General features: G+C 44.5%; 4 protein-coding genes across 6 annotated transcripts; 2 read left to right on the plus strand and 2 right to left on the minus strand.

The window, feature by feature from the left end:
• The first annotated feature begins 3,657 nt into the window (after positions 1-3,657).
• On the plus strand, positions 3,658-15,708 carry LOC116323279 (keratin, type I cytoskeletal 50 kDa-like). Its single transcript, XM_031743566.2, has 8 exons — positions 3,658-4,229; positions 5,031-5,113; positions 5,672-5,828; positions 5,912-6,073; positions 6,145-6,270; positions 14,456-14,530; positions 14,616-14,761; positions 15,361-15,708. The coding sequence occupies exons 1-8, from the start codon at positions 3,735-3,737 to the stop codon at positions 15,431-15,433; spliced, it is 1,317 nt and encodes a 438-aa protein (XP_031599426.1). The 5' UTR covers positions 3,658-3,734; the 3' UTR covers positions 15,434-15,708.
• Positions 15,709-18,682: 2,974 nt separating this feature from the next.
• Positions 18,683-27,945, minus strand: si:dkeyp-113d7.1 (uncharacterized protein LOC407709 homolog). 2 transcript variants are annotated; one of them, XM_031743590.2, is made up of 3 exons: positions 27,417-27,945; positions 25,371-26,104; positions 18,683-20,605 (listed from the first exon to the last, which is right to left on the minus strand). In XM_031743590.2, the coding sequence occupies exons 2-3, from the start codon at positions 25,842-25,844 to the stop codon at positions 19,481-19,483; spliced, it is 1,599 nt and encodes a 532-aa protein (XP_031599450.1). In that variant the 5' UTR covers positions 25,845-26,104; positions 27,417-27,945; the 3' UTR covers positions 18,683-19,480. The 2 variants fall into 2 exon arrangements, with proteins under 2 accessions (XP_031599450.1, XP_031599451.1); XM_031743591.2 differs by lacking the exon at positions 27,417-27,945 and adding an exon at positions 26,208-27,361.
• Positions 27,946-28,783: 838 nt separating this feature from the next.
• Positions 28,784-39,620, minus strand: si:dkeyp-113d7.10. 2 transcript variants are annotated; one of them, XM_039611316.1, is made up of 5 exons: positions 38,993-39,620; positions 35,391-35,696; positions 34,833-35,273; positions 34,100-34,326; positions 28,784-34,012 (listed from the first exon to the last, which is right to left on the minus strand). In XM_039611316.1, the coding sequence occupies exons 1-5, from the start codon at positions 39,363-39,365 to the stop codon at positions 33,785-33,787; spliced, it is 1,575 nt and encodes a 524-aa protein (XP_039467250.1). In that variant the 5' UTR covers positions 39,366-39,620; the 3' UTR covers positions 28,784-33,784. The 2 variants fall into 2 exon arrangements, with proteins under 2 accessions (XP_039467250.1, XP_031599430.1); XM_031743570.2 differs by having other exon boundaries at positions 34,833-35,186; positions 38,993-39,617.
• A 13,210-nt stretch (positions 39,621-52,830) lies between these two features.
• prf1.3 (perforin 1.3) lies at positions 52,831-62,310 on the plus strand. Its single transcript, XM_039611315.1, has 8 exons — positions 52,831-52,848; positions 53,967-54,205; positions 54,297-54,338; positions 56,407-56,499; positions 57,783-57,919; positions 58,059-58,557; positions 59,280-59,650; positions 59,948-62,310. The coding sequence occupies exons 2-8, from the start codon at positions 53,972-53,974 to the stop codon at positions 60,192-60,194; spliced, it is 1,623 nt and encodes a 540-aa protein (XP_039467249.1). The 5' UTR covers positions 52,831-52,848; positions 53,967-53,971; the 3' UTR covers positions 60,195-62,310.
• Positions 62,311-67,354: the final 5,044 nt, after the last annotated feature.

The following is a 67,354-nucleotide window of genomic DNA, read 5'->3' on the forward strand; positions in this document are numbered from 1 at the left end:
ACCCAGCACCTTCCACATATTCACACAGTGCTCTTTTTATGGTTTTCTGTGATGATAAAAAGCAAGATTCATTTTTTAACGTGGTTAAAGAAAATGAAGCACAGGTTAGAGTTCTGACCTGAGGACGGTTTTACGGTGGTCACCTCTGGGTTGGTCTTTGCATGTGTTGTGAGAGCTCTTTGTCTTGGTGTGCTTCATTTCGAGGTTTTAATTTCGTCTTGCTCATCATGATTTGGACTTGCTGTAAAAATTCTTGGTTGAGATCTGTCTTTGTTTTTCAGTTGGGATTTCTCCATGTTGAATAATCTGAAACTCAAGCTCAGACTTGTTGACAATAAACTGGAAAAGAGTCCTGATAGTTTTGTTGGTAAAACTCTCAGGACTTGCTCGTCTTGGTTTGGACTGTTTTTGGCGGGTAAATTGCTGATTTTGTTGCAGTTCTTTATTCTGTAACTTGACTTCGGGGTTCATGAAAACCTCTCTGCACTGAATCATATCTGTTATTAATCTCTGTCTCTCTTCCACAGCATGTCTTTATCCTGTTTTCCTTCTCTCACCAACCGGTCGCAGCAGATGGCCCCGCCCCTCCCTGAGCCTGGTTCTGCCGGAGGTTTCTTCCTGTTAAAAGGGAGTTTTTCCTTCCCACTGTCGCCAAAGTGCTTGCTCATAGGGGGTCATATGATTGTTGGGTTTTTCTCTGTATCTATTGTTGTAGGATCTACCTTACAATATAAAGCGCCTCGAGGCGACTGTTGTTGTGATTTGGTGTTTTATAAATAAAACTGAATTGAATGAAGATAAACTTTGTGGTCTTCTTCAGCTTTTTAACTTGGAAGTTAACGATCTTGTACTGACAGGTGACTTCCACCACTATACCAATGACACGCAGCTCTGTATCCCAATAAAACCAGCTGATTTAACAAACTTCTCCTACCTTAAAAGACAGTCTGACTGATAACAAGAAAAGGATACTGAACTCATATCAAACAGAAGTTTTTATAATTGGTTCAGACTACCTGCATCCAAGCATCAAGTCCTGCAATAGCTGAGTCTAACCTCACCTTTGAGAAACATTTAAACCAGTTCACCCAGTCCTGACACTTGAATCAGTCCAGAGTTTTAGTGACACTCTGATTTCATTCATGCTTTTATTTCGTCAACATGGGAACAATTTTCCAACAGCTGTCAATCAGAAAGCATTAAGTAAACTTCAGATTGTTCACAGCGCAGCAGCCAGACTTCTTACAGGAAATAAGAGAATCTAGCATATATTTTTAAGCGCTTCAAGTCTCCAGCGTAGGCAGCACGAGATCCTCGGGTTCATAGGTATGAATATAAGGTGATCGAGCATTTGCTGCTGGACGACCTGCCTGAGGAACTCCGACTCATCTCGTCAATGTCTTTGTTTAAATTGCTGCTAAAGCCTCATTTATATTGTTCAGATTTGATATTTCTGGGGGTTTTTTACTTTTAGATTCATATGTTATTCTTACGTTGTTGGAGTCACGCTGAATCTTGTTCTTGCTTTCATGTTGCACTTCAGTCGTGTTCTGTTTTAATTGATTTTAAGTTCTAAACAAGTTTTATTTCTTTCTAGTTTGTTTTGACTGCTTTTGGTGACTTGCACAGAAAATTAACTAATTATTATTACATTTGTGGGTACTGAATGGTCCTGTGCTGGAGCTGACCTGTGCATTGAGGGCCCCACTGCCTGCCACACGCACTGGAACCTGAAGTGTGATAATCTCCTCTAACCACAGACTCCATTAAAGCTGAATTTATGGCTCAGCTGTTGGATTGCACTCACCTGCACAGGTGTACTTGATAAAGTGCTGAGTGTGTATGTTGCTTGCTGTGAGGTGGTGGCTGGGCTGAAGAGGTTAACTTCACACAGTTTATACAACAAAGAGCGTTTCTTTGTGACAAAAGAGAGTCACTAAGATGCTGCTCTCCATGACGATCCTACAAACAGACACTAAGCCGGGGGCGTTTTCCCACAGTGAGCACCTTAAATAGGACGCTGGCAGGTGATAGATGAGCACTGGGTGCCAGAGGGCATTCCAGCTGCTGCCATCATCAAACTGAAGACTCTTTGTGCTGAGTGATGGAACATGATATTCACTTCATGTTATATAAAGTTATAGCACGCAGGCCAGAGGCACCGAGGCAATCACACCTTCATACCTTTGACAGAATCTGTGTTTCTGCAGATGTGACTGTAAAGTGGTGAAAACATGGACATATTAATGCACTCTGCATGCTTTCCTCTAAAACATGTTTTTATGCGTAAAATGCTTTTCCACACATGCCCATTTCAACCCAGCTGTGTTTACTTCAATAAAGACTAGACGACAGCTTTGAAGCTGAAAAACTAGTTCATGCATTTATTACTTCCAGGCTGGACTACTGTAATTCATTATTATCAGGATGTCCTAAAAACTCCCTGAAAAGCCTTCAGTTAATCCAAAATGCTGCAGCAAGAGTCCTGACAGGGACTAGAAAGAGAGAGCAGATTTCTCCTGTTTTGGCTTCCCTTCATTGGCTTCCTGTTAAATCCAGAATTCAAAATCCTGCTCCTCACATACAAGGTCTTAAATAATCAGGCCCCATCTTATCTTAATGACCTTGTAGTACCATATCACCCTATTAGAGCACTTCGCTCTCACACTGCAGGCCTACTTGTTGTTCCTAGAGTATTTAAAAGTAGAATGGGAGGCAGAGCCTTCAGTTTTCAGGCCCCTCTTCTGTGGAACCAGCTTCCAGTTTGGATTCAGGAGACAGACACTATCTCTACTTTCAAGATTAGGCTTCAAACTTTCCTTTTTGCTAAAGCATATAGTTGTCCTTGTCCGCCTTGTCCCTGTCCGAGCGACTCGACCTCGGAGAAGCAGAAGAAAATGGATGAAATGAATATGAATTCATTCTGCTGGAAGGTTTTAAAATGAGAGTCTATGGGACTGACTCACTGCTGGAGCTTCTAGTGGACGTCAGAGGAACTGCAGGCTTAGGGAGGGGCAGCTGTGTGCGTTGATGGATGTAACGAGTGTAATGAGAAAGAAGCAAAAATTCCCCTCAAACGACGAGAGGAGAAGTTAATAATGGAGGAATGTGATCTCTGTCTCTCTGCAGATCAGCTGAGGATCTGTCAGAGCAGCCGGGTCAAGACGAAGATTTGGTCTCAGCTGCCGTCATGTTCAGACAGATAACATGGAAACATGAAGCCTCTGAGCTCTGACGTGCCTCACACGGAAAATGCCTCTCCCATTTATGTCTCATGAATCAGAATCAGAGAGACTTTATTAATCCCAGAGGGACACTGAGCGGTCACAGCAGCACACATACAACAAATACCAAGCATTCATATAAAATGAAGTGCAGAAACAGAGATATCAATAGATAAATATTGAGCTATAGGTATAAATATAAACATGAATATACATAAAAGTATAAAAGGACAAAAATATGTGTGTAAATATATGTCATGGTGTGCAAAAGTGCCGAATGAAGTCGGAGAAAAGAATTCAAACTGGAGGTAGGACATTGTGGACCCCGACCCTCCCCTCTAACCCTGCCCTCCCCAACCCTCCCCCCTAACCCTGCCCCTGTACCTGCAGTTCAGCCCACCTGAGAAGCTTTAAAAGCAGCGACCTCCTCACTCTCTCCTCACTTCTCTCCTGCTTCTTCCACCGGAGACGACAGACTCACAAGCACCTCCTCTTTTCTGCTCCATCACTATGGCTACCATGATGCTCTCACGAAGCTCCATCGGCGGAGGCTTTGGCAGCAGCCGTTCATCCAGAAGCATGAGCTCGTTCAGCGTTGCTGGAGGAGGCGGTAGTATCAGGGTCTCACAGGCCGGGAGAACCTTCGCCGCTGGCGCTGGTGGCGGCCTCGGCGGAGGAGCTGGTGCAGCTTTCAGTGCAGGTGGAGGTGGAGGATTTGCTGCAGGTGCAGGTGGAGGATTTGGTGCAGGCTTTGCTGCAGGTGGAGGATTTGGGGGTGGCTTTGGCGGAGGAGCAGGGATGGACGACAGCGTCATCGGCAACGAGAAGTTCACCATGCAGAACCTCAACGACCGTCTCGCCAACTATCTCACCAAGGTGGCGTCGCTGGAGAAGGCAAACGGCGAGCTGGAGCTGAAGATCAAGCAGTTCGTGGAGACGAAGGCTGGCCCAGCCGCCAGGGACTACAGCACCTTCTACACCACCATTGCCGAGCTGCATGCCAAGGTGAGGAAGCGGGGCAGCACGAGAGATGGTGTTCAGGGGTCTCCGCTACTATCCACATTTTAAAGTTTACATTTATGAAAACACATGTTTTATGAAAAGACGTGAAAATAAAGTTTGAAAATGTATGGAAGCTCAAAACAGCCAAGATTGCAATAACTATCTCAAGTGAACAATGTTTTGTTGTGTCTTTAACACTCATATTCAAAGTTGGAGAAAACCTACATTTGATTTTTTTTTTTTTAAACAAATCCACTCACAGTGCAGTCCCGACAGATATCTGCACTGCTGGTGTTTCATTCATACTTTTACAGTTTTAAAAAAAGCACTCAAACCTTCTGGTGACTTCAAGAAAGAATAGAAAACCTTTGTAATTGCAGCAGCTTTTGACTTCCATAGGGAAGAGGGCCGAGAGGCTGGAAATAGAAGAGTACTGTTAGTAATGTGGTGTGAGGCTCCCAGTGAGTGGATGGAAATCTCAGGTGAACCACACCTGTGTGAGAGTGCTCTGGGTGAAGCAGCCACGCCCTTCAAGACTGATGTCACCTGTAAACCAGTCACTTGTTTTTGGTCTTCGTTTAGCTCCAAGAGGAAACACGAGCTTTGGTTTTTCACATAAAAGCAGCTGCTGCGACTGATGGGCGTGGCACGGCATGAGGAGATCTCATTGGCTTTGTTGTTGTTCTCTGTAATGTTTGATTTATTAACCCTTCTTTACTAAATGACATCATCTGATTAGCATTATTGATAATCTACGCTTGATTGGTTGATTTCCCTTTTTTGTGGCTCTGTGCTGGTTTTCAGATCCAGGATGCCATCATCGCCAAAGGTACCGTCATGTTGAGCATCGACAATGCCCGGCTCGCATCAGACGACTTCAGGTTGAAGTCAGTGGCTCCTTTTTTTTTTCTCTTTTATTTACCTTTTAGTTCTCTTCCTGTTTTCTTCTGACAGAATAATCGTGCTCTGCAATAGATGTCCTGACAGTGAAAACCTCTCTTCAGCCCCCTCTGCTGTCTGCTGGTAGAAAAACATCAAGAACAGACAAACTCCTCAGTCTGATTTTTTGATTTTCTCTCATCCAGAAAAATCCCCCAAACATCATCTGGCAAGAGCAAAAATTAGACTTGGTATATAGATTAGATAAACATGAGAACTCTTTGGAGCTCATTTGTTAGAATTTAAAGATGATTTTAGCAGCTGTTTCTCAGAAAGTCTAAGATTCACTTCTCTTTATTAAAGTTTATTTGAACATTTAACTGTTTAATCCATAGAAACGAGCCTCAAGATTACTAAAAGAAAAAAAATAGTGTTGAATAGAATTCTGGTTTTTGTCTCGAAATCAGCACAAACACCAAATGCTGATAAAAGTTGTTCACAGAATTGTTGTTTTGATTTTATTCATCAGAACTAACCCATAATTTTCTGTGTCTTTAACTTAACAGGTACGAGAACGAGCTGGGGATGCGTCAGTCGGTCGAGGCCGACATCGCCGGGCTGAAGGCGTTGTTGGGAGAGGTGGACGTGGCCAAGACTGACCTGAACATGCAGATCGAAGCCCTGAAGGACGATCTGGCAAGCATGAAGAAGAACCACGAGGAGGTAAGCAGATCCGTCTCACACGCAATGTTGAAACATGCAAGTGCCCATACTGGTATCCTTAGCTTCGCCTCCCCGTCCTTTAGGACCTGGTGTCCATGCGCTCTCAGATGAGCGGTCAGGTGAATGTGGAGGTGGACGCTGCTCCTCAGCAGGACCTCAACAAAGTCATGGAGGAGATCAGAGAGCACTACGAAACTGTCGCCGCCAAAGCGCTCAAAGAAGCAGAGGGCTGGTTCCAGGCCAAGGTACGTCAGCTTTCAACAGAAACCTGCAGCAGCTTGTTTTTGTTCACTACTTCCTCTTCTTCTTCTTTAAGTCGGAGGTCCTCACCAAGGAGGTGGCAGCCACAGAAATGACACTGAAGACATCAACCGTGGAAGTGAAGGAAGTGAAGAGTCAGCTTCAGGCTCTGGAGATTGAGCTCCAGTCTCAGCTCAGCATGGTGAGACGAACCGTTTAACTCATAATTACATCAATACATTTTTAATAATAACTTTATCTAATGAGAGCAACTTATTAAAAATGTCAAACGGTTGTCCATTTTTATTTTTCAATACCGAACTATCATAAAACACATAAGTACATATAGAAATAATAATCTTTTTCTATTTCTTTTTTATAGCATACACAAAACATAAATGAGATGAATACCTATATACATGAATACCCCCCACTCTCTCCCAATAATGAAAAGATAAATATTTTACAGAGAAAATGAATTACCCCCCCCCCAAAAAAAGAGAAAAAAAAAAGAAAAAAAAACCCAACAATAAAATATTAATGCATTTCCTTATAGTTTAATATTAACATTAACATCTGCTAGCCTCCTAAAATAAGGTCTTAACATTAATCAATATTAATATAAATCTTAACCAACAATAGTAACAATATTTATGTTAGTGATTACTTGCTCTTCGTCGAAACCAATTAATAATGCTGGGATATCTTTTTAAATAGAGTATTTTTATAAGGTAAAACAACCACTGCCAGGAATAGCAGAAATATTTGTACATCGTCCTATGGTGGATTACAGAGAGATATCTCGTGCTGGTACCTTTTCTAAGTATTTAAGTAATGGTTTCCAGTAAGTAAAAAATCTATCAGATGAGCCTCTGATGGAGAATTTTATCTTCTCCAATTTTAAGAGTCCTAAGATATCCTGTAGCCAGACTTTAATTAATGGTGGGTGAGATGATTTCCACAACAACAAAATTCTTTTTCTAGCAATGAGAGAAGCAAAGGCAATAATGTTATTTTGAATAGCTGTAGTTTGAAGGTTGTTTGGTGGTTTGCCGAATATAGCAATATGTGGAGTCGGAGTCAATTTTATACTCAATATATCCGAGATTATTTTGAAGAATTGATGCCAAAATTCAGATAGCCTAGGGCACGCCCAGAACATATGGGTAAGATTGCAAGGTATTTGTGAGCATCTGTTACACTTATCATCAAATTTATCTGGGTATAATTTTGACAGTTTTTCTTTACTGTAGTGTAATCTGTGGAAAACTTTAAATTGTATTAATGAAAGTCTGGCACAGCTAGAAGATGAGTTAATGGCCCTTACCGCTCCCTTCCAGAACAACTCAGAAAAACTTATATGAAGTTCTGACTCCCATTTCATCTTGGTCCTGTATAAAAGAGATTCACTAGGTGAAAAAGTTAGTTTATAAAGGTAAGAAATATGACCCTTTACCAAAGTTTTGGCTCTGAGAACCAAATCTATTCCACTGGAAGTTGGGATTTGTGGGAATAAGGTTGAACATTTCTTTGCAAAGTTTCGCAACTGGAAGTACCGAAACAAATCAGATTTATTAAGATTAAAGTGAGTAACTAATTCATTAAAACTTGCAAAACATCGTTTACGTATAAGTCACCTAGAGTACCAAGTCCTTTATGTTCTAAAACAGAGAATCTTAAGTCCATCTTGCTGGCACAAATAAGTGATTGTTGCAGATCGGGGTTGCAAGAGGGAGGCTAAGCCAACCAAAGTGGCGTCTTATTTGTGACCAAATTTTTAATGTTTCGGTGACAACTGGATTGGAAGACCGGCTTAGTAGGGATGATTGTGAGGTATCACATGCTAAAGCACGTAATGACGAGGAACAGGAGGCCGCTTCACTCTGGCACCAATTAATATGGGGAGACGTACACCACAATAATATATTATACATATTGGATGCCCAATAATACCCAATTAAATTAGGCAGTCCTAATCCTCCAGCTGATCTATCCCTATAAAGAAGCAAGCGACTAGCCCTTGGACGTTTATCGCCCAAATGAATGATGATATAGCGTCATTTATAGCTCTGAAAAATGATTTAGGCAGATAAATAGGCAAACTTTGAAATACATATAGATATCTAGATAATACATTCATTTTAATAATTTGGATCCTACCAGCTAAAGACAGCGGTAGGTAGTTCCATCTTTGGAGGTCAGACTTAACTTTCATTGTAAGTAAAGTAATATTCTGTTCCGCATTAATCTCAGAGATCGTGAGATTGCAATTCCAAGATATTTAAACCCGAATTAGCCATTTTAAAGGGTATAGTTGATGTAGGTATCTCCGCAGCCATTTGATTGACTGGAAAGTGTTCGCTTTTGGAGATGTTAAGCTTATATCCTGATAAATGTCCGAAAGAATCTAATACTGATAAAATGTGTGGGATATTTAGTAGAGGATCATTCACATAAAGAAGCAAATCATCTGCATAGAGCGACACTTTATGTTTTATACCCCATCTATCAATCCCTCCTAATCCTTTCACCTTTTTAAAGCTACTGAGAGTGGTTCAATCACTAATGCAAATAATAACGGGAGAGTGGGCACCCTGTCTTGTCCCCGAGAAAGTGGAAATGGAGTGGAACGCTGATTATTTGTACAGACAGAGGCGCAAGGAGAAGAGTAGAGTAATTTGACCCATGAAACAAAATTATTATTAAAACCAAATTTTCTTAAAGAGAAAGAGAAATGCCCATTCCACTCTATCGAAGGCTTTCTCGGCGTCAAGAGATATTATGGCTTCTGGAACGTTAGTGGATGATGGAGAGAATAACACCAAGAAGTCTTCTTATGTTAGAGTATGAACGTTTTCCTTTTATAAATCCCGTCTGGTCCTCTGAAATAATTGAGGGCATAATCGATTCTAGTCGTCGGGCTAGGATTTTTGCAAGAATTTTAATGTCTACTGGGAGGAGTGATATTGGCCGATAGGATGTGCAGCTCAGTGGGTCTCTGCCTTTTTTAAAAATTAAGGAAATAGTGGCTTGCATGAGTGTAGGTGGCAGAGTTCCTTGTTCGAACGAATAATTAAACATTTCCAGTAGAAGTGGGGCTAACTGATCTGAGAAAACTTTATAAAACTCGACCGGGTAGCCATCCGGACCTGGCGATTTACCGCTATTCATTGATTGTATTGAATCTTTAATTTCTGAAATTGTAATAGGGGCGTCTAACTTTAAGTTATTTTCAGATGAAACTTTAGGTAGATCCAATTTTTCAAAAAAAGAGTTTAATTGACTTTCATCTATGAAAGATTCTGATTTATAAAGTTGAACAAAGAAAGATCTGAAAGTATCATTAATTTTATCTGGATCTGAAGATACTGAGCCTAAATCATCAGTAATCTGTATAATTTGATTTGACGCGGTTTTAGTCTTCAGTTGCTGTGCCAGGAGACGGCCAGCTTTATCACCATGTTCATATACTAACCCTCGAGAATGGAGGAGAAGTTGTTCAGCTTCTGAAGTAAGAAGAATGTCTAGTTCTGTTTGAAGTCTTATTCTCTCTTTATAAAGATCAGGTGTATTTGTAAGAGAGATAGAATTGTCTATCTCTTTTATGGCCTTCTCCAACTCTTTCTGCTGTGATCTACGTATTTTATTAGAATAAGATGTAAAAGAGATAATTTTACCTCTAATATAGGCTTTTAAAGTGTCCCATAGGATGGATGGGGAAGTTTCATTATTTTCATTAGTTTCACAAAAAAAAGTAATCGACTCAGAAATGTATTTACAAAAGTTGGTCTCCGCCAGCAAGAGAGGATTTAGCTTCCAATATCTAAATCTCTTTGGCTTCATTGTAAAATGAAGATCTAATACTACTGTGGCATGATCTGATACCGTTATTGGTAGATACTGAGTAGATACAATCTCAGAAATAAGCTTTTTATCTATCAGAAAATAATCTATTCGCGAAAATGTACGATGCACATGAGAAAAAAAAGAGTATTGTTTTACAGTTGGATGAGCGAAACGCCATGGGTCAACAAAGCCGTATTGGTTCATAAATGTAACAAAAGCCTGGGACATTTTCGACGCAGATGAACGAGGGTTAGATTTATCTAATGATGGATCAATAACACAGTTCATATCTCCTCCCATTATTAAAAGGTGAGAATTTAAATTTGGAATAGTAGCAAACAGTGAGGACACAAATTCATGGTCGTCCCAATTAGGAGCGTAAACTGAAATTAAGATAACCTGTCTTCCATATAGCTTGCCTGTGATGATGACATATCGACCATTTGAGTCTGTAATTACTTTATCCGTAGTAAAATTTGTATTTTTCCGAATTAATATTGCTGTGCCCCTTGTCTTTATATTAAAATTAGAATGAAAAATTTTATCAATCCATGATCTATTTAATTTCTTGTGATCAGAATTACATAAATGTGTTTCTTGAAGAAACATTATATCAGCGTTTAAATCTTTAATGTGCGTCATAACTTTCGTACGTTTTATTGTGGCATTTAACCCTCCAGTATTTAGTGAAATTATCCTCACAGCCTGTCCACCAGTAATTTCCCCTTTGGTTACAGTGGCCATTGTTCAATGTCTAGCAGTCGTGTTATCGTATCAGTCTCGACGAGCAAGCAACCACAAGTAATTATAGTCTTCTGAGCAAAAATTACACAATGGAAATAAAAAATAAGTACACACATGACATTGAAATTAAAATAAACAAAATTATATAAAAATGAAAATATTTCCTTAAACATCAACCCTAGTCCCCAAATGTCGTACTTCCCTTTCTCCATCTCCTTTCCTCTCCTTTACCCGTCTCAGCTTTACAGCTCTTTAACAAAACAACTAAACCTCCCATATTAACGAATGTAGACAGTCCAGACATACACACTCACACACACACACACACACACACACACACATATACATATATATGCACACATATATACATATGTATACATATACACATACATACATATACACACATACACTGAAAAAGTTTAAAGTTAAAAAAAAAAAAAAAAAAAAAAAAAAAAAAATACCTCGCAGGGATTTAATCACCCAAAACTAAACTTACATTAATCTGAAAAAGTTAGCCTCTATTACTTTATAACTTTTTATTTTAATTCTATAATACATTTCCAGGCCTTAATCTCGAGTAAGAGGTATAATGTAAAATAAATTACAACATTTTATACAGTCCTAAGTTAATTTGACATAAAAAATTACTTCTGAATCAATTGGGACAGTCCCAGATCAGAATAAGTGAAAATAAAAAATAACACTGCCTTTAGGCTGATGAATTTACATCAGTCAAAAATTCTGAATTTTTAAACTAAACCAAATAACAAATATCGCAACTGTCCTCAGGATAACAATAGACGGTGAGTCTTGACGGGCTCCCGCCTCCGTTTAACGACTTACCGGGACAGAATCAATTCCTCTTATTAGAAAGGTAATAGGCGTTACTCACATTAGCCTTAAAAAAAAAAAAAAAAAAACAGCATTAAGGTTTTAAAGTTTGTTAAACAGGTCCCGGGGTTTGTTGATATTTTCCCACGAAAGAAGTGGCTTCCTCAGGTGATGAAAATCTCTTCTTCTCGCCGCTCTCCAGAGTAATTTGTAAACGAGCTGGGAAGCGAAGCGTTGGCCGTAAGGCTAAGTTGTAGAGGTCAGCCATCACCGATCGGTACTTAGCTCGTTCCTCAGCGACTTCAGGCGTATAGTCCTCAAAGATCTGAACTGGTGACCCGCGGTAATGGAGCTTGCCTCGTTGTTTACGAGCCTCTCGAATTATCAGCTCTTTGGTCTGATACCGATGAAGACGGATTATTACCGGTCTAGGTCGAGCACCAGATTGTGGTTTAGCGACCAGTGTCCTATGGGCTCGATCCAGTTCAGGGGGGGACTAAAGAATTTGATCACCTAGTACTTCAACCAGAAAGTCAGCAAAGAAGCTTGTAGGTCTAGGTCCTTCTATTGACTCCGGGAGACCAATTATCCTGATATTGTTTCTGCGGCTACGGCTTTCTAGATCAATGGTCTTGGCTTTTAACTTAGTATTACTTTCTGCCAGTGCTACACACCTCTCCTCCAGGGCTTGAAGTCGTTGCTCTTGTAGTTCAGCGTGGGATTCCAGCAAATTCATTCGCTGACCATGTTCTGTAATCGTTGTTTGTATCTTATCAAGCCTTGCTTCTAGGGTCGCGAATGAAGTTTTAAAGTCAGCTGAGATGCTGGCTCTATGCTCTTCTAGCATGTTGGCTATGCTAGTCAACGCCGTACTATCCACTGTCAGAGAGGTAGCAGCGTCATCTTCATTATCTGTCATTGTAGTCGCCTTTTTCTTCCTTGGCATTCGTAAAAATGTGTTTGGGTTTCAAAAAATAAACTTTTTCAGTATTGGTGAGGTTCAATCTTCTGAGAAAATATAAACTTTTAAACTTGCTGCTGCGGAGAGCTGAGATGGCGCTGCCTTCACATGCTTCACCAAAAAAAAGAAAAAATGTCAAACGGTTAATGATGAGCTTGAATATCAGTGGTCCAAGCATTGAGCCCTGAGGAACTCCATCCCTCTGAGGGTTTACTTACCGTATTTTCTGCACAATAAGGCGCACTTAAAATCCTTTAATTTTCTCAAAACTTGACAGTGTGCCTTATAATCCGGTGCACCTTATGTATGAATTCTGGTTGTGCTTACTGACCTCGAACCGATTTTACGTGGTACACGGCGCTCAAAAATCTGTCAAAAATGTTTGAGTACGACTTTGGTAAGCTACGAAGCCGCACCGCTTGATGGATTGTTGGAGCACTACGGCTAGGAGCCTCGCGGAGTAATCTGGGTCCTAAACTCCGTCCGCTTCAGGTCCCAAAGTCAAACGAACACTGCGGCATCACTGAGAGTTAAAAACTGTCTAAATTCTTTCATCTGTAATAAAATGATCACGTCGCTGCTTTACCAGGTGTAACAATTAAGTTTAACATCCAGGGATCCATGAAAACAGGATTTAAGATAAGATAAGATAACCTTTATTAGTCCCACACGTGGGAAATTTGTTTTGTCATAGCAGGAAGTGGACAGTGCAAAAGTTATGAAGCAAAAATTAGAATAAAATAAAATAAGAATAAATACAGTACACAACTGTACAGAATAGAATAAAATAAAATACTATATACAGTAGAATAAAATAGAATAAAATATACAATAAGATAAAAATAGAATACAAATGCTTTATACAACTGAGTAAAAATACAAATTTATTAAATTTAACGGAGTTAGAAGTTAGCAGGAAGTTTGTAGGGTTACTGAAGTTGGGCTAGCTGGTATATAATGATGTGCTATGTGATCACTAGCGACTATGTTACTATGTTACCATACTCACCATAAAAACAGTTAAGTTGGACGATGAACGCTAACTTATGCAATTGCAACAAATGCAATCGCATGACAGGATGCTGTAAACGGACCAAACTTCAGTCAGGAGAACAATTAAGATAATCCATCCACAATACGAGGTTAGTCATTAATATACTGCAACAACATGGGAATAGAGCAGCTGCCAGAGAATTCAGCACTACTGAATCAATGCAAAAAGAATGAGTTCAGTAAAATTTGACTTATCTGACTGTTTTATTTCGCTTAACGCACCTTATAATCCAGTGCGCCTTATGGTCTGAAAAATATGGTAAATCAGTGTTAATTTTCAGATTTTAAAACACAAGTGCAAAAAGTTAAATGCTAATAGCAACCTAAATACACCACAGTCACATGACTTCAACATCACCACTGCTAAGCTTCTTTGTTTTCCATGATGAAGTTTGTCTGATTTAGCTGCTTGTTAGCAAACACCTTTAACACTCATCAAAGCTTCAAAATTCATGAGTTTATGTTCAAGAACAAAAGAAGAGGGGCTGACAAAGGACACCTTTACAGGGTTTTGTAGTGTTAGCTAGATTGCAGCTGATCCATATGAGCAGGTAACATAGTGTTAGCTAACATTAACCAGAGGAAAGCCAGCTTGGGGTAGGTTCTGATCCCTGAAAATAAACGAGAATACAGCAGCCACTAGTCTTACTAATCTTAGTGCTGGAGGCTGCTGGACAGAGGGAGTTAGAAGAGGCCACAGATGGGACTTCATTCAAAATGTCAAAGGACAAAGTCAAAGAACAGGAATTGCAAGAGTACTAAGTTCTGGATTTTAGAAAATCCTGCCTCGGGAGTAACATCAGGCTGGTTCAGTTACATCTTCATATCGTGGCCTCGTTTTCTCTGATTCCTAAAATCCTGAGTCGTAGAGAGGTGGCTGAATTGTAGCCCAGTGTCATGACCTCATCCACAGGTAGAGGGTTCTGCCTCTGACCGGCTCGTGTTTTTACAGAAAATGTCCCTTGAAGCCCAGCTCGCCGAAGTCCAGAGCAGCTACGGCATGAAGATGGAAGGATTCCAGATGAGGGTGAGTCCTGCTTTCATGGGGTCGCATCCAAATGTTCCGTCAGCCGCTTTCAGCTTTTACACTCACACCTGGTTCACCTGTGCAGGTGAGCAGTCTGGAGGAGCAGCTGGTGCAGCTCAGAGCAGACCTGGAGAGGCAGGGACAGGAGTACCAGATTCTGCTGGACATCAAGACCAGACTAGAGCTGGAGATCGCCGAGTACAGGAGGCTGCTGGACGGAGAGGGAGGCGGGTAAGAGGAGCTCACCAGGACAGCCTCAGCTCTCTGTGGCCCCTGCTCTCTCCTCTTTCTCCTTACAGAGGTTACTTGGAAAACTAAAATATGCAGAGGAAATATCCTGAGTTTTAGTGTTACCATCTGCTGCTAACATTAGTTCAATCTGGAAAGTCCCGATTAATGTACCTTTAATTGTACATTGTGTAATTCCCCTCTGTAAAATGTAAGTAAACTGTTTGCCACAAAGTTTCCTGAAGATGCGGAATTTAAGCTTTTCGTTAGCATTGAAGAAAAAGAGTGTTTATCTAAGGAGCCTGAAAGTGTCCAGACTCAGATTGCTCACATTAATGTTCCTCTTCCTCTCATGCTGGTAACACGAAGTTGCACTGCCTCTTTGTGCCCTCTTGTGGTGCAAACTGGCATTACACCAAAGCATGGTATGGTAGTCATTTTTAACTTCAGTTTGTAGATGTTTCGGCTTCAGCTCATTTTGGTTTTAAACAGATGTTGGGAACTCGGGAATTGCACTACAGCCCCTACCTGTAAACATGCGTGAGCGGGTTCTGCCTTTCAGACGAGCATCTCTGACCAGCTTTGCCTCATTTCCCACGCAGATCTTCGCTCTCTTCTTCTACCTCCACCACAACCAAAACAGTCATCACCAAGGTTGTGGAGGAAACCATCTGAGGCCAATCACGTGTCTGTCTGCCCGGGGCTGGAGTCGGATTTCCACCTTTCTTCACCTTTCTGCATGCCGGATGAGCGTACACCTCCACCTGAAGATCGCTTGTCACCTTCACATCACACCAGTTTTCTGCTTCACAGGAAACCACAGCTGGTTTAAAGCTGGAGGGTTTGTGAAGGGAAGCATTTTCTTGGCTTATGATGGTGAAACTTTACTGCCGTGCCTGCAGGTCTTCTGTGTACCGCTTCAACAAATAAAACGCAACAAAACCGCAAAAGTGTCTGAAATTAATGTCTGCGCTCACAAACTTCTGTGTTACTCAAACGAAACGGCTTTACTCTCAAATATTAACCAAAGGCAGTAAAAAATATTTTAAAACACACCTTCACATCCTTTTCACCTCGTAGCAACTGTTTTTTCTGCTTCATGAACTGAAATTCAAAACAGATCCATCTTTGCACCAGCTGTTAAGGAAATCGATCAACAGTAAGATGAATTCTAAAAACTTTGAAAATAAAAGGTCCCAAACTACTCCAGCTTATTATTCACAATCATCCACATTTTTATTGTACAGCTCTTACTCTGAAAAGTTGGATACCTGTAGGATGTTTCAAAAACTAGTTCTCAACATGTTTCTGCAGACTGGGCGTCAGACCAAATAGCAGCAGCTCATACCTGCAGTTCCTCTAGTGTCCAGTGGAGGCAGCAGTGAGTTGCTATAGACTCCCATGTTAAAGCTCTCCAGCAGAAACAAACGTGTTTCCATACAAACTGTTTGGTCGCTATAGATAAACCCCCCCTTCTTCATGACTCTGTGAGGACGGCAGACTTCCTGTTTCTGAAAACAAGTCGACACATTCCAGCAGAAACAGACGGAAACTCCAACACATGTCATTAGTTTCTTTATTAACTTTCTTCCAGTACAAGATGCTCAATCGCCTCCACCTTCTGTTTCTCTTTTTCTAACTTTTAACTTTTATTTTGTAGGAATGACATAATCAATAGATTTGTACACAGTGAGCGATCTAGATGGGAGGGGGGGAGGGGGGGGCTCCTTTGTGCTGATGATGAGTTTTGGTCCTCTGGAGCCCAACGACGCAAAAACTGACTTTAACAAATTATTAAAATAACAATGATAATAATAATAATAATAATAATAACAATAATAATGAACCATCATGTGATTATCATCAGCAACAAAAAGACGCCTGGCGTGTCCCGATCAATCAATACTGCTCAATAAAAACGTGGAAAAGATCAAAGACTTTAACAGTACATCCACATCCTGTGAGTACCCACACCTGCAAGTGAAATACTAGTAAACTGGCAGGAAGTACTCTCACCTGAGGTTAAGTACTTTGACTGCCGAAAACACAAATGGATGAACCTGAAGAGGTTGGACCCCGTTCACCGAGAAATGCGACGTTTCTTCTTTTCACGTCATAAAACCTACAATGCTGTAACAGAGTTGGTCCAAGGTCAGATTCACGCAAGCTCGCAGACACGAACATCGTACAGTTATGAGAATACTGAAGGCTCTGTTAGGGGCTTCACGTTGCAGCTGTGGCTCAACCTCACTACATCCGTTTATCTCCCGCAGGGTAACCCTCGAGAATCAACGAGGAAAAAACACTGGAAGAACAGCGAGCTTCCCTTTCCACGAGCGGGATCGCTGATCGCTCTGCTGTCAGTGAACGCCGCACGTTCAAGCCACTGCCAGCTGACAAGCATGAGAGAAGAAAACAAAAAACTAACCATTCCCCCACCTGGACAGAATACGCACAGAGATTCCACCGAGTTTCAAAATAAAAGCCCGGTGTACACCAAATCATTCCAGCTACTTCATAGGTTTTACTACAACAGCAACACTGTAAAAAGTTACAGTTCCTGTAAAAAGTAGGAGGGGAAAACTAAGAAAACAGTTGGCCATCATCAATCTGATTGCTGGAATAACGTAAACACACATTTCTTTCTTTAATCTGAGCTCTGATCAGTAACTAAGTTTGTGATCAGCTTCTATATTTCTAATTTTAGAGATGTTGCACAAATGGAAGAAAGCAGTCTTACATATTTGTTTAATATGTGCATTGAAGGACATGTCCTGGTCAAAAATGACTCCAAGGTTCCTCACAGCATTACTGGAGGCCAAGGTAATGCCATCCAGAGTAAGAATCTGCTTAGATACCATATTTCTAAGATTTTCAGGGCCGAGTACAATAACCTCAGTTTGATCTGAATTAAGAAGCAGAAAGTTAGCGGCCATCCAGGTCTTTATGTCTTTAAGGCATTCCTGCACTTTAACTAATTGGTGTGTGTTACCTGGCTTCATGGACAGATAGAGCTGCGTGTCATCTGCATAGCAGTGAAAATGTATGCTATGTCTTCTAATGATGCTGCCTAAGGGAAGCATGTACAATGTAAACAGAATTGGTCCTAGCACTGAACCCTGTGGAACACCATAATTGACCTTAGTGTGTGAAGAGGACTCTCCATTTACTTGAACAAATTGGAGTCTATTAGATAGATATGATACAAACCACTGCAGTGCAGTACCTGTAATACCTACAGCATGTTCTAATCGCTCTAATAGGATATTATGGTCGACAGTATCGAACGCAGCACTGAGGTCTAGCAGGACAAGCACAGAGATGAGTCCACTGTCAGAGGCCATAAGAAGATCATTTGTAACCTTCACTAAAGCTGTTTCTGTGCTGTGATGAGCTCTGAAACCTGACTGAAACTCTTCAAATAAGCCATTCCTCTGCAGATGATCTGTTAGCTGTTTGATAACTACTCTTTCAAGGATGTTTGATATGAAAGGAAGGTTGGAGATTGGCCTATAATTAGCTAAGACTGCTGGGTCTAGAGATGGCTTTTTAAGTAAAGGTTTAACTACAGCCAGCTTGATGGCCTGTGGTACATAGCCGATTATTAGAGATAGGTTGATCATATTTAAGATTGAAGCATTAATTAATGGCAGGACTTCTTTGAGCAGTTTTGTAGGAATGGGGTCTAAAAGACACGTTGATGGTTTGGAGGAATTAATTATTGAAGTTAACTCAGAAAGATCAATTGGAGAAAAAGAGTTTAACTTAACATCGATGGTACTAAAAGTAGCTGTAGATAATATTACATCTGTGGGATGATTATTGGTAATTTTTTCTCTAATGATTACAATTTTATTTGTGAAGAAGTTCATGAAGTCATTACTAGTTAACGTTAAAGGGATTGTTGGCTCAGTAGAGCTCTGACTGTTTGTCAGCCTGGCTACAGTGCTGAAGAGAAACCTGGGGTTGTTCTTATTTTCTTCAATCAGTGATGATGTTCTGGCTTTGCAGAGGGCTTTCTTATAAGGCAACAAACTATTTCTTCAGGCTGATCTCTGTGCAGAGACGGTGAAGAGCGCAGCAGACTTGTGAGATATTTCACAGAAATCTGAATGAATTGGAACTTCGGGTCCGGTTCGAATCACATAGATTTAAGTTACAGAGAAAGGATAAAGCTTCCATCAGTTATCAGCGACACCACAGAGCGACAGGACTACGAAGCCCGATTCTAGTGCACCGTAGAATGGAAGGCTGGGATTTTGGACCCTTTCATGTTCCTTTAGAGCGTACCGAGACGGCGTGTCCGTGCCGCGAGTGTGCAGTTTTTCAGTAAACGGGGTCACGGTCTGTCAGGAACTGCTGGTCTGAGTCAGTAAAAAACAGGAAATACAAAAATGAAGTACTCAAACTGTTGGTCTCTGAAGTATTTGTGCTTGTTAAGGTCTCCAAAAATAAGTCCTGATACTCTACAGTCAGTCCAGTTTAAAGATTATCTACAGCCCCACCCACCCGTCCCCCAGACACACGGTATATAACGTGTACACACACACAGACACTTGCATAAGAGCAAATGCGTCAGTCCGCCCTGCCCACAGATAAAATGCAAAAAGAGCACAAAAGGTATGAAAATGTAAGAAAAACTCATGAGGAAAAGCTTTATATATCGTATTTATAAAAAAGAGGAATAATACTTTGTTTTTCCGGAGGTTAAAGGGTTTGCAGTTAGCTACTGTCACTGCCCACGGCGCTGCTGCTGCCGTCGCTGCTGGTGCTCGCCGTGTCCACTCGCTCTCGCTTGTGGATCTGCTCGTGTGCTTTGAGGTGGCCCGACTGGCTGAAAGTCTTCCCGCACTGAGGGCAGGCGTATGGCCGCTCGCCCGTGTGGATCTGCTGGTGCGCCTTCAGGTGGCCGAGACGGCCGAAGCTCTTCCCGCACTGCGTGCAGCCAAATGGCCGCTCGCCCGTGTGGATCTTCTCGTGGGTTTTTAAGACGCCCGAGTTGCTGAAAGTCTTTCCACACTGCGAGCAGGTGAAGGGCTTCTCACCGGTGTGGATCTGGACGTGGTTGCGGTAGCTTGTCTCCTTGGTGAAGCTCTTGCCACAGTGCTGGCAGCAGTACGGCCGCTCGCCCGTGTGGCTCAAGTGGTGCGCCTTCAGCTCCTTGGACTGGCTGAAGCTCTTGCCGCAGGTGGTGCAGATGAACGGGCGCTCACCAGTGTGCAGCCGCTGGTGTGAGCGCAGGTCGTCGGCTTTGGTGAAGCCTTTGGGGCAGTGGGCGCAGACGTACGGCTTCTGGCCTGTGTGGATGAGCTGATGCCGCTTGAGGTTGCCCGCCTGGCCGAAGCTCTTGCCGCACTGCGAGCAGGTGTACGGCCGCTCGCCCGTGTGTATGCGCTGGTGCGTTTTCAGGTTTCCCAGTGTGCTGAAGTTTTTCCCGCACTGCGTGCAGGAGAACGGTTTTTCGCCCTGCATGTTGCGAGGTTTCCTCACCGTCGGGCTCTGCGTTTTAGTCGTGACCACCAGACTCCCTCCCGCCTGTCCTGTTGCCATCATCGCCTCCGTGGAGGACTTCCCCACGTGTGCGGGCTGCAGCTCGTAAAGCGCCCCCCCTCCGAACTCAGCGTCTGGTTTGCCGATGCCGTCCATGAGCAGGGAGTCGGGGCGGAGCTTGTTGAGCTCCGTGCGCAGCTCGGCCATGTGGATGGACTCGAGGCCGTTGTGCTGCAGGTGGGCGGACATGGCGTTGGTCTCGGGGTACTCCGACTTGACCGCACTCAGCTCGGTGGTGTAGTAACACTGTAGGTCCACGTGGTGGTCCGACTTGATGTACTCCAGAGTGTCGGTGACCTGCAACAAGAAAAAAGCTGCAGTTACATCTGCTCAACCTGAGCACGATAGCACTTCACGCTGAGACTTCTCTCAGCATCGAGCACATCAGGTCTGCTGACCAACATTTTATTTGTGAAGAATTTCATGAAGTCATTACTAGTTAACGTTAAAGGGATGGTTGGCTCAACAGAGCTCTGACTGTTTGTCAGCCTGGCTACAGTGCTGAAGAGAAACCCTAGGGTTGTTCTTATTTTCTTCAATCAGTGATGATTTCTTATAAAGCAACAAACTATTTCTCCAGGCTAAATGATAAAGAACAACAAATCAGCCTCTGATTTCTGGTCTGCTCTCAGTGACAAAACCTGAAGGAAGAAAATGTGCCAGCAGATGTTCATGCACTCATGTTTGATGCTATTCTGCTGTTTCCACAGAGCTGCGTGTCTGCGCTCTGTTCTCAGACACAAATCTTTGCATTTCTCTGCTCTTTGTTGCTATCGCTCAACTGACTCTGCAGTAAACTGCATGATAAAAGACTGCAGAGGAAGCATCACTGTCAGTAGAGCTGGGCGATATGACCCAAAATTCATATCTCGATATTTTTTTAAAGCCATAAAGTAAGAACAAAAAGAGAGTTCTTAGTCAAAGCTGTGTCCCAGATGTCACACAGGCACTTTTATTAACATACAGCATAAATGTACATGAAAAAAACTACTCAAAAATAAATTGAGCATTTATTAAATAATGATGCTCTATAAATAAAAGAAAACTATGTTGTTTTGTGCATAACAAAGAGCTCACAATTGTGCAGTCAAAATGTAAACTAACAGACGCTGAGCATAATAACAAAGACAGATTTCACAGCTGCTCTGTTCCCAACTTCTACTGCGTGACTGACAGCCTGGAGTTTGAAATCCGCTTCGTAACCATGCCTCTGAACAGGAGCCATTTATGGTCCTTATACACACACAATACGGTAATATTACGTTGAAGCACAGTACGTATCACTCCGCGAGGCTCCTCAGTAGCCGTAATGCTCCGACAATCCATCAAGCGGTGCAGCTCCGTAGCTTACCAAAGTCGGACTAAAACATTTATTGACAGATTGCTGAGCGCTGTGTATCACATAAAATCGGTTCGCGGTCATCAAGCACAACCAGAATTCATACAAAAGGCGCGCAGTCAACTTTTGAGAAAATGAAAGGATTTCAGGCCGTGCATGGCGTCAGCGTGGCTAGCTCATTAGCGTGGTTAGCTCGTTAACACGTTGACGCCGTCCAGCCCCACGCACGGGGCGATGCGCAGTAACTCGTTAACGGAGATTTGCCGTGTCCATCTTGTCGCTGCCTGCAGGTGAAGCGATGGGGGAGGAGGGGGAGTTGTGTTCAGTGAAGGAGAGGCGAGGTCGAGTAACGTTGCGTAAAGACAAAAGTGGACGAAAGAGAGGCAAACTTGCAGCTCCGCAACTATAATTATAACGTAACACAGACTATATCGATATAAAGGATATTGTCACATCTTATATCTCGTATAAAAATATATCGATATTTTTTTTAAAAACTCGATATATCGCCCAGCTCTAGCTGTCAGTACTAAACAGCATTAATGTGGACGGGGATTCAATCACACCCTTTCTGTCTACATAGACCAGCTTTTATGACCCCCCCACTAAATCTGGGAAGGCTTTCTACGAGACGTCAGTGTCTGGGGGACATTCACATCATCCATCGCTGAGGTCCGACGGGCCTGAAGTACCTCCGTGGACCGCTCTTTGTGGACTTCCAGTTTGCAGGTGCTGGATTTTATATGCCTGTGCCAATCAGGCACCTGAGTTCACAGAGGCGTGGCCCACACAGTGTGAGAACGACTTTATTGTGAATTCAGCTGTTTAAAAGGACAAATTTCACATGGCTGTGATAAAAACACGCTGAGAGAGTCTCGTGTGACCTCCGACCTCCATTAAAGACTGAGTTTCAGCCCTGATCTGCTTTGAGACTCAGACAATGAAGCAGCATCCTCACCACGATTCATCACGTAACTTGATTATTCAAACCAACGTTTTTTGCTTCGATAGCGCTTGATCGTTACCATGCAGACACACCCACATCTGCACAGTCAGACCTCAGAATGCAGACACGCTCGACTTTCTTCATTGCAGCCACCATGTGCTTCTTTAAAGGCTCTCACACACACACACACACACACACCTTAGTTTTGGGTGCCTGTGTGTATCTTATTTTAACATCACTGTACTTGTAGTTTCTTACTAAGATGTTTTCTTTAAAAGAAATATAGAAGATAAATACAATAAAATGTTTTTATAGATAACACTGCATTTTCAAAGACGAAAGTATCCAATTACTTGATTAATCAATAGAATACTCAATTACTAAACTGATGGCTAGCCTCAGGGCTAAAGCTCAGGCTCTGCTTCATATTCAAATAAGGGGTCAGAATGATGCAGTGCTTGGTTTGTCCCTCTGAGCTGTTTAAATGAGATAAAGAGGCATGGGATCAGCTCACAGTGACGACACGAGCATCGTTCACAGTGAGACACCGCTGCTTCATCACTGCTGCTCATTACAGTAAAATATTTGAGCCAAAGACTCCACGCCAGCATCTTTCTATGAAGCCTCTGTAACTGAACACAGTGAGTGGAAGTGAGCGTGTCGGCTGTTGCAGGCCACAGTTTGGTAAACCTCAGCTCCCTCCATGCCACAGCAGCAGACCTGCAGCGGCTCACTGATCCGAGGAAAACAGCATTTTCTTACTGAACAGCTTAAATGTGGAACCATCTAAATGAAGAAGGAACCTCCAACATAAAAAAGCATCATAATGAACACAGTGAAGGACACCAGCGGAGGGAAGCCACTGTTTTGGGTTATCTAAAATTTCCTCCATCGCTGACCCGACTCACAAAAGAGAAAAGTCACAACAATCATGAAAGACAGCAACACAACAGCAGACACTACTGACCTGCAGAGAACCTTATATGCACTTTGACCCTGAGCCACAGCCTTCTGATTGGTAGGGAGTCAACCAATCAGAAGGTTGGTGGACTGAAGTACCATCGGGCAAGATACTGAACCCAGAGTGCGAGAGTGGGAATGTTAGACAAGGTGCTTATGTACAGGAAAGAGTGTTTGTAAATGAGGGTTGTAGTAAAAAGTCAGATAATATAAATCCAGATTATGATTAATTGTGTAGTGCTTTCCCAATCTGAGTTCAGAGTCGTTCAGTCAGCGTGATGTTTACAGCCTGATGTTATCGAACATTTCAGTCGGTCTGACACAGCCTTGCTGTGAATTATGGGATGGAAATATCTCTTTTCATAAATGGAACCTCCAGTGTTTACTACACTAAAGGAGCTCATAAAGCAGGGGTGGGGAACTCCAGGCCTCGTGTGGCGGTGTCCTGCAGGTTTTAGATCACACCCTGGGTCAACACACCTGAATCACATGATTAGTTCATTACAAGGCCTCTGGAGAACTTCAGGAGATTTAAATCAGCTGTGTTGGATCGAGGACAACGGCCCTCGAGGCCTGGAGTCCCCCCACCCCTGTCATAAAGGAAGCACTGAGCCCCTTTCCTTCATATACAAACAGCTCTGACTCCAGGTCATCTCCAAAATGCTCTGATCTCCTAACTGGTTTAAACTTTGGGGATGAATCTTTTGTCAGTTTGTAGAAAACACCAGAGTTCTGTGAACGTCATCACCAGGAGTTTCTCTTAGTACAAGCAGTCATCAGATGAGGTCCAGAGTCTCATAAAGGGAGAGCACGTCTAAAAACACCACGACTTCTCAAATATGGCAAAATTAAACTCAGTTATTCAAGTCACAGTTCTCAGTTCATTGTGTTGCTCTTTTACCACTTTTAATAACCTCCGTATGCTTTGGTTTACTCACAGGGCTTCCTCACACTCCTCTGAAATTCAGGTGTGCGACAAGTCACCTGCCAACCACACACCTGAGCTCTGAGCTGACCCCTGAGCTGACCCCTGGGCTCCTCCTGCTTTGGCAAAATTCTCAGGGTTGCAAATTTACTTAATTTTAATCTCCGCCATGATTTTGTCTCCCCGCACTTAATTAAACATGATTAACCAATAGTGATAATTCATCCTCCCTACATGAGCCAATCACAGCTGTCCCCTGCACACCAGATTAAAGTCAGATAAACAAACAGGACGCGACCAAACGCCACAGCAGAAGGTGAAGCGCTCACAAAGCGCGTAACTGATTGGACCGCCCAACAATACATGACAATCTGCAGCATAACGACTGCACGAAGGATGAGGAAAACAAGGCAGCAGCTGCAATCGTGAAGCGCCCGGCATCACCTCAGATGTCCATAAAGGTATAAAGGTGAGAGTGTCCAGCACACTAACAACATGAAGTGGACGCACACTCACAGCGTGCCTGGGATGGATCGCAAAACGTCTACAAAGATACCGCCATCAACGACACACACACACCACGTGTTTATATAATATATTCTGACCTTTCAAAACAACAGAAGAAAATAATTAAATAAACAGCTTGGCGTTGATGATGTCTGAGTTTGACTGAGTCTTTTACGCTGCTCTCTGACAGGATAAACAACCTCAGGGTTTCTGTTAAATCAGCAGAATTTTAAATGGACTCTGGTGGGCGTTTTTATTCACAGAATATGAAAAACTTTATTTATACCAAATTTATGAAGATACTTTGAAAAAGCATGAATGATAATAACGATAATAACACAATAACAGCGTCGTCACTCTCAGCTGCCAGCCTCTGATGTTTTACCTGGGAGATGTAGTCGAACACTGAGCTTGGCTCGTAGTGCGACTTGTAGTCCAGCTCTGTTACGTCACTGTGGTGAAACACCCCCAGGTGGTGGTTGCCGTGGTGACCGTGATGCTCAGACTTGATGTAGTCAAGGCCGCTGATCTCCATCTTGATCTGGTCCTGGCCCAGCTCGGCGGTGGACAGCGGCTGGATCTCTGACAGGTCCACAGTCCTGATGGGCTCCAGGTCGCCGTCCTCCGGCTCGCTCTTCACGCACGGCAGCATCACCAGCGGCTCCGCGATCTCCGCCGCCAGCGAACTGAGCGTGGGCGTGGGACAATCGGAGGAGAGGAGGGCCAGAGTGGGCGTCGGGGTTGAGCCGACGGGCGCAGCGCCACAGTCCACCTGCAGGGAGGAGTCCAGCGTCAGGGGAGGCGAGCCACATTCGGGGGGCAGGCCCAGGCTCAGGCACTCACTCTCCAAGTCTGTCATGGTGAGGGGGCGGAGCTAATCCTCCTCACCTGCTCCGTTTCAACACCTGAGGTATTGCTGAGGTTGGTAAAAGTCCTCCTACTTCTTCTTCCTCCACTTTCTCCTCCTCCTCCTCCACTCCCCTCCTGCTGGTGAAGTCTGCTAGCCCTCACAGGAGGAGGGGCTGGGGGGGTTGGGAGTCCCTGAGAGCGTCCTCTGGAAAACAATGACGTAGTGGAAGATCAGCCAGATGTCAGCAGATACGGCTGACCATCACGAGCCTGCAGAGAGAAGACAGAGGAGTCGATTACCGTGACAACAGCAACTAAAGCCAATCAGAGTCCTTGGTGATGAAATCTGAGGAAACCCAAAACACTACAGCACCTGTATCCCTGCCTCTGAGCATGAAAGCCAGGTATGCAAGCATATTTTGAAACCAGGATTCCCCCCGCCCCCCAGGGGCGCCGTGAGTGTCTGGCCCTGACGCCTAATGTGTGCCAATTGGTGAGACTGACTTTTTGAGGCTGCACCTGCAGCATGAGCACGCCTGAAAAACTCAGTCTAAATAACTTTACAGCAAGCATTTTTACACTTTCAGGGGAGCAGATACCAGCGGCAATGTTAGAGATGACTCTTGGGAACATCCCCATCAACAGCTGCTGCGGTTCCGTTTCTGCACTGGTGCAGGACCACAGTAAGACTGCAGTCAGCCGGTCACCGCCGTCATGCAGACAGAGCTGATGTGGTGGCAGCTGTAAATGGGGCACAGGTCGGCCTGCAGAGGTGTGCTGTTTGCAGGAGCAGGATGTCATTAGAGGAGACAGACAGCTGCTGCAGCTGTGTGTGTGCGCGTGTGCAGCGGCCTCCCACACACATGCACTCTGAGAAGTTTTCAGGTAAAGTAGAGCAGCCGCTCTGTGCACAATGCTGCAGCTTCCTATCCTCCCTGCCTCTCAGGTGGACATTACCTGTCACCCCGCGAGCACTCAGGTGGCCCCTCCACTCGCCACGCAGCCGCCGCACTGCCTGCCTCCCGGGCTGCTGGCGGTGGTTTTCCCCGGAGGTTGCACCTCTCCGCTCTCGCTCTAACACTTCCACATCCTTCACCAACTGTGCACAACTTTTACTGCGGTTCGCACACACAAACCCACGGCTGCCAGCGGAAGGACACGCTCCGCCGCCGCCTCACAGCCCTACAAAGACGGGCAGGCTGCCATGTTTATCTGGCTGACTGGCTGGCTAGCTAGCTAGCGGCTAGCAGCTAGCCCGTGGCCATCTTGTTTATCGTCTGCAGCCTGCTAAGCTAGCGCGCTGTTGCTGCTGCTAGCGGGGGGAGAAAGTGAGAGTGAGGCGGGAGAGGGCGCCGCAGCGGGGGCAGCAGTTAGCCTGGCCCCCTCCCCGGGGTTCCGGCGCTACGGCGAGCGGCTGACACCGCAACACAAAAGGAGCCAACAAACTACGGAGCCCGAGCGGCAGCACGGCGGTCATCGAGCGTCCGGCGGCGCGGTAAAACGGCAGGAAACCGAGCGGAGCGACGCGGCGGCGAGCGGCACGGCGACGCCGACCAGGCGGCCGATAACGGCGGGACGTTACCTGCGGGTGGTCCGCTTCATGGCCGGCTGGCTGTCCACCTCGGTTCGGCTCCGCTGCCCGTCACTCGTAGCTCACTCCGCCGGACCCGCCACGTCCACCTCGGCAGAACACCCGCCGCCTCGCCTCCTCTCCTCCCCTCTATCACTGACTAATTCCGCTCCCTCCCTCCTTCTTACCTTCCTTTCCTCCCTCCTTCCTCTCTCGCTTCTCCCCCCCTTTCCTTCCTTCCCTCCCTTCTCGCTCGTGCACATACCCGTTCAGTCGGGTATGTAGGTAACTATGACAACGGTAGTAGGTGGGTACAGCTCTCGATGTGTGCGCGCGCAAGGCGGGTATGCGCTCGCTACATTGTTGCAGCAGAGACACCGTCGTCACCTCGCACTCCCTTTGATCTCGGCTTGCTTCCATCCGCACGCGCCAGCGTGTTAATATGAATGAATGGGGAACAGCACGCGCCCCGCTGAGCCGGGTCACGGCAGTCAAGTGCAGCCGAGTGACATCAGCGTGTCCATGGAGTGGGCGTCTTTTTTTTTTTTTTTCCCTAAAGCGGGTATCAGCTGCTAAAACCGGGGTCAGCTAGCTGAACAAAATCAGGTGGGGATTTTTAAAAAAATCTTATAAATAAAAGATTTTTTTTTTTCAGCAAAAAATTTGAAACATAAGAGCACGCCATGTGTCTTGCAACCAGCTCAGAATTTTACAGAAACAAGTTCAGGGTGTATGAAACAGCTGACATTCACATATTTGCCAGTAGGTGTACATAAAACGTAAAATATATTCAAAGCCTTTTGAAATCAGATGACTCTGATACACCCTGTATTAATGCAGAACTGTGTTTTGTTTTTTATTGTTAATGTTGATCACAGTCACAGAGATTGGCTGTCCCTATATGGTCATCTTAAGAAACCCCACCCACCTACTGTTTAAACCTGCCAATCAGGTGAATACTGGCTGAGGAAGGGGGGGCAAAGTGTTTGTCTCAGGGCAAAGTGAAGAGTGTGGTTTGTTCCAGAGACCCAAATCCCCTTTAGGGTAATTTAAAATCAAACAGGTGGAGCTACCCACTGTGGCGCCCTCTTGTGACAAGGGGAAGCAATATAGAATATAATATAGAAGCTTTGTATCAAAGTTTGGTATTTAGCCTTTATGAACATTTCGTATTTGAGTCTAAATTAGGAAACACTTTAACTAACCTCATACATACATGGACTACCAATATTTCAAGAAAGCACTTTTATGTCTCTGAGGGGGTTTTTGTTTTCTTTTAAAATCTGTTTAAACAACATTTTGTTTAAATGTTGAAGCAACCAGGTCAAGTTGCTGAACATTTGTGAAATAACATTAAAGAACAGTCAACGTCCCAGCCGGGTAGTTATGAACATTTATTTGTTTCCTTTGAATTTTAACACTACAAAATACCCGTTCTGCTCAACTAAAACAGGCAATACATTTCTTTAAAAAAAAAAGTCACCGTAGCCTTCATCATCATCATCATCCTGGCAGACAGTTGTAAGTTGGTGTTTAATGACATACAGCCCGCACAGCGCTGATAAAACCAGGCACAAAGTAAACAGCCAACACATCAGAGTCTGATAACTCACTCAGAACTGACACTGGTCACATCAAGTCTAAGTTTTTTTGTTTTGTTTTGTTTTTAAACAAATCCTGAAGCATTCAGTCTACCATTTGGCTGGTGTCCATTAAAAAACAAAATAAAATTAAAAAAAAAACAGGGCACATTTTATCAAAAGTATTGCATCACATCCAAAAAATGAGATGAACTTTTCTTTGACATACAGCGTTCATCAAGGTTAAACAGGAAGTAGAAATCCATATTTAAAGTTTAAAACAAACCCACCCCCGAAACAAGTTCCCCTGTGTCTTCACTAAGAGCCTGACTTACAGGAAAACCTCCAATTGGAAATATTAACATGAAAAAAAAAAAAACCAACAAAAGAAAACAAACCTGTTCACCCCTCATTCACACGTCTCCATCCAACAATCAGAGGACCACGAAGAGTTCCCTGAGGAACTCCTTGCCAACTTAAGGATTTTTATTAGTTTTTTGCTCACACCCAAAGTTTTAGCTACAAAGGACTGAAGTACGAGTACCACACAACCACTTTTCACTGCTAACAAAAAAGAGAGAGGAAAAAAAAGATGAGCTCTGCAATGACATTGCACAAATGTTTCAGTACTAGAAATGATACAACGACGCGTTACAGCCACTGACCTTTTCTGGAAGAGAAATGCATCTGATCAGCTACAAACATAATAAATGAATAAAGACCACCAGCAGGGAAATGTTACTCATTAATTATAACTTAAAAGACTTTCAGTGTTTCACTCGATTTTTACAGCTGTGTGTGTCATCTGGAGAAAAAAAATCAGTATTTTACGTTGAGATAAGATCAGATTTCATGGAACTCCAACACGTGCCTCAAACTGCACATAAACAAATGATGACAGTATTAGCACGCGTTTATGTTGATATCCGGGTTTTTAAACACAAAGTGTTATGTGACTCCTCCTCAAAGTTAACTCTAATATCATGCTTGTTTCTAGGCAGATGCATTCCTCTGTGTAAACAAGGACAGGAGGAGTTGTGATTGGTTAAACAGGTCACATGATATATATCAATGATCAGTGGTGCGACTCTTCGGGGCAGCATTAAACTCAAACAGACGAAGCTTGTTCCTACTCACTGTACATAAAAGATGGACATAAAGCTGCATTCTCTCTAGTGTCCAGCAGGAGGCGGCTCCTCTGGTCCAAATGGGAAAATGAGCATCCTGCTCAGCTGATCTGAGCTCAGTAAACCCTGTCCTGATGTGTTTAAGGTTCAGGTCTGACTGAAAAAAAACAGGAAGTTTTTTTTTTTGAGATTTTGGTCCCGTCAGGGTCTCGGAGGGGCAGGAAGTACGGAAGTCAGTGCAGAAATCCATCGTCTTGCATCACGTCTGCTTTCTGAAAGCTGACACGGTAAAATCAGTCAGTTCAACGCTTCCTAAATGCGCTGACCACTGTTTATGTCCATCTTTTACATACAGTCTATTTATGATCTGTGATGGCAGCTGTGTGACATAAAAAGAAAAAAAAAAGGACTGACGTCATCATAAATGTGTGATCTCTCATTCAGGTCGTCTTATCTGGCCCCTCCGCTCAGCTTTCCAGAGTTCTGTCCCGCTGTGCTGAGTGAAGCTGCTTCACACTTCAACTCTCAGGAAGTAAAACGTAACGAATGGAGCGATCCGGCCCGACCGATGGGAAAAATACAGTCTGGACTTTAGGTTCTGGGTTCAGTTAATTCTGTCAGCACAAGCAGCCACACAAGGTTTTCAAAACTCCAATAAGTTATCAGTTTTTACTGAAATGTAGAAATTTGAACAAAGCAGTTTTGTGGCTTTATTCATATATGTACAGTTTAGAGGGCCAGAACCCTAAAAGCGCTTCACACATCTGAAGTAAAAGGAGAGCTCTGGGCTTCTGTCAGGGAAGCCACAGAGACCCCGAGGATTCACGGAGCAGCTGAAAGAAGCTTTTACGTCCCGATTTATCCGCCGCCCGGTTTTTGGCATTCCTCATCTGTCTGCAGCTTTAACTGCCACTGATACATGAAAACTAAAGTAAAGAACAAAGAAACGCCCCGCAGCCATGTCAGGAGTGCCAATGTTGGAGTCTGTCCACCAGAGGGTGCTCTGCCACTTTGCTATTGGCCAACACAGTTGATGGAAAGGCTGCAGCAAAGGAGGATGCTGGGATAGGGGGAGCTGGTTTACTGTGTTTACATACAAGTTTTAATTCTTCACCAATGTAAACAAATATTTACTTAAATTCAGCTTAATGTAAAAAAAACAAAAAAAAACAACTTTTTTTTTAATCAGATTTTGGATTCTGTACGAATCAAACCTTCAAAGAAAAAACACATAAAACACAAAGAAACGTCTCATGTCGAGTGGTTTTTATGTCAGACCAGGCCTGGAAAGAAAACTAAACTCTGCTCGTTGATCTGTTGAGATTTCGCCGCCGTGCTTCAGCTGAGGTAATGAGGTCTCATGGAAACAGGAAGTCAAAGAAACACTTGAAAAATGAGGTACGAAAACAAGACGACGCGGTCAGTGAAGCAAAGAAAGGACAGTAAAAAAGTCTGATTTTCCCCCTGAGGAGACCAGAGTTCTGGATCCTCCAACGATCAGACGCCCTCGGCTCGCAGACGGTTTCATTTTGTGCATTTCTGCTTCTTCTTCAAATTGAACCGCGGAGCTCTGCAGAGCTCGCCCGTCGTATTGCTTCAGACGTTTTGTTCAAATGAGTAAAAACAGAGTTTAAAAAAGGTTCGCACATTTACACAGCGTGAAACAACGGATTCTGTGATTGTTCGTGCCAACATCAGGGATAAAAACTAACTCTCAGGATGAATCACTTCCTGTCACCTGATCCTTCCTTCCTCCATCCTCTTCCTCCTCCAAAACATGAAAATGACAAGCAGAATAAATCATTAGATTTCCTTATTTCCAAGTTTGCCTTGGTGGACACTAAAAGACTTAAAACAGATGTTTACGTTGCATTTAACTATTTGACAGAGCGAAAAAATTTGAAATAAACAATGAAAAATTTAAATATGCAAATGTTACAGCAAAAAATTAAATTCCGGGGAAAAAAATTGCTACTCGAAGTGAAACCCAAAGTTATCTTTTTTGGCAGGAATGGGCTTCCGTAGGGGACACAGCAGACTTACCAAAGAAGATCAATTTTTAAAATCATTTCCAGCTGATGATCTACGGAAGCCCAATTGTGCAAGAAAAGTGAAGATTTTGACTTTATAAAATCAAAATGTTTCACAGCCTACGTAATCCTGAATTAATGAAGAATAAATCAAAGTTTAGATCTCATAATCCAGCCTTCATGATAAAAACTGACTGCTGCAGTTCCTCTGACACCAGAGGAAACAGTGAGCCAGTCCCCATAGACTCCCATGTTAAAATAAACACGTTGGCAGCCTGACACACAAACCGTTTAGTCTCTGTGTATCATTTCCTCCTTAGTAGCACCTGTACGGGGGCAGAATGTTTTTACAAGTCACCCGTTTAAAATTTGCAATGTTAGGGGTGTGGCCTCTGTGACTGATAGGTTGATGGTGACACAGGTGGCTGTAGCTGCTAGCTTCAGCTCACCCCATAATATGACTGCTGTGAGGTCAGCTGGTTTAACCAGTCTGAGCTGTGGGTAAAATGCTAATGAGGTGACTCGTAGCTTCATGGACTTAAATTATGTCTGAACAACAAAAGATGAGAAAACAAAGAAATTCTGCTAGTGTGACACATTTTGTGTTAGTGAGATGGAAGGAGGAAGGAGCCCACCGCTGAGCTTCACATTGGAACTGAAGACATCTCCAATGGACAGGAAGTCCCTGTTTGTTTTGGTTCTCGGAGTTGATCGAGGAACGCTGATAAAACCACAGACATGCACTCGACAATAATCCAGAGAAACCTAAAAAAAAGGGCACGTTAAAACCAAACGAGTAGAAAACGTGTGCACGCTGCACAGACACAAACCAGCAGGCAGCGAGCAAAGAAGCAAAAAACCAAGCCCACAATTTACAGGAGGAGGATGTGTGCGTGTGTTTTCCCTCGGTTACCCCTGACCTTTGACCACCACCTCCTCAAAAAGTTTCTGCGCTGGTTCAGATTCACGCTGTCGTCCGAGTCACCTCCAAAAAACGTTTCCAGGTTCTCAAATGAGTGAATCCGCCTCCGTACAAACCCAAAGACACGGGTTTTACGCTGATCTTCCTCCTGAATTTGAGGCTTTAATTTTGAAATTTTTCTAATACTTCTAATAAATGTCCTATTTTCTTTGCGTCCGTCCTCGCTCGTCTTCCTGTCAAACTAAAATCAAACTGTTTCAGCTTTCAGCAGTTTGTTCCAGACGAAACTTTAATAAACGTGACAATTTCAGATTTCTTTCTGTTTTGAGCTCAAATTTCAGAAAAATAATCAGAAAATAACCCAAACGAATTTCAGACGCAGCACTGCGACCGTGTTTTGTTTCCACTGTCTAAAGGTTTTCTGGTTAAGAAATAAAAAAGTTAGACCTGAAAATTTTCAGGAATTTTAAATATTTGAAGAAACAAACGTCAAAGTTAAAAAAAAGAACTTTGGCAGGACGTTTTCGTTTTAACGTTTCCTGTCGCTGAGCCGGACCGTTCAGAACCCGGGATCCCGCTCCGGGGGTACCGATGACAGCGAGGCAGCTCTGATTAGAGGTCAGTTTCGCAGTTACTTCCTGTGGCCTTTCAGAGTAAAAGTGTCTGTGTAACAGAATAAAATGTCCCCGCCGCTCTCGCCTGCGTACCGTCTGGTCCCGGATCAGGATTGGTCGCTGTGATGCTGAGTCCGGATGTGGCTGTGGAGACGGGTTGCTGAGGAGAACCTTTTGCCGCAGTCGGAGCAGCGGAGCGGCGAGGCGGCCCCGGCAGGCGGCGAAGAGGCGGCGTTTCCAGCACTGTGAGTCTGGCGGTGAGCCTTCAGGAGGGATATCCGGCTGAACCTGCGGCCACACTCCTCACACTCAGACCAAACCCGCCGCCGCTTCCGCTGAAAGACAGGAAGAGATGTCAGCTCGCCATCTAAACATTAAAAATCAACATTTGTCTGCTTTCCAGCCTCTTGTGCGCTCCTCACCTTCTTCCCTTTATCCTCCTCATCTTCCTCCTCTCCCTCCTCCTCTTCCTCCTCTTCCTCCTCTCTGCCAGTCTGAGCGGGCGGCTCGACGGCGTCTTGCAGCCTGATGGAGCCGTCAAACGCCAGAGACCCAAGCGTCTCCTTGGCGGCGGCTTCCTCATCATCATCGAGCAGCTGGGAGGGGAGCGTGAGGAGGCGATGAAGCATGGAGGCTGAGGAGCGTTGACCTGAAGGAGGGAGCGAGGTCAAAGGTCACAGTTTCAGATTCCTCTCAGCATCAGTAAAAATATCATCAGATCTTTTTACAAACACTACGTTTTCTGTCTTTTCATTCATGAAACTAAAAATCATCCATCCCGTCTCTCCCACTTCTCCTTATCAGGGTCATGGGGGGGGGGAGCCTATCACGGCTGTGACTGGGCGAGAGGCGGGGCACACCTGGACAGGTCGCACCCAAAACTAAAACACAGCCATGCAATATTAAAAATTAATATATATAAATGATTATTAATGTCGTTCTTTTTTTTAAGATCCTTATTCAGTTGTTTCCACTGACGGTGCTTTTGTGGAGTAATTTAAAAAGGAGCTGTGTGTAAACGTCACTTTCATGCTTTCAGATGTTAAAATGTTACTACTGAATATTTCCTTCTTATTTACTCATACATAAACCTGTTAATGTTACACTACATATTTCCTGTTGTGAAGCACTGAGGATAAACTGTAGGTGCCTCACATGTGGGGCTGAGGGGAGGTCCGGGTGGAGGTCCGGGCGGCGGTCTGACGGCGGCACTTATCAGACTGCCCGCAGCTTCATCTTCATCAGGAGAAAACACCTCCATGTCCTCCAAAGGAGTCCAGCGGGGGTCCTGCTGTGGAGAGGAGGGGGAGGGCTCCAGGGTCACTGCTGGGGTGGGGGCGGGGACAATATGAGTCACACTCTCTCCTAATCCCCGCCCACTTCCTCCTCCTCCACCCCCGCCGACCTCTTTGACGTCCCAGACATCGCTGCACCACTTCTGACCGAAGACTTTGTCCAGGATGGGAACCCAGTCCTGAGAGACGGACAGGACGGGGGGACGCTCCGGGACTTGGGGGGGGGGGTAGTAAAGAGGGGGAGGAAGAAGGTTAGCTTCAGCTAAAATAACAGTCACTCCACACACCTGATCTGACACACCTGTGGAAACACAAAACAGGACACCAGCCACACCCAGTCAGGCTCACTGACAGCCAATCACAACCAACCAGACCCGGTCAAAGTACGACACTCAGTTCCTTCCAGCTGATCACTCACCGTGTGTCTGCGGCGTCTCTTTGGATGCAGTGACCACAGCGACCTCCTCGCGGGCGTCCTCTGAGCCGCTCGGGGACACAGAGTCGTTCTCCGAGCCCCTCCTCCCCCTGCCTCCTCCGCCTCCACCTTTCCCTTTGTCCCCGCCTCCTCGTTCGGCACCCTTTCCCAGCCTCTTCTCCAGCAGCTGCTGCTCTCGCTCCATCTTGGTGATCTCCAGCAGCAGGTCGTCAAACGACGCCTCCACGATCTTCGTTAGCTCGCGCACAGCAAAGTCCAGGACCTGCTCCATGACGGACTTCAGCTGGTCTGTGGGACAGAGATGGGGTGGGGCTTATTACTGGAGAGACTGGCTGTGAAATCACAGTTCATGATGAAACAGGTTGCAGGGCCCTCTAATGGCTGAACAGCACCCAGCAGGGCGGAGCTTATTCACACAACTAAAACAACTATTTTCTGAAACTTAGTGATTGATCGATTGATTGGTTGGCTGATGGCTCTGTCACAGTGACAACGACTTTCATTAAAGCTGCTAGCAGCCGTGACCGAGCAGACGTCACGGATCAGAGGACTTTCAGCACACTACGAGTCGGGGATACTTCAGTGACACTCTGTGAAACTCGGGCTTTCACCAGGTTCACCAGCTTTCAAGCATCGCCTGACTGTCAAAGCTTTTCCCTTCAGCATTGTCATCCTCTCTATCCACACACAGCAGTGTGACCTTTGACCTGTGGGGTGTGTATGAGGAGGTTAGGAAGTGAACTGATGCTTTCTGACGCCACCACCGCTGATGTCCTGAACTCTGACGGTGCATGACGGTGACCTGGTAATCTCAGCATGTGGGTGGGGGGGCCTCAGCAGCGTGTTTGCGTGCTGCAGTTGGCAGATGTGTGCAGGCATGCGAGAGAGCGTCTTTTATCTCCTGCTCACGTGTCCCTCCATGTGGACGCTGCTGCAGTGCAGCGAGAGAGTGTGTGTGTGTGTGTCATAGAGCTGGGCGATATATGATTTTTTCATATCACGATAGGTTTTTTTCATTTCAGGCGATAACGATATATATCACGATATAAGCCAAATAACTATATTTGTAAGATTTAAATGTGCCGTTGCTCACAAGTAAAATGTGAAATAATCAGCAGCTTGTTTTGATTTAAATATTTATTTCCCATAATAAGTTCAACAGGGTAGATGTACTTAAGGAACATGAGACTTCAGTTTCAGATAAATAAAGGCAAATATTGCAAACTACACAAAAGGCAGCCGCTAAAGCGTTTAAGTTTCAAAATAGAAAAAACAAAACAGACTAAATTGTCAATTCCACTTAGAAACAAAATATTAATTCTAAAAATAAATCTTAGTTTGTTTTACAGAAGAACAGACAAAATTGACTAACTTTTGTCAATATCAAATAAACTGAGAACTAAAAGGAAATTCTCAATCTCTCCTTGTTGTATAGCTTAGCTTTTCAAACAGTTTTAACAGTTACTTTAGTCTGACAAAAGCCGAATGACGAATCAGCGCTTTCAGTCAGAGACTGAGCATGCACCGCTTTATTGTATTTCCAGACTTGCTTTCGGCACAATTTACAGTGCGGCGCTACTCTGTTTTTGTCAGACTTGAAATAGCCGAAATACCTTCACACTACGGAACTTCTGTGGCCCTTCTGTTCGACAAGCTCTCCGGCATTGGAACCATCATCTGTTTTTTCTTCGGTAACCTTCGCTCACGCTCTCGGTTGATTTTTCTCTAGTCGGCAAACTCATTTCCTTCATTACCCGGGCTGCACGGCTGCAAAAACAAATACACATGTGCGCCTTGGCGCTTGTGCTGCACGTAACAAGTCACGTGACGTGACACTGCGGCTGTGATTGGTTCGGCTCTGCGCTACTTAATTTGGATTGGCTGTTCTTTTCTTTTTTTTTTTTTAAGAGGACAAGAGAGATGAGGTCTATCGCAATAGTTTAATTTTTCTATCGAGAAAAAGTTATTTCGCAATACATATCATTATCATTCTATCGCCCAGCTCTAGTGTGGCATGATGACCTCAGGACAGCCGGCGCTCATCGTGGGGTTACACTGATTTAAATCATTTCCTGTTTTTTCCTTGAGTCTTTGTAGGAACTTCAGGATAAAGTGGAGTCCCTCACACTCCTGACGTCTTTCCCACTCGTGTGATAAATGAAATTCTCATCCTTAAACACGGCTGCTGCTGAACAGCGAGCGGACGTTTGCTCGTCAGACATTTTTCTAATCTGCTGTGCAGTGGGATCATTTATGTAAACATCTGGAAAAAAGCCGTTATTGAATCCAAGTGCTCACAGTTTAAAACCTGCAAACATGACATGAGCAGAGCTCAGAGCTCTTTGGCGGGTCTGTCCGAGCGACCGTTCGGGAGAATCGGCGGGGACCTGACTGTAATGGCAAGTAAGGCGAACACACCGTGCGAGGGTGGGTTCAGTTTCTGCATCCACGGGTCCACTCGGGTCCGACTTCAGCGTCATGGTGAATCATCCACAGAGAAACACTGACCGGGGAGGATTTCAGAGCAGGTTTTCCTCCCTTTCTCCTGCGGTCTTCTGGATTCCCCGCTCCTCCTCACCAGCACCCCTCCTTTCCTGCGGGGGGGGGGTTACGATCCTCAGGCTGCACACCTCGCTTTTTATTTTCAGCCCTGCAGAGTTCACGCTCGAGCTCCTCGACTTCTCCTCGTGAAGCTGCAGCGTTATCGTCTCTGACGTGACACTCAGACGGGCGATTACACGCAAACGAGGCCGCTGAGTTCACGTTTCTCTGCAGAGTCTGCAGAGCACAAACTTTTTTTTCTTCTGGAAGTTTTCGTCACCTTTTTTCATCAAAAAGATGACATCACAGCTGCACCTGACAACAATTAGCACCGCCTCCAAACGCCACAGCCAGCTGCTCTCAGCCTGGTTACAGTGGTGGTGTTTCCATGGAAACCAGTATGAGCACGTGAAATACATGTCAAATCCAGCGAGCTTCCACCGCACGTCCAATGTCACAAAAAAAACCCCCAAAAAACACCAAAACATGTGGAATCGTTCATGAATCATCGAGTAACTCGTGTCCACCGAGCACTGCAGGCTCCTTCACCTGGATCAGGGCTCAGCGGGCGCTCAGGTATCCCACCACATGGTGTTTTAAGGTTTCTTGTTGAAGGCTGACGTGTTTTATTTGTTACAATCGATAAAAAAGGATCAACTAAAAAGTCCAGGCGAGGTCCAAGTAAGTTGACCTGGAAGGACGCCGAGGTAGTGTCGGAGACGTCGTTTGTCGTCCACCTGAGAACCGACACCGTGTCGGACGGTGTTATCGTTTGGAGGCTCGAGGTTTTCGGCCTTCTTCCTCAGAGCCACGCTTTTTAAATGCCATCAGTCTGCGACTATCTGCCGATTGGTCAATCACGGATGACGTCATAATTACGTTGAATTTGTCAGAACTAAAGTGAAACAGTGTGGAGGACGAGGGCTGCCTCACAGCGTCTCCTGCTGGCCAGCAGGCATGTTTGTTTGTTTTTTTGGAAAACGGGATTAATAGGAAGTGAAACGTGTGTGTGTGTGTGTGTGTGTTGTGTAACGGGTGCCTACCCACGACTCGTCCTCTCTGCTCCAGGCGGCGTGTGTCGGTGGGCACGCCGGGCCCCATGCCCTGTCCCCCGGGCTGCTGCTCGGGTTTCGCCCGTCCGCTATCCGCCTTCTCCCCGGCTTTGTTCTTACCACCCACCGGGGAGCCTCCTCCTCCTCCGTCGTCTGAAGCAGAGGCTCGGCTCCGTTTCTCCCGCGCCTGGAGCTGGAGCCGGAGCCGACGGTTTTCCTGCTCCTTCACGGCCGTCTCCAGCAGCAGGCCGTTCAGGCTGGAGCCCACCGTCTTGCTTATTTCCTGGACGGCGAGCTGAACGACCTGCTCGAGCACGGACTCCAGCTGGCCCTGGAAGAACGACATATACACGGCCCCGTTCATGTTTGCGCGCCCTGCGGTGAGAGGGCTCTCTCATTCTTCTGTGCCCGAGCCCTCAGCCCACCGCCTGCCCGAGTCCCCGACGGAAATCTGGGTTAAAATCGGCGGCGGGTCGCGGAGCTGCTCCAGCGGCTCTTCGGCGCTGCTGCTGCGGCTGCTGCTGCTGCTCTGTGAGCCGCGCGTGTTCAGCCGCTCCGGAGGAGGCCGGAAAGACCCGAGTAGAGGCGCAGCAGCATTTTCCCGCCCACATGTCTTGGCCCACGCTCGCGCCCTTGCAGTCAGTCACGCCATTTTGGCTGTGAGAAAATAACATCAGTCATTCCCAAACATCCCGGCACCAGCCTCAGCGTCTGCTGCAGCTGCTCTCAGATGTGTTCCAGCACACAAAAGCGCCATTATTAATTAATGTGAATCCTAAACTCTATGACCTAATGCATTTAGTGGAGCCGCAGCACACACACTGTATATAAAAGATGGCCACGGGCTACTGTTGCCAGTGAGCTCCGTCCTTTGAAGCCTCGCCTCCGTCACCGAGCTGGATCTTGGAGCCAGAAGTGACTGTGTTTGGAAGAGAGGGTGGAGTTATCACCTTTTTCTTACTTGCAGATTAGACTACTACAATTCATTGTATTATGGTCTAGATCAGGCCACTATCCATCGTCTTCAGATGGTTCAAAATGCAGCTGCTCGCCTGCTAACTGGTACCAAACAGAGAGAGCATATAACCCCAGTTTTAGCTTCTTTACACTGGCTTCCTGTCTCCTACAGGATCCAATTTAAAGTTTTACTTTTTGTTTTTAAGTCACTTAATGCCCAAGCCCCTCCTTACCTGTCTGAGCTCCTCTCTGCCTATGCTCCAAGAAAAACCATGAGGTCTAGCTCAAAATTAATGCTGTCCATCCCATGGACTTATCTCAAATCCCGTGGTGATAGATCCTTCTCTGTGGCAGGTCCCAGACTCTGGAATAGTCTCCCCTTAAATATTAGATCTGCACAAACACTTGAGCAATTTAAATCATTACTAAAGACACATTTTTATGCCCTGGCTTTCAACACACTATGATCCAAGCATTTTGGTCTTATTTGAATTAGTTTTAGTTATTGTTTTAATTCTTTTATTGTCCTATTATTGTTTTTTATTATCATTATTGTATTACATTGTTGCTTTTTAATGCCATTTTTATATTGTTAAGCACTTTGTGCAGCATCGGCTGTTTGAAATGTGCTATATAAATAAATTTGACCTTGACCTTGACCTTATGCTAGTATGCTAGGTGTGCAAGCTTCCTGATCCACAGGGAGCATCACACAGACACATGCTAATTAATGCTAGCCTCCCAATGTTATACAAAGGCGGATTCAAGCTTCTGTGGGGAATCTTTGCATCACTGTTGGCATTTCTGCTCATGCTTAGCATTCTGTGCTAATGTGGTCATCTCTCACTGTTTTAGAAGCGATATCAGATGATGGAAAAATAAAATAATGGGACTTCCTCTGCTCCTGGGTCCTCGCTCTCTGGTTTCTCCAGTCAAACATATTTGTCCCTCATGGTTTTCCAGTTTGTAAGTTCCCAACAGCTTCATTAGTCTCTTTGTTCAAGTCACTTCAGGATTACTTATTAGCACCAAATCACAACAACAGTTGCCTGAAGTTGCTTTGGTATTAGTGACTCCTCACGTTGAAGCTGTGATTATGATTCTCTCTGCTGATTCTTATTCACAGATAAATTCAAACAGCGGCTGAAACTCTCCTGAGGACGCGACTGTGCAGACCAATCGCAGTAGCTGCGGTCTGCTCCAACCCGATGTGTTGTGACCTTTCTCAGCATGGTGCAGATGGGCGACTTCTGTGGGGCATTCCCGCCTGTCGCTGTTCAGCAGCTGGGATGGTGGGATAGGTCTCACCGTGTACTCATCTACAAATAATAACCATGAAGACTGAAACTGCTGAGCAGTGCTAGCTTTGAAATGCTGCCATCTCTGAGTGCCGCACACCAACAGGAATTTTCCCGCCACATGCTCAGTAATCCAGGTGAGACAGAACAGGAAGTTGCTTCTGAGCGTGTCCCTCCGTGTCAGCTGACACATTATAAACAGCACAGCTGCAGAACTGAAACCAGCAGCACTGACTAACAATGAGCCAGCAGCTCATGATGTTAATGTGCAAACTGTCCGCTCATGCAGGCCACGATCCACGCTCTGTGAGACTGCACAGAGCCTCACACCTGCAGCGTTACCATGGTGAAGTGGTGCACCTTTATACGACCGTTAAAGTTTCCTCGTTAGACTCTGACATCCCACCTGATGAAGACCCTGGAGCGGCTGGTCCTGGCTCAGCTTCGGCGCCTTGTGAGCTCATCACTGGACCCACTTCAGTTTGCCTACCAGCCTGGCATTGGAGCGGATGATGCCGTCATTCATCTCCTACATCGTTCCCTCGCTCACCTGGAGACCGCTGGGAGCACTGTGAGAATCACGTTCTTTGATTTCTCCAGTGCCTTTAACACCATTCTTCCCTCGGTTCTGAAGGACAAGCTGGAGAACTCTGGAGTGGACCATCACCTCACTACCTGGATTTTGGACTACCTCACCGACCGACCACAGTATGTGAGGACTCAGGGCTGTGTGTCGGACAGGGTCGCCTGCTGTCTGGGGGCCCCACAGGGAACGGTTCTAGCTCCGTTCCTCTTCACCATCTACACTGCAGACTTCTCCCACAACTCCACCCAGTGCTTCCTGCAGAAGTTCTCTGATGACTCTGCAATAGTCGGCCTCATCACTGATGGGGACGACAGGGAGTACAGAGGACTGACTCAGGACTTTGTGGACTGGTGCCAGCTGAACTACCTCCAGATCAATGCCAGTAAAACCAAGGAGCTGGTGGAAGACTTCCGCAGGCACAAACATCCTCCACTGCAACCACTGAACATCCAAGGTATGGACATCAAGGCTGTGGACAGCTACAGGTACCTTGGTGTTCATCTGAACAACAAACTGGACTGGACTCATAACTCAGACGCCCTCTACAGGAAAGGGCAGAGCAGGCTGTACCTGCTGCGGAGACTCAGGTCGTTTGGAGTGGAGGGCCCATTCCTGAAGACCTTCTATGACTCTGTGGTGGCCTCAGCCATCTTCTATGGTGTGGTCTGCTGGGGAGGCAGCATCTCTGCTGGGGACAGGAAGAGACTGAACAGGCTGATCCGAAGGGCCAGCTCTGTTCTAGGATGCCCTCTGGACCCAGTGGAGGTGGTGAGTGACAGCAGAATGGTGGCTAAGCTGTCATCCCTGATGGACAACATCTCCCACCCCATGCAGGAGACTGTGACAGCACTGAGCAGCTCCTTCAGTGGGAGACTGCGGCACCCACGGTGTGGGACGGAGAGATTTCGCAGGTCTTTCCTCCCCACTGCTGTCAGACTCCACAACAAAGACTTTTGCAGCTGATCAAACACACAAACCCACACATGTGCAATAAGACTGCTATACGTGCAATTCTTCTTCTGACGAAGTTGTATTTTTGTATTTTCCTACTCAGTTGTATATAGTATTTGTATTTCTATTTTATTCTATTGTATATATTATTCTATTCTATTTTATTCTATTGTACATAGTATTTTATTTTATTTTATTTTATTGCATTCCAGTGTTTTCTAATTTCTGCTACATAACTTTGCACTTTTGCTGTAACAAAACAAATTTCCCACCTGTGGGACTAATAAAGGCCATCTTATCTTATCTTATCTTATCTTATCAAATCGACCTCTGAGAGGAAACACCAAGACAAACACACACACACAGACACACCAAGACAAACACACACACACAGACACACACACTCTCTGATGGATGCATCAGGGAAACTCTGGTCTTAAATTGGGAGTTAGTGAAATCAGAGGAGCTCGATGCCTCTGCAGGTTTCTGCGTTCAGGCTGAGGCCGTGCCGGGGTTCACATAAAAGCCGGTGTTCAGGCGCCTGGTTTCTGTCGGTTTTCTAAGCCACATGCGTCGCAGGTTTGCATTGGAAATGAGTCAGCCTTTGTTTGTGCAGTAAAAACGAGTCTTATGTAAGCGCCTGAGCTCTGTAGACAGAGCTGCCCGTCCACCAGAGACACGCTCACTCTCAGTGAAGAGCCATCTTTCTTTTCTGTCGACCAATGAAGCCACGTGCAAACACGTGTTTCACAGAGTTCATAAAGCTTTGACTCGGAGTCACCTGAAGCCTGATCGAGGTGTGCTGCTAAGGTATCTTTAACGTGCAGTCAGAGATGGAAGGATCTTTGTTGTGTATCGATGTGTTAGATAACCAGGACTCTGATCCATGTCCATAAAATTGCTAATTTTCACTGTTAAAGGCAGAAGCAGTGGATATTTATGTGTTGGAGGGTTGGGAGGAGGTGGAGTGACTCATTTCACCGCTCACATCTGAGGCTTGGTTTGACTCAGACGGCTGACAGACTTTTACACTTAACATGGATTTGAAACAGAACAGACCAGGATCAGATGCTTTCATGGCGACCTGATGCAGATGGGTGTATTTAACTGTCATTGGCTGCTGGGAGATGTGATCTGTGTCTGCAGGTCTGGGTGAGGCCGGCTCCCACAGGCGGGCCCTGCTCTGGTGTCAGGGACCTGCAGGGATGCTGCTTTTGCTCCTTTAATTCAGGATTACGTCACTTACAACATAAGGTGCCCCCCCTCTTCCCCTCCTCTCTTTCTGATTGAGCGCATGCCGCAGAGAAGCGACACGCCCCCTAAAGTCTCGTGCGCCTCTTCTCGAGTTACCACGGCAGTCACGTAAAATCGGTGCTCGAGAAGCGGGCGGGGCCTTTCCGTCGATCATCTGCGGTTTGTTGTCGTGAGAAGCCGAGCTACACCTGTCCCCCGCCCGCGGCTCTCCGTCCTACCGACCCGGCCTCCAGGAGCTCAAGGCCGCCGCGGGGCTCCCCTCCGCCGGCCGCAGAGGCAGCGGCGGCTCGGTCGGTGGGACGGAGAGCCGCGGGAAGTGGTTTCATCATTTCCTCCTTATTTGTGTTGTTTACCGCGTCACTTACATAAAGGAGGAAAAGGCCGCGAGCGGCTTTAATGTAGGAGCTTCAGTTTAATCTGAGCAGGAAGAAGCTCACTTCCGGCCTCAGATCCATGAAAACGCTCTTAGACACGTCGCGAGCCCCATCGTAGCATAGCCACAGTATGGAAGCTCATTCGTGACGAGATTTTTCGAGCGTAAGAAAAAGTATATTTTTTAATTAATTCTCAAGCTATTGTTAAAAAATGCTGCGTCAGTCTAACTGACGGGAGAAGTCAAAATTGAAAATGTTTTTTTTTTAATTAAACTTTTAAAATTAGAATTATGGGATAAATAAAGTGAAAGGTAAACATTTTTAAACTATTGTTTTTGATAATAGTTCATTCTAAATCTTAACATAAATAATAATTCAAACAATTTAATTTATGTTAAATTTGTTTTGAAATAAAACATCAGCACCATAAACAGACTTTAACTTTAAAACTAGCCTCATGAATTCAAAGCAGGGCTTAAAGTCAGAATTAATGAACCTAAATTCGAATTTTTTAATTCAAAATGTTTAGAGATAAACTTAAATGATACGTTTTTATTCCACTGATTGGGTTTTAAGTCTGAATTAACAGTTAGTCTATGAAATTATAAACATCACTTTAGGTTGTTTCTGAGCTGCTGGTTTTTTCTTCACTCTGAGACCACGGAAACCTCCTCAGATTGCTGGTGGAGGATGGCGCTCACCAATAATTCATAAGTCCTTCTCAAAACAAACCCATCTGCTGCTTTCTTGTATGATGGGAACAAAAAATCAATTTCCTCTTTGTCAGCATAACGCCAGCTGTGACAGATGTGCTTTATCTGTTACGCTTGTGTTTGTGCAGAAGGCAGGCACAAGCACGCCAGCTCAGCCTGCAGACAGCAGACAGAGGGAAAAATAAACCCTCTGACCGTCAGACTTTAGCTTCATTAAAGCCACAAGCGTCAGACTTCACTAGGTGGAGCTTCGTCGGATTTATTTCTAACAAACTGAGAATTAAAGTTAGAATTAAAGAACGTGCCCACCAACGCTTCACGGTCCACGTAATATTCCCACTTCTTCCTGGCTTTGAGTTTAGTTACTTCCTGAAGTATCTGCAGCCTAATGAAAGTGAGTTTAATGAGGGAAGGACAGAAGGAGGGCAAAGAAGGAAGAAAGGATGGAAGCTGTTAAGGAAAATATGGAAAAGAAGGATGGAAGGAAGAAAAAGAGAAACGAGGATAAGAAAATGGAAGGACGGAAATTAAGGATTAAGGGAAAGAAGTTAGAAAACAGAAAAAGAAGGAAGAAATAAGGAGGAAAGAAATAAGTAAAAGTAGAAAGAAAGTGAGGAAAAAGGGAAGGAAGAAAGAAAAGCAGAAGGAAAGGACAGATGTAGGGAAGGAAGGAGAGAAAAAAGTTAGCAAAGAAGAAAAGAAATGACAGAAGGCACAATTAAAGAAGGAAGGACTCAAGAAAGGAAAAAAAGAGAAAGGAAGGGCAGGGGGAAGGAAGGATGGAAGGAAGAAGGAAGCAAAAGAAGGAAGGTAAATAGAATCATGACATAAGTAGGAAACCTTTGGGACTATGACACATTTCTTTCCTTTTTTACTGAATAAGGAGCTTCAGTGCTTCCTTCATTACCTCCTTAGGGTAGGTAACACTGAATTCAATTCAATTCAATTCAATTCAATTTTATTTATATAGCGCCAAATCACAACAAAAGTCGCCTCAAGGCGCTTTATATTGTACAGTAGATAGCACAATAATAAATACAGAGAAAAACCCAACAATCATATGACCCCCTATGAGCAAGCACTTTGGCGACTGTGGGAAGGAAAAACTCCCTTTTAACAGGAAGAAACCTCCGGCAGAACCAGGCTCAGGGAGGGGCGGCCATCTGCTGCGACCGGTTGGGGTGAAAGAAGAAAAACAGGATAAAGACATGCTGTGGAAGAGAGACAGAGATTAATAACAGATATGATTCGATGCAGAGAGGTCTGTTAACACATAGTGAGTGAGAAAGGTGACTGGAAGGAAAAACTCAATGCATCATGGGAATCCCCGGCAGCCACGTCTATTGCAGCATAACTAAGGGAGGATTCAGGGTCACCTGGTCCAGCCCTAACTATATGCTTTAGCAAAAGGAAAGTTTTAAGCCTAATCTTGAAAGTAGAGATAGTGTCTGTCTCCGAATCCAAACTGGAAGCTGGTTCCACAGAAGAGGGGCCTGAAAACTGAAGGCTCTCCTCCCATTCTACTTTTAAATACTCTAGGAACAACAAGTAAGCCTGCAGAGCGAGGAGTTAAGTGCTCTAATGGGGTGATATGGTACTACAAGGTCATTAAGATAAGATGGAGCCTGATTATTTAAGACCTTGTATGTGAGGAGCAGGATTTTGAATTCAATTCTGGATTTAACAGGAAGCCAATGAAGGAAGCCAAAACAGGAGAAATCTGCTCTCTCTTTCTAGTCCCTGTCAGGACTCTTGCTGCAGCATTTTGGATCAGCTGAAGGCTTTTCAGGGAGTTTTTAGGATATCCTGATAATAAAGAATTACAGTAGTCCAGCCTGGAAGTAATAAATGCATGAACTAGTTTTTCAGCATCACTCTGAGACAGGATATTTCTAACTTTAGAGATGTTGCGCAAATGGAAGAAAGCAGTCTTACATATTTGTTTAATATGTGCATTGAAGGACATGTCCTGGTCAAAAATGACTCCAAGGTTCCTCACAGCATTACTGGAGGCCAAGGTAATGCCATCCAGAGTAAGAATCTGCTTAGATACCATATTTCTAAGATTTTCAGGGCCGAGTACAATAACCTCAGTTTTATCTGAGTTAAGAAGCAGAAAGTTAGCGGCCATCCAGGTCTTTATGTCTTTAAGACATTCCTGCAGTTTAACTAATTGGTGTGTGTTACCTGGCTTCATGGACAGATAGAGCTGCGTGTCATCTGCATAGCAGTGAAAATGTATGCTATGTCTTCTAATAATGCTGCCTAAGGGAAGCATGTATAATGTAAACAGAATTGGTCCTAGCACTGAACCCTGTGGAACTCCATAACTGACCTCAGTGTGTGAAGAGGACTCTCCATTTACTTGAACAAATTGGAGTCTATTAGATAGATATGATACAAACCACTGCAGTACAGTACCTGTAATACCTACAGCATGTTCTAATCGCTCTAATAGGATATTATGGTCAACAGTATCGAACGCAGCACTGAGGTCTAGCAGGACAAGCACAGAGATGAGTCCACTGTCAGAGGCCATAAGAAGATCATTTGTAACCTTCACTAAAGCTGTTTCTGTGCTGTGATGAGCTCTGAAACCTGACTGAAACTCTTCAAATAAGCCATTCCTCTGCAGATGATCTGTTAGCTGTTTGACAACTACTCTTTCAAGGATGTTTGATATGAAAGGAAGGTTGGAGATTGGCCTATAATTAGCTAAGACAGCTGGGTCTAGAGATGGCTTTTTAAGTAAAGGTTTAACTACAGCCAGCTTGAAGGCCTGTGGTACATAGCCGATTATTAGAGATAGGTTGATCATACTTAAGATCGAAGCATTAATTAATGGCAGGACTTCTTTGAGCAGTTTTGTAGGAATGGGGTCTAAAAGACACGTTGATGGTTTGGAGGAATTAATTATTGAAGTTAACTCAGAAAGATCAATTGGAGAAAAAGAGTTTAACTTAACATCGATGGTACTAAAAGTAGCTGTAGATAATATTACATCTGTGGGATGATTATTGGTAATTTTTCTCTAATGATAAAAATTTTATTTGTGAAGAAGTTCATGAAGTCATTACTAGTTAACGTTAAAGGGATTGTTGGCTCAGTAGAGCTCTGACTGTTTGTCAGCCTGGCTACAGTGCTGAAGAGAAACCTGGGGTTGTTCTTATTTTCTTCAATCAGTGACGAATAGTAAGATGTTCTGGCTTTATGGAGGGCTTTCTTATAAAGTAGCAAACTATTTCTCCAGGCTAAATGATGATCCTCTAAATTTGTGACACGCCATTTCCTCTCCAGCTTACGAGTTATCTGCTTTAGGCTACGTGTTTGAGAATTATACCACGGAGTCAGGTACTTTGGATTTGAGGCCTTAGTTTTCACAGGAGCTACAGTATCCAGAGTCGCATGCGTAGTGAGGAGGTAAAATTATTAACAAGATAATCGACCTCTGTTGGAGTAGCGTTCAGATAGCTGCTCTGCTCTATGTTGGTACAGGGCATTGAAGATGATAACAGTGGGTGGATTATATTCTTAAACTTAGTTACAGCACTTTCAGAAAGACATCTACTGTGATAAAGTCTACTCTCCACTGCTGTGTAATCAATTATTGTAAATGTAAATGTTATCAGGAAATGATCAGACAGCAGAGGGTTTTCAGGAAACACTGTTAAATGTTCAGTTTCTATGCCATATGTTAAAACAAGATCTAGAGTGTGATTAAAGTGGTGGGTGGGTTCTTTTACATTTTGAGAGAAGCCAATTGAGTCTAATAACAGATTAAATGCGATGTTGAGGCTGTCATTTTTAGCATCTACATGGATGTTAAAATCACCCACAATAATTATTTTATCTGAGCTGAGCACTAAATCAGATAAAAAGTCTGAGAAATCAGAGAGAAACTCTGTGTAAGGCCCAGGTGGACGATAGATGATAACAAGTAAGACTGGTTTCTGAGTTTTACAGCTGGGGTGGACGAGGCTAAGCATCAGGCTTTCAAATGAATTAAAAGTCTGTCTTGGTCTTTGGTTAATTAATAGACTGGTGTGAAAAATTGCTGCCACACCGCCCCCTCGGCCTGTGCTTCGAGGTTTCTGGTAGTTAGAATGACTCGGGGGTGTTGATTCATTTAAACTAACATACTCATCCTGCTGCAACCAGGTTTCTGTAAGGCAGAGTAAATCGATTTGTTGATCAATTATTAAGTCATGTACTAACAGAGACTTGGAGGAGAGAGACCTAATATTTAATAATCCACATTTCACTGTTTTACTCCTTGGTTCAGATGTGGATACTGTATTGTTCTTTCTTTGGGATTTTTTATGTTTAAGTTGTTTATTGCTGGTTTTTAGTTTGTTTTTTGTCTTTTTGGGAGCTGACACAGTCTCAATGGAGATGGGTTTTTGGGGGGGTAGCAGGAGGAGAGAAGCTGCAGAGAGGCGTGTAAGACTGCAACTCTGCTTCCTGGTCCTGAAGCATCCTTTATGAAAGGAGAGGAGATAATGCCATCCCATAATTCATAGTGAAGCTGAGACTTGATAGAAACCTGATGGTGAGCGAGGTCAGAGTGAACGAGTGACCTTGTCTCAGAGGACTCGGTGGGACGGGGTCGGCTCGTGGAGACTCCTTCCTCCAGTTTTATCTGCCCGGCCGCGTTCACATATGAACTCTTGCCTTTATTTGTCTCCATTAGCATGTCGCAGCAGGAAACCCGGAGGAGCCGGGCTGTTTGGGCCTCTCTTTTCTCTCCGGATCATTTCTGACTTTGAGACGAGCGTTCCCGGGCCGGTGTCCAAGGCACACGCAGTAAAATCCCTGTAACTATAGGAGCCGAGCGCACGCAGGCCTCGTAAAACGGAGCGGGGCCCCTTGCCCGCTCCACATGAGCCTCCACATCAGCCATGAACTCTGAGAGGAAGACGAAATTTTGACTCATGGCCGTGAGGAAGCGTGCAGAAACCGGCTGCCAGGTGACGAACGCTCAGAGACGGGGAAAAAAACGAAGTGCAGAAGCCAAACGAGTTTAGAGGTTAGCCTTTGTTACCATCGGCCCGGTGCTCGGCCGTTTTTAATGGCTGTAACTCCGTTACTGTTTACACCAGGGAGGAAACTGAAATTGTTCCCAAAACATGAGAATTGTTTTGTAATTTTACAGCCAAATTTACAAAATAAGTCCAGTCGACTGGATGATTCTGGGATGTTGAAGGGTTAAAATGATGAGGAAGAGCTGACATCTGTTCAGTCTACCTTAATACTTAATTTAAATATTAAAATAAGTTACAGTGTTATGATGGTTTTAGGAGTAAAATGAATAATAAAACCTTTTCTTCCAAGTCTGTTCAAACATCTTTAAACATTTTAAAACATAAAAAACACATCTGATTAATAAACTGTGAAGCTGTGTTTGCTCCTCTCAGACTGTCAGTGCTGAAGTGTCCTCTGTGAAGTATAAGGAGAGAAAACTCAGTTCAGCTCAACTCTGAGATCAAAGCTCACACACTCAGTTTCATTTCTGGCTTTTAAATTTCTGGCTTTGCTTCAGTTAAAGCTCCAGTACTCCATCCTGAGCGGGAATGTCGGCTGCTCGGACATTTCAGTCTGAAGCTTCCACGAAGACACATGAACTGTGGACGTGAAACAAAAGATAAAAGCGGAATGAGTCCAGGATTCACATACGAAGCTGCTGGAGGGCGCACACCTGACTTCAAGGAACAGGTTTAGCTTCAGTGAAAGAGAGTCCTCACAGAGATGGAAGAACACGGACACACACGCACACACACACGCACACACACGCACACACACACACGCGCGCGCGCACACACACGCACACATGCACGCACACATGCACACACACACGCATGCACACACACACGCACGCACGCACGCACACACACGCACGCACACACACACGCACACGCGCACGCACACTGCCCTTCAGCCTCCTCCAAGGTGAATGTCTGCTGCAATGTGACAACAGACCAGCAGGGGGCAGAAGAGACAGCAGAGAGACATTAGGAGGAGGAAGTCTTCAAATGACCTAAACTGTAATCTTTGGAGTATTTTTACTTTTTCTGAAATCAGGATTCTACACGTTTCTCCATCTGTTTAGTTACATTTTTTAATTTGAGCTCCAAATTTCAGCTCTCGTCCCTTCTTTCTTCCTTTCATGTTTCTCCTCATGTTTAAAGCTGTATCGTAGCAGGACAGGAGGATGTTTAGCAGCTGTGATTTAATTCAAACATGGTGAAGTTTTAAAAAATAAAACTTTAATATTCTTGTGAAAATCCCACTTTTCATTTGGTCTTTTATTTAAAAGTGTCTCTTTGACTTTTTTTTTAGTTGTTTTCTTTTTGGCTTTTTTCATGTTGTTCACCATGTTTTGTTTTTGTTTGTTTTGTTTTTTAAAGGTGTTTTCATATTTTTGAGACATTTTTAAATTGTAAAATTTTTAAATGTTTTTACATATTTGGTTCTGAAGTTTTTTGAAGTCCTGTTGGATGTTTCATAAACATGTTGTTAATTTAATTAGTTTTTTTAATTAATCTTTACATTGAAAAAAACAAATAAATAATTTAATTAATTAACATCCCGGGGTTGTTCCTGTTAAAAGGGAGTTCTTCCTCCCCACTGTCACTGAGTGCTGCTCGGGTGGAATCGTCTGATTGGTGGGTTTCTCTCTGACACACACTGAGGTGACTGTCGTTGTGAATTGGTGCTGTGTAGAAACTGTCATCACTTCTTCAGGAAGTTGTTTTTGTGGTTTCACAGTCGTGACAACAGTTTGACTACAACTGCAACTTTTCTGCTGAGTCTCTGCAAACACACACACACACACACACACACACACACACACACAGCATTCTGGTCTCCTTCACTCCTATAAGGCTGCCGTGTTCTCTGCAGAGTGAAGAGCCCTTACAAACAAGCTGTGTTGTTCAGTCTGTTTCTAATTGTGTTGTCATGAACTTTAACCTTTAACCTTTGACTGAGGCCTGTGGAGTCTGAGATGGAGCTGACCTTTGGGCTTTAACACACCTGAACGCTCCAGACCTGCAAACTGCAGAGGTGCTCACTCTGATGATAATCAGTTATGAGAAATACAGAAAGGTCAAAGGTTGCAATGTTTCAGTCATTTAATTAAATTATTAATCATCCAGTAAGAGGGGAATTAATAAAGTGAATATAAATGTTATGATTATTGCAGGTTGAGACTCCACAGCTGATGACTTTAACAAATCTTTTTTCAAAGTATTTTATAACTAATAACTGTAGAAGCGTCACATTCAGGAGGTTAGTGAGGCAGAAATCATTCAGGGATGATCAGGTTCAAAGGCAACGGACAGATATGGTTCAGACACGTGTTTCACTAAAAACTTTACACCTTGTAGACTTAACAGAAATATTAGATTCCCAAATGAGTGGAAAAGGCAGTAGTTTATAAAGGAGGGGATGATGGTTAGACTGTTTCCCAAAGTCCCATCAAAGGTTCTTTGGGCGGTTCTGGCAGTCCGATCAGTCCTCCACCACAAAACACTTCAGACCAGAAAAGCTGAAACTGCAAACGGATATTTTGTCAAACATGTCAAACACTGAAGAAGTGCGACACTTTTTTTTTACTGCGTGGAGGTGTGATCACGCAGCTACGTCTGGTTTAAACGCTGCTCCTCGCACAGCACAGACTTCACTGATCAGAGTCCACCATCACCATCATCAGCAGGTCAGCCACCTTTCTTATTTTTTATGTTTTTAATGCTAATGTAACTTTAAATATCTAAAAAACACAAAATTACTTATACTTGTTTTTTAAAATTTGCATCGTATATGTCAAAGTTATAAAATGTCAAATATGCTTTTATGTGACAGAAAACAGGATATAAATAGAAATACAAAAATGAATTCAAATAAAATGTTTAAATGTGGTTTAAAACTTTACATTTAAAACAAATAGAAACGTTATTTTTAAATATTTTCTCATGAATAAATTTAAATTCTGAAATATAAAATGATGATTTCATTCACATAACAGTTTTATATATAGATCGACAGAGATGTCAGAGATCAATGAAATTTCTGATTTTGTATCTGAATTGTGTTTTACATGATGTCATGTCCTGCTCTCACAAAACCAAATCCTTTAAATCCTGAAGTATAAATGATTACATACATGTGTCATCTGTAGTCGTAGCTCATCACACATGCATAAACGATGGCGTGAGAAAATCTTGATTTCCTATTTTTCGTATGTTTTTCACACTTTATTGTTTCAGATCATCAAACTCATTGTAATATTGAACAAAGAAAACACAAATAAACACAAAATGCAGTTTTTAAAGGACGATTTCATTCATTAAGGGAACAAAGATATCAAACCTTCCTGCCCTGTGTGCAAACTGCCCCCAACCCTGATGGCTGTTCCCCCCGCGGCAGCAACGGCTGCAGTCAGTTATTCCTTCAGTGAGTTTTTCACGTCACTGTGGCGGATTTTTAGCCCACTCTTGGAGGGTTTTCCAACACGAAGCATCTCAGTCTTCTAGCCCAAACCCTTCATGTGGGATGGCATTCTCTTTTTTATTGTTGAATCACGACCTCTGACCTTAACTGAGTGAGGCCTGCGGATCGTTGAATGTTGTTCTGTGACCTCCTGGATGAGTCGCCAGTGCCGTCTTGGAGTCATTCCTGGGAAGGTTCAGCACTGTTCTTATTGATTTGGAATTATTCTACAAAATGAATTAGGAATGACCCGTCCAGCCCGGTACTCGGGTTATCTTTGTCTAATGTTGAAATGTGCTTGTTGATCTGAAACATGTAAGTGATTGATTTTCTTCTTCCTCCCAGCTGCGATGCTGTCCTCCTTCCTCCTCCTCGTCTTCCTCCCTCCCTGTCTGGGGTGTCAGACCAGCTCGTTCACCGAGTGTCAGAAGGTTCCCTTCGTGCCAGGTCACAATCTGGTCGGCGAGGGTTTCGATGTGGTGAAGCTGCAGACCAGCGGGGCCCTTGTGATCAACATGAAGGACTACATGGTGGGGGGCGCTCAGGGGAACTGCACCGTCTGCTACAACCGCCTCCTCAACCAGGTGCCCCCCCCCCCGAAGCTCTTTCAGCAATTTCAGTCGTGCTGCTGCTGTTTCTGCTCACTCACAAAGAAATGCTGTCCTCCTCCCACAGACCCAGAAGCTGCCCGTTTCAGTGCTCGACTGGCGCATCAAGGTCAGCACATTCACACGTTTTATTTATGCAGACAGCTTATGTGAACTATTAAGACTGACTTCTTGAAAGAAAAAATAATATTCACATCTATTTTATGTCATTCTCACACTGTCAACACGTGTTTGCATGACTGACTTCATTCTTTAAACTTTATGTTTTAAATATTTCAAAATAATTCACACAAAATAATTCCAACAGGGTTAAAAAAAAGTAATTAAAAATGTACTACATGTGCTAACATAAAAATATGACACAACACAGATAAAGTCTGATGACGAGATGCCACTTTCTTTTTGTTGTTGTAATCTTACAGATTTCATTCTTATTTTTTTTCTAAATCAATAGATGTTTAAATGAAAGCAATAAAACCAAACAAAGTTGAGGTTAATGTCTCTAAATATTCCGATTCTTATTTCCTCAGCTTTCACATTTCTGCTCTTATTGCATTTGGTGTCAACTTCAGCAGAAATTCGGGATCTTCATCTTCAGCACTGACAGCAGCAAAGCTCTTTCTGTCCAACCAGCAGAACTCACTCATTACCAAAGTGTAATGCAATAATCTTTTGCCACATCATAACCACGTTCAGGATCCATATGCAGGAGCTGCTTCACAAAGTAAAAACAGTCACTATTGCTGGCTTTGGCCTCCACTCCATATGCAAATGCCCCAGAAGATTCCCATCAGACATCGGAACGCCATTCAAATAGGAACATTTTGAAAATGCCTTCAGATGCTTCCCCCTCGGCTTGTGGCTGCACTAAACTTTGTCAGGGAGCCGATGTGAAGCTCATGTAAAAAATCACTATTGTCTCAACTTTGGTTCACCATATGTTGTCTGCTGATGTCCTTGGGATGTGCTCAGAGTAAAATCTGATTCTTCCCTGTGCCTTACCAAGTTCCTTGGAGGTGGTTGATATTCCTCGGCCATGGAGTTGATGGTTTTACAAAGTGCAGGTTGCTGAGTGTTTCTTTTCTTTCTCCAGCTGTTTCTGCTTTGCCTGCTGGAGTTCTTACTGGACACACAGTGCTAAAATCATCACCAGCCTCAGGTTAAACATTACAGGTGATGACACAACTGACACCATCTTCATCGCCACCCTGTGTCATCAACCATTTCAGTACATCACTGATGAAGTCGTTCTTTCTAATCTTGTATAATCTCTATAATCTCTTTATAATCTTTCAACATCATCACCATGGAGTAAATGAATGGTCCTGACCCTGTTAAGCATCCTTCCTGCCCACCTGAATCCTAAATCCATGGCCACCTTGTTCGGTTCCTTCTGCGTCTCCGTGGGAGTTAATCAACAATTGCCAACCAGCATCTTCTGTATGGCAGCATCAGTTTGTCATCGTAACATCAACCCTCAGTCACAGCAGGCATCACGTGACAAAAATTTATAATTTATTGTCACATAATTAGTAGTTAACAATATAAAGATGAGGCTACAGCCCCACAGACCAACACAAATTCCAATGCTAATGAGGACACGCGTACGCGCTTTCTTTGAGTTTTTATATATGAGCACATATGAGCACAAAGCTGAAAGCACAAAGAAAAGATGAACTTCAAAGAGACTTTAAAGCGGTTGCCATGGTGATTCTACTGTAAACACATGAACAGGTAGAAACAGAAGCTGCAGGCTGACTCATCATCACTGCCTTTGTTACCTGTTGACGTTCAGGCTCTGGCTGCTGTGCTCGGGTCTGCATACATTTATGCTTATTTTAACTGTGTTTTCTTTGCTAGCTCTGTGTTAGCATGTGTCTGTACAGATGTGTTAGCAGTATAATCCAGTTGTTTCTGTCCTGCAAGCTGTATCCACTTTACAATCGCTTGTCTCTCTCACTTGAAGAAGTTTGTTTTTTAGCACTTTATCTGCTAAAGGAACAAACACTGTGAGCTGGGTGAGCTGAGTCCTTCATAATATTGCTGCTCTTTTCTTGTGTAGGTAGCTGGCCCACATTACAAAAGTTCTAGCCAACCCCTTTTTCTCCTCTTTGGAGAGTAAACATAGTGTTTATATCGATGTGAACAGCATTTCCCAGCGTGCTCTCTGTCCTCAGGTGCAGTGCCAGCACAGCCTCAGCAGCAAGCTCTTTGAATCCAGCCAGTCAGTGATGAAGGAGAGGAGTTCATCTCTAGGAGTCAGCTGGAAGGTTGAGGAGCTCCTGACTTCAGCAAATAACACACACAAACTGCATATAAAAGATGGACTGAAGCCCATTAAGGCTGCATTCTATAAATGTCCAGCAGGGGGCAACCTGAGCCTTGGGGAAAACCCCCACAGGTAACAGGGTGGACAGGACATAACGGGCTGATAACACACCTATGAATATTTACCCCACCCTAAAGTAATTTGATTTACATTAAGTAGATGAAATGCCGCTTCAACTTCGTGCCCCAATCATCCTTAACTCCCCCTCTTTAAGAAAATTATAATCCTGTAAACGTTTCAAAGTTTCCAAATTGAATTAATATATAGTCCTAAAACTTTTAATAACACTCTTTCATATTTTCTGCAGTACTTAATTATTTTTTAATTTTAAGTGTTTCATGGACACTTGTATTAGTTTTTGGCATACATTTAACTTTTAAATGAAATAAAGATTATTATGATAATTAATGATTTCCTAGTTTTACATTGGTTGTATTGGTTGACATGGAAACTATACCAGTTGACTGACTGAACTAGGCGATTAATATCCATAATAAAGATAGAGCCGCAAAACGTTTTTAGTAAGCCAGAGAGAGACCATGGGGTGCTTTGGATGATGAAATATCATTTTCATTAGTATTATATTTTTATGTCACAATAAAACACTTATGTAAGCATCAATCTCTTAACAAAATGCTCAATTTAATTATTTCAGCAGCTTTAAAATTAATCACGGGTATTTACACCCTAGCGCTTTAATTTTAATCTATTCTATGGTAGAGAGGGGGTGATGGTGTAAGACAAGCTTTAGGAAATAGATATTGGTCCATTTTTGACCAAAATACACTCACTTTGTCATGTGGACGCAGACAGCATGAAATACTCGGAATGATCCTGACAAGTCATTGAGAAAACGAGTCTACCACTCACGTGATCTCTGAGCTCAGTAAATTCTGATGGTCTCAGTCCAGCACTCGCGGCCATGGTTAACAGAAATATTGGACTATGAATTTGAAACAGGAAATGAAAAACAAGTTAAAGTTTGATGTTTGTTGATCCTCTGCTCCACCCTGACCTCCTGGCTACTCAAACTTCCTGCCCTCCGGCCATAAAACATAGAATCAACATGTAAATCAGATCAAATGGACCACATCAAACTCTTCGCTTTGCTTTTGCCTGGAAGTTAAAACACGATCCTCGCTGATGCTAAATTTTCTTGTTGATGCTGATTTCAACACTCTTTGAGTACCATGTCTCATGTTTTCTGGTGATGCCTCTTCTCAGGTGGGCCTCGGCATTAAGGGAATTGCTGGCTTTGCCATCGGAGGATCACACTCCATGTCATCAACGTTTGCAGAGTCTCGCAGCCGGAGTGATAAGTTCAGCTTCACTAGCCACGAATTCAAATGCAAATACTACACGTGAGTTTGATATTGTCGTCCTGATGTCACCTATCCAGGTGACTGTTTGTGTCTGTCCTGAAAAGGTGTCCCTCCTCTGTGCTCCTGTGTGGCTGGATTCTTGCATGCCTCAGTCAACCCTTACTTTCTTTACCTTCAGCTTCCGTCTTCACTCTCATCCCCCACTGAGCAAAGAGTTTGAGGTCTCCCTGATGAACCTTCCCTCCACCTATGATCACAAAAACACCTCCGCCTTTCGTCAGTTCATCTCCATCTATGGGACCCACTTTATCCGCAGAGTTCAACTTGGGGGTCGGGTTCACTCCATGACCGCAATCCGAACCTGCCAAACCTCCATGTCTGGACTGTCAATCCAGGCTGTCAGCACCTGTCTGTCCGCCGAAGCCAGCGCAACCATTAAGGGCATCTCTGTTCACGCCTCCAGTGAGTTCTGCCGCCGGAAGAGCAAGAGCCTTAAAACCGCTTCAACCTTCAGTGCGGCCTTCTCCGACAGGAAGACCAAGGTGCTGGGCGGAGATGGGGGTATAACGGACATCCTGTTCAATCCCAAAGGGTCTGAAGGGTATAAGAAATGGCTTGCTTCTCTGAAGAGTGTCCCAGGAGTGGTTTCCTACCAGATCAGCCCTCTGCACTTATTGGTGAGGAACAAATAAGGGGCAAACTGAGCTGATAAAGTTATTATTTCCCTTTAAATGTCTTCAGATGCAATTCTTTCGGTTAGGGTTTGGGTAGCCATGGCAGTTTGAGTCATAAAAGTCACGGTTAAAAGAAATCTGACTGCTGACTATGAATTAAAAATGAAAGTTTGTTTGGGTGACCCATCTCTCCACCCTAACCTCCTCCTTATGTTATGTTCACAACTACTTCAGCAGCTAGTGGGTGCTGCTGCTTTAAAATATATCTATGCATCATGTGAAGAAAAGTCCAACCAATTCCTGAGTTTTTCTTATTAAAGTGGCGTTTTTGTTTGATGCTTACATGTATTTTTTTATTTTGGGCTTTTTTTATCTGCAATTTATACAAATATGGTTAAAGTTTTAGTAACATATTTTAATAGCCAATTACATCCCCAAGCATTATATTCTGCTCACATTTTAAAGGCCGAAGCAATGTTTACAAAAAATGTCACAATATTCAGGTCACATTTGTTCTGTCTGCATATAGACATGTGTACAGTTTAAAGATATCAAGTAGAAACTTAAGAGCATAACTGTTTGTTTTTTTTACTAAATATAACTTGCATCAGTTTAGCTGCCTTTTAGCATCAGTCTGAGCCTCATTCAGTCTGTTGGTTTTACTCTTAATCTGTTACTTTCAGCCTCAACCAGATTATGTAAAAGCTCTCTATTCTCTTTGTTAGATAAGAGACAATCCCATCCTAAAGGCCAGCCTGCGAGACGCCATCAGCGACTACATTCGCACAAGCGCCAAGCCGCTCCACTGCCCGGCCAACTGCAAGATTGGCCACCGGAAGCAGAACTGTGCGTGCCAGTGCCAAGGTCATCGAATGGTTGACTCCAATTGCTGTCCTGCCGCGGCAGGTGTAGCTCAGATGAACGTGACGGTGGTCCGAGCTGAGGCACTGTGGGGCGACTATTTCAGCAAGACAGACGGATATGTTAAAGTCTTCTACAACAAGCAAGGAGGCACGACGCCGGTGATCTGGAACAACAACTTCCCCCAATGGAACTCCCTTTTTACTTTTGGAAGCATCAACCTAAAAGAACGAAAGTGAGCGACACCGATTATTACTAATCAATTTCAGTTTCTGCAAGATCTGAGACCTACAGCCACTCTAAGGGTAGTAAACCAAAACCTGCAGTTTCTCTAGCGTTCACTTGAGGTTCCAGCTGTGAGTCAGTCCTCATAGATTCGCATGTTAAAATGTCCAAATCAAAAAGAGTGTGAGGTGTTCAAGAACCAAAATAAAAGATTTCCTAAACAGTAGCTTAGAGAAACACAAGTAGAATCAGATGATCAGGTGAATCAGGTGATCTCTGATGCAGTGCTTCTGTGTTTCCTCCACAGACCCGTTGTTTTCGAGGTCTGGGATCGGGACAGCATCTGGGACGATGACCTGCTGGGGAAAGTTTCTGTCATCCCCACGATGGGTCGAAACATCAACAAGAAGTTCAAGCTGAAGCACGGCTCAGTGCTGGTCCGCCTGTCTGTTGTGTGCGGTCCCAGCCTGGAGGGGTCGCTGTGCGAGCGCTACATCCCCTCGCCTACCTATGAGGACGTGATGGGATATGTGAAGAACCACCAGGGTAACTGAAACTGGAGGAAAAAGCAGTACATGGATTACAAAATAATTTGATAAAATCCAAGCAGGCATGAAACATTGATGTTATCTCAAAACTGGTCGCCAACACCAAACCACAGATGGAACAAAACTTTTGATTTGGTCATTCTAATGTAGAAACAAAATGCATGTTTCTGTCTATTTAAACCCAATACAATTTGATTGATCAGTAATTTGGCCACAAAAAGCCATCACAGACAGATCAGTATCATCAGAGGCAAAGACTTTAAAACCAGTTATGGTTATGTATGAGTAAAATGTCTCATTTGTATGGTGAATTTAACATATCTGGACTGTCACAGGAATCACCCTCTGTCCCCTATATCATTGATATTAAACCCGTTATATGACCTAAGCAGTGTGTAGTCTGTCAGATCACTGGGAGGACAAACATCCCCCAAAGGTTGGAATTTTGAGTCGTCCCCGCTGCTCAATTCTCTCAATCAAGAAGGTTTAAATTAAAAAACAACAACTTGAACACATATTTCCTGTTGTTAGAAAGTCCAAGAAGGACATTCAGCAGACATTAAATAAAAACATCAGATCAGAATCAGAAGGCAGAGAAGGATGTCCAGAAGGCACTCAAGAAAAACCTATAGCAACATTCATGAAGGACATCAAGCTATGTTCAAGGTGGACATTCAAGCAGGATGTCCAGGACGTAACATCTTAAACATCTGCCCAGTTTTCATTTTGGAACCAACATCAGACACAGAGAAAAGATTAGCTGATGGTTGCTGAACATCAAAATGTTTGCTGTTTGGGAATCTTCAGCTACTGTTACGTTTGTAATCACAATTTCCTCTGCGTAGCATCCAGATGTTAAACCTCTCAAACGTCTCCAAAGCAGAGTGAGCTCACATCATGGAAACTTACCAGCAGGTTGGTGTAAAATGACCCGAACACCAACAAAAACTTCAAATCAAAATGAGCTTCATCGTTATCGATATAACCCAGCAAACAACAGCTGCTTCTCTTGCTGTCTAGTCTGGGTTGAAAAAGAGTTCCAAAATGAAAATTGTGCTGATGACAAAGAAGGAATTTCACCATCTGCTGGACATCAAATAACCTTTGACCTGTGACAGTCCAGACATGGTCAGTTTACCATGGCAACAAGTAGGATAGAATTTAGATGTAAGGTAAGCTTAATATCCTCAAAGTGTGGTTTAAATATAAAAACAGGTTCTGATCACAATCATTTCAAAAACAAGTGTGGAAACAGAGTCACCATGTGTCCATCTGTGCTTCGGTTCTCGCAGTGATACAGAGACCAGTTTTTACTGGGACGATACATCGCTTTTTTCCACCATGTTTGCTGGGAAGCTTCACGCAGTTGGAGCCTCAGGCCGATATTTGGTGGATTTCCTTTGGTTATAATTGGTTTTATGAATCAGCTGCATAAGTAAAACCTTCTAAATGTGCAGAAAGTTTTTTAGCCTTTGAATGACTGACAGAAGTACATGATGGAGTATTTTACAGAGTGTTTACTCCACTTTAAAGCTCACAGAGCTCAAACAGTGATGACAGATGTAATGAAATGGTGAATATTTCAGCCGCTGTCAGCAGTCCTGACTGTTAAACAGTCCGAACACACACTGCTGACAGTGTGACACACACAGGCTGCGGTAAACTGTCGGTTACTCACTGCTGAGGCTGAAGACTCCTCAGCAGAACAGGAACAAAGACAAATTCAACATGTTTGCAGTAACTGTGTAGTATGTCACGAATAAATGACAATGATTGATCAGCTGAAATTGGACCAACCTGTCATTTATGAATTTAGGGGTCTGTTTGTCAGTTATGTTCGAGATTAGAGACCTGCAGGAACAAAACCCACACCCACTGGCCAATCAGATGTCTGGAAAGTAGCGTCCCCCTTCCTGGAAGATCCCTCAGACCTCACAGTGCTGACAGAAGCTTTCAGTCTGTCTTTATCTGATAAGCATCAGAACTATAGATTAGGAGAAACTTTATTTCTGCTTTTTTCTGTTGGCTGCCATTTTTAACTGTTTTAATCTTCTGTAAGTCCTGATATTTGACCCTGAGCAGGACATTTATTTGTTTTTTCTGAGCTCGTATTAAATTTCTAAGCAGATTAACCTGTTTGAACTCTGGTTTCTGACTGATCATTTCCTGTGTCGCTGAAGGAAATTTCTGCATTTCATCGTGAAACTGTGTTACGTATTAATTTAAAACCATGAAAGGCGACTTGCTTTATGTAGTCTGACTTAGCTATCAGTGAAGGGAAGTCAGGCAGGTGAGGTGACTCTGCCAGGCTAGTCGTTTATTTACAGAGCTGAAACTCAGATCAGAGAAAACTGCAAAATGAAACAGTAACTGAGAATAACCAGCCCCACCTCTCCTGACCCGAGGGACCTGCTGACTGACTGTGCAGTCCTGTGAAAGCATCCATCCTTACTGCTTCCACAGGAATTAAGAGGGTGAGCAGCAGCCAGGTGCTGCTAATAATTGCATTGATTAACTGATCCCTATCAGTTAATCAATCAGCATCTGTAAAACCTGAAATTTTTGGCATTTTGAAGGTCTGGAACATTCAGGTGTGTAAATCTTCCTAAGTGTGCAGAAAACCCCAAACCCAGACTCTACAGTTAGCAGGTTAAAGTTCATGACAGCACAATTAGACAAAGGCTGAACGAGGATGGATTGTTTGGATGGGTTGCAGGAGAAAGTAAAAAATAAAAAGAACATCACAGCACGGCTTCACTTTGCAGAGCTGCACCTGAAGGAAGAACAAATGAGACCAAAGTGGAGCTGTTTGTTCATAATGCACAGCACCACGTTTGGAGGAAACCAAACACCTCACAACAGCTGTCAGCACGGCGGTGGAGGGATCAGGGTTTGGGCGTCTTGCAGTCACTGAGAGAACTTGGAGAAAACTGGATCAGGGTCAGGGTCTGGGCAGGACAGAAGTCCATGCACTGCAGCAAATATGCAACAGAACAGCTGAAAAAAAAAAGAATCGAGGTGCTGCGGTGGTCCAGAGTCCAGACCTCAACCTGGCTGAGAGGCTGTGCGTACACGAATGCTGCAAAGCTGAAGCAACGCTGCAAAGACGAGTGGACCAAAACCCCTCCACAGTGATGACAGAGACAAACCTCCGTCATAAACACCAGACCTGCATGGAGGGTCAGAACAAAGAAACAAACAGTGTCAATATTAAAAAGAACTGAAACTATAATTCACATAACTCAAAGTCCCACCTGAGACAGTGCTCGACCCACACCCTGAAACTATGTTAGATTAACGTCCTCCTTTCACCTGAATTTCCAAGAATCAACACTGAACTCTGATGTTAACTTTAACGAGGTTCCCACCCTCGTTTATTACTGAAATAATGTGGAAAACATGACCATATTTCCACTGTCAGCTCTCATTTAACTGAATCAGAGCTAAATCGATTCTTGTTTTTTGGCCCCTCAGTAAAAATGAAAACGTGGACATACTTACCAAAGACTTATTTCAGCGGATATTAAACACTGCAACCATAAATCAGTTACTTTTAAAAATGATCTCCTGATCAAAGCGAGAGGACTGCAATGGAATAGTCCCCGTGGTAACAGCTTTAATCTGTCAACTGTATATTATCGTCTTCTCAGCCTCATTGCTATTACTGATTCAACTATTAATAGATGATCAATCGATTATGATCAAAACAGGTATGAACCAGTGTGACTCCAGTGTCAGTGTTTCATCAGCATCTCAACGATGATCTAAGATTTATTTAGCGCTCAGATTTTAATCTCGATTATAAAGACAAAGTAAACTCAGGATTTCAGAGTCGCAAGGGCGTAGACCTCTCCGTGAATCGCTACCTTATCGTGGTGGAGGGGTTTGTGTGTCACAGGGATCCCAGGGGCTATGTTGTCTGGGGGCTTTTGCCCCCTGGTAGGGTCTCCCATGGCAAATTGGTCCTGGGTGAGGGACCAGACAAAGAGCGATTCAGAAGACCCGTATGAAAAGAACATCGAGGGAACAGTTTACCCTGCCGGGATAGGGTTACCGGGGCCCCGCCCTGGAGCCAGGCCCGGGAGGGTGCCCGAGGGCGGCGCCTGGTGGCCGGGCCTTAGTCCATGGGGCCCGGCCGGGCACAGCCCGAAGAGGAGACATGGGCCCATCCTCCCGCAGGCCCACCACCCGCAGGAGGCGCCATAGGGGTCGGGTGCAATGTGTGTCGGGCGGCGGCCAGGAGCGGAGGCCCTGGCGGACCGATCCCCGGCTGCCAAGACTGGCAATAGGGACATGGAATGTCACCTCTCTGGTGGGGAAGGAGCCTGAATTAGTGCGTGAGGTTGAGAAGTACCGGCTAGATATAGTCGGGCTCACCTCACGCATGGCTTGGGCTCTGGAACTAGTCTCCTGGAGAGGGGCTGGACTCTGTCTCAGTCTGGAGTTGCCCCTGGTGAGAGGCGGCGGGCTGGGGTGGGTATTCTAATATCCCCCCGGCTTGCTGCCGGTATGTTGGGGTTTTTCCGGTGGATGAGAGGGTTTGTTCCCTGCGCCTCAGGGTCAGGAACGGGTCCTGACTGTCATCTGCGCTTATGCGCCGAGTGGCAGTTCAGAGTACCCAGCCTTCTTAGAGTCCCTGGGGGGTGCTGGAAGGTGCCCCACCTGGAGACTCTGTTGTCCTACTGGGAGACTTCAATGCTCACGTGGGTAACGACAGCGAGACCTGGAGGGGCGTGATTGGGAGGAACGGCCTCCCTGATCTGAACCCAGTGGTGTTTTGTTATTGGACTTCTGTGCAAATCACAGTTTGGCCATAACGAACACCTTGTTCGAACATAAGAGTGTCCATAAGTGCACGTGGCACCAGGATGCTCTAGGCCGCAGGTCGATGATCGATTTTGTAATCGTATCACCAGACCTGCGACCATATGTTCTGGACACTCGGGTAAAGAGAGGGGCTGAGCTGTCAACTGATCACCACCTGGTGGTGAGTTGGATCAGGTGGCGGGGAGGACGCTGGACAGACCCGGTGCACCTAAACGGCGTAGTGAGGGTGTGCTGGGAACGTCTAGCAGAGGCCCCAGTCCGCGAGATCTTCAACGCACACCTCCGGCAGAGCTTCAACAACATTCCGAGGGAGACTGGGGACATTGAGTCCGAATGGACCATGTTCAGCGTCTCCATTGCCGGGCTGCTGCATTGAGCTGCGCCGCAAGGTGGTTGGTGCCTGCCGTGGTGGTAATCCCGAACCAAATGGTGGACACCAGAGGTGAAGGGAGCCACCAGGCTGAAGAAGGAGTCCTATCGGGCTTGGTTAGCCTGTGGGACTCCAGAGGCAGCTGACAGGTATCGACAGGCCAAGCGGAATGCGGCTCAGGCAGTGGCTGAAGCAAAAACTCGGGTGTGGGAGGAGTTCGAGAGGCCATGGAAAAAGACTTTCGGACTGCCTCGAAGAGATTCTGGCAAACCGTCAGGCGTCTCAGGAGGGGAAAGCGGTGCTCTACCTGCACTGTGTATAGTGCTGGCGGTGCGCTGCTGACGCCGACTGAGAAAATTGTCAGACGGTGGAAGGAATACTGAGGACCTCCTTAATCCCACTGACACGTCTTCCGAGGAGGAAGCAGAGTCTGGGGATGAGGGAATGACCCGCCAATTTCTGGGGTCGAGGTCACTGAGGCAGTTAAACAACTCCTCGGTGGCAGAGCCCCTGGTGTTGATGAGGTCCGCCCGAGTTCCTGAAGGCTCTGGACGTTGTAGGGCTGTCCTGGTTGACACGCCTCTACAATGTTGCGTGGAGATCAGGGGCAGTACCCTGGACTGGCAGACCGGGTGGTGGTCCCCATCTTTAAGAAGGGAGACCGGAGGGTGTGTTCCAACTACAGGGGATCACACTCCTCAGCCTCCTGGGAAAGTCTATGCCAGGGTGCTGGAAAGGAGAGTTCGTCCGTTAGTCGAACCTCGGATACAGGAGGAACAATGCGGTTTTCGCCCTGGTCGCGGAACACTGGACCAGCTCTTTATCCTCTCGAGGATACTTGAGGGTGCATGGGAGTTTGCCCAACCAGTCTACATGTGTTTTGTGGACTTGGAGAAGGCATTCGACCGTGTCCCTCGGGTGTCCTGTGGGAGGTGTTGCGGGAGTATGGGGTGTCTGGCCCACTGTTACGGGCCATTCGATCCCTATACAACCGTTGCAAGAGTTTGGTTCGCATTGCCGGCAATAAGTCGGACTTGTTTCCGGTGGGTGATGGGCTCCGCCAGGGCTGCCCTTTGTCACCGATTCTGTTCATAATTTTTATGGACAGGATTTCTAGGCGCAGCCAAGTGGCGGAGGGCTTTCACTTCGTGGCCTCAGAATCTCATCTCTGCTTTTGCGGATGATGTGGTTCTGATGGCTTCATCGGTGGGGGCCTCCAGCTCGCACTGGAACGGTTCGCAGCCGAGTGTGAAGCAGCGGGAATGAGGATCAGCACCTCCAAATCTGAGGCCATGGTTCTCAGCCGGAAAAGGGTGGAGTGCCCACTCCGGGTCGGGATGAGTTCCTGCCCCAAGTGGAGGAGTTCAAGTATCTCGGGGTCTTGTTCGCGAGTGATGGGAGAAGGGAGCCGGAGATCGACAGACGGATTGGTGCTGCGGCTGCAGTGATGCGGACGCTGCACCGGTCCGTCGTGGTGAAGAGGGAGCTGAGTGTAAAAGCGAAGCTCTCAATTTACCGGTCGATCCACGTCCCGACCCTCACCTATGGCCACGAGCTGTGGGTAGTGACCGAAAGAACGAGATCGCGGGTACAAGCGGCAGAAATGAGCTTCCTCCGAAGGGTGGCTGGCCTCTCCCTTAGAGATAGGGTGAGAAGTTCGGCCATCCGGGAGGGGCTCAGAGTAGAGCCGCTGCTCCTCCACATCGAAAGGAGCCAGTTGAGGTGGTTCGGGCATCTGACAAGGATGCCCCTGGGCGCCTCCTGGGTGAGGTGTTCGGGCATGTCCCACCGGAGGAGGCCCAGGGCAGACCCAGGACGCGCTGGAGAGATTATATCTCTCGGCTGGCCTGGGAACGCCTTGGTGTTCCCCGGATGAGCTGGAGGAGGTGGCTGGGGAGAGGGAGGTCTGGGCTTCTCTGCTTAGGCTGCTGCCCCCGCGACCCGACTTCGGATAAAGCGGATGAGGATG

This window comes from Oreochromis aureus, linkage group 4 (assembly GCF_013358895.1).
Source record: "Oreochromis aureus strain Israel breed Guangdong linkage group 4, ZZ_aureus, whole genome shotgun sequence".
NCBI lineage: Eukaryota > Metazoa > Chordata > Actinopteri > Cichliformes > Cichlidae > Oreochromis > Oreochromis aureus.

What these genes read in the sequence shown, in the direction of transcription:
- LOC116323279 (XM_031743566.2), top strand. Translation starts at nt 3,735, where the DNA reads ATGGCTACCATGATGCTCTCACGAAGCTCCATCGGCGGAGGCTTTGGC. An exon ending in TGAAGAAGAACCACGAGGAG is followed by an intron (nt 5,829 to 5,911) that starts GTAAGCAGATCC and finishes CCCGTCCTTTAG; the next exon opens with GACCTGGTGTCCATGCGCTC. An exon ending in TGGAAGGATTCCAGATGAGG is followed by an intron (nt 14,531 to 14,615) that starts GTGAGTCCTGCT and finishes TCACCTGTGCAG; the next exon opens with GTGAGCAGTCTGGAGGAGCA.
- si:dkeyp-113d7.1 (XM_031743590.2), bottom strand. Translation starts at nt 25,844, where the DNA reads ATGACAGACTTGGAGAGTGAGTGCCTGAGCCTGGGCCTGCCCCCCGAA. An exon ending in TGTTCGACTACATCTCCCAG is followed by an intron (nt 20,606 to 25,370) that starts GTAAAACATCAG and finishes TTCTTGTTGCAG; the next exon opens with GTCACCGACACTCTGGAGTA.
- si:dkeyp-113d7.10 (XM_039611316.1), bottom strand. Translation starts at nt 39,365, where the DNA reads ATGAACGGGGCCGTGTATATGTCGTTCTTCCAGGGCCAGCTGGAGTCC. An exon ending in AGAGACGCCGCAGACACACG is followed by an intron (nt 35,274 to 35,390) that starts GTGAGTGATCAG and finishes GTGTTTCCACAG; the next exon opens with GTGTGTCAGATCAGGTGTGT. An exon ending in AGGAGGATAAAGGGAAGAAG is followed by an intron (nt 34,013 to 34,099) that starts GTGAGGAGCGCA and finishes CCTGTCTTTCAG; the next exon opens with CGGAAGCGGCGGCGGGTTTG.
- prf1.3 (XM_039611315.1), top strand. Translation starts at nt 53,972, where the DNA reads ATGCTGTCCTCCTTCCTCCTCCTCGTCTTCCTCCCTCCCTGTCTGGGG. An exon ending in TCAGCCCTCTGCACTTATTG is followed by an intron (nt 58,558 to 59,279) that starts GTGAGGAACAAA and finishes TCTCTTTGTTAG; the next exon opens with ATAAGAGACAATCCCATCCT. An exon ending in ATCAACCTAAAAGAACGAAA is followed by an intron (nt 59,651 to 59,947) that starts GTGAGCGACACC and finishes TTTCCTCCACAG; the next exon opens with ACCCGTTGTTTTCGAGGTCT.